Source organism: Neodiprion fabricii, chromosome 1 (genome assembly GCF_021155785.1).
Source record: "Neodiprion fabricii isolate iyNeoFabr1 chromosome 1, iyNeoFabr1.1, whole genome shotgun sequence".
NCBI classification, from domain to species: domain Eukaryota; kingdom Metazoa; phylum Arthropoda; class Insecta; order Hymenoptera; family Diprionidae; genus Neodiprion; species Neodiprion fabricii.
The window spans coordinates 21,785,333-21,854,840 of NC_060239.1; the positions used below are offsets into that span (position 1 = coordinate 21,785,333).

The following is a 69,508-nucleotide window of genomic DNA, read 5'->3' on the forward strand; positions in this document are numbered from 1 at the left end:
CAATAAAATTGTAGTCCTGTATTGTGACATTGATGCTGGATAAGTTTTTTCAAATTTCAAGTCTGCTGCAAACAGTGCTACATACGATTGCGGACAGCGTTAACTCCTGATTGATTCAGAAAGTAGATTGCTATTTGAATCCGTGATGACTGATAATAATTTTATGAGAGAATGTGACAGCCGATGCACCTTGTTTATTTGAAGATGGTTATTTATAGCTAAAGCACCATTGATGGATGAAGTTCATTATCAATCATTAAAACTAAAATGAATTCACTGTATTAGCTCGATAAATTACATCTTTCAGTCCGTCAATAGCGGAAGGTCATGCATGCTGTCATTCAGTCTCAAGAAAAATCTTGCAACGTGCAATGCCAATTATATAGCAATGAATCTTAAATGGTCGCTGGTTGATTACGCTAATTTTTGGTACTTATGGAAATATGTAGCATTGTGAATTTAGATCCAGACTTTATGAAAATTATCTGAGTTTATCGATCATCGGCAATTAATGGTAATTGCCTGGATATAAAAAGACTGTCAGCCGATAGCAGAATTCTTAGAGCACGGCACAATTCGTCTGATTGATCGCTTTCAATTCTTAGGATTTGGCACACTTGAGAAAAAAAATCACGATTGCATAAATCGAGAAATTGTGGAAGCCTAGTTGCTTTGCTGAGAATTGGTCACCTCTTCATTTCTGTAAAATTTTCATCAATTTGTGGTAATCGACCAATTAAATCAGGTTTCAGTAATCTGAATTTATGTTCTTACAGCTATTACTCGGAGAGTAAACTTTTCTACTTAACTTGAGGCGGGGTGGTAGAAGGCTGAGAAAAAAAATTGCTCTTTATTAGGTTAACTTCTGTGTCATCGCCATGAAAATATATTTCTGCCAAACGTGAAACACAAACTGGAAAATTTTCCCCTCGGTTAAAATCTCTTCGAATAATATCTGTCCTTCCTAAAATCTCCTTGGAAGATTATCCCTGGCTGAAATTTCCAGGATATCGAATGGTAAAGTAATTAACATAAATAAACTAGACTAATATATATACTTAGTGTACGAAAAACCTGATGAAATCTGAAATAAATGAATAAATGAAAATGAATGTCCGGGGAAATTCTATGTTGCCGGGCATCATGTCTGGGGGAATTTCCGAGTGGGGCAATTATTACTGGGGGGGGGGGGATTCATTGGCTTGGATATTGTCCGGGAAATTCGTCCAGGGAGAATCAATCCAGTGGTGTTCAGTCCTAGAACCCCATATTAGATATACAATCGTAATTTTAAATTTAATGGGGGACTTCGGTGAAATTTTTGCCAAAAATAATTTTTTATTTATCAACTTATTTAAAAAAGACGTATAAGAAAATCCGTGACCCAATTTTTAACTTGTGGTAGTATAGGCTTTGAAAAAAAATTGTAAGCCTCCTGCGGTAAAACTGAGGTTCTACCTACCGCTGTCAAAAATTCCTTGCGTATACACTTTTACTGCAAAAGAATAAAAATTTTGTTCAAAGTCTGTTCTGCCAGAATCTCAAAATTGTTGTAAAGCTTATGTGATACGACAATTTTCAACCGATAATGAAAGTTTCACCAAAGTCTCCTCTTAAGACAATAAAATTTTTTCAACAGAGCCTCAGTAATTAGTTTTACTTACGTGCATAGTGGTAATTGCATGGTACGGCGTGTTTTCATGGTAAAAATTGCGGCAATGATGGCCTTATCTACCCAGAAACAGCATATTCCTGTAGGATAAAAATGTTTCCAGATAGCTACCTGCAATAAAGGACATAAATTATTTTTAATTCAATAGAATGTCTGCACATTGATCAATACGTAGACATTTGAATCAAACAAAATATTTCGCGAATTTATTAATTATTTAGCTTAGACAATGGGAATTGGAACAATTTCAAAAGTGTATTTATCATTATACGCTGAGTGGCCTGGGAGGTAAGTATTTTCGCAAGACGTTAGTACAAATTAATACCAGACAAGTCGTGTTTTATGGACAATATATTTACAACAACAATGAGCTCGAGTGTCTGGTGAAAAATTATAAAATAGTGTAGAAACTCATTAGAAATTATTTTCCACGAAAGAACTTCAATTCAAAGCCCAAAGAAATTAGTTACAGTAATCAAAACGGTCATTAGAATTCTTCAAAAGCCGCTTATTATCGTGTGATGCTGACAAGTAGGTAGGCGTGCTTAGTCGACCGTGAGACAAGCAGATATCACGTGCTCACAGTGAGAATGCTGAAGTTACTGAACACAAAATGCAGGATTCTTGATGAAAAATACGGTATTGTCCCTAATTTTTATCTATCAATTCATATAAATGTGTCTAGAACAAATCTTTTTGGTTGCTTTACGACGTTTCAAAACAACGTTTAGAACAGCTGCTCAAGTATGTCATTTGGCCTATCAATTTAAATTTTAGTTTCTTATCTTTTCGGCTATATGACGCGTATAAACAGACATGTGCAATCGGTATGTCATGGAATTCGTCAGATAGCGGGTACAATTTATGTCAAACTCTCAGAAGCTAGAATAAGTTGCACATAAATACAGAATTTGTACGGAGGCGGAGTGTATGAAAAACTGCTAGTATATTGGGAATAACCAAAAACCGTTTGAGATTCATGAGCTCTACGTTTTGACAAATTGTTTCATAGAATGATTAGAAAGTGAATAAATTTGCTGAGTAATTTATAAATCAAAGCAGTCAGGCACATCTTTCGTAAATCAAAAAAAAAAAAAAAAACGGGTAAACGCAGGCAAAGTATTACAAAAATTGTATGTTAGATTAATGAATTCTCAATGACTTAAGAAACCATTTTGAAAAGAATTATGATTGAGTGAGTAAAATAACCACCGTTTTATGAGAAGCCACCACGTCATTCACTGCGGTACTTCAGATATCATTGTAACTATAGTATATTAACTGGTATAGCGATTGTGGATCTTCTCCGAGAAATTTGTGTTTGGCCGCTACCTTCAGATCGTAAAAGAGAAACGCTTGCTGCATCGGCAAGACCTGCAGAGGATCGAAATGTTCGGTAAGTTACCGACATCTGGTTAAAAAACTGATCACGAAAACAAGTTCGCCACAGTTGTTCTTTTAAATTCGATTTCAGCAGCCTACGGATTGGAGGTAAAAAGAATGCAACTTCATAGTGATATGATACTAAGATTAGTAAGTACAGGCAATCTCTCGATCTAGTTTAAAGTGCGTACGACGGTACCGGAACATGAACCAGTAACAACGGTCATTTTTAAACCTCCATGAATACCCTACATATTCTCATCCCACAAGATAAGGCTCCGATCATAATTTCATATGTAGGTCATCGGATTATACGGCTCTTTCCAATTTGCGGAGGATACGGTTGAAGTGAACTTGGATTCTTATGTGTTGCGGTATGGCATTCCTCGCTTTAAAGTGACTTAAGAGTAGGTATTTTACAATGTAGACCAAGTATAAGGTCACTGAACACCAAGATCAGGTACTGATTGTGATTTTCACACTTGATTATCATGATGAAATCCCACTTCTCTCTACGTTCCTAACAGATTCATTCGTATTAACGATATTTCTATTGCTGATATCTGAAAGGGATAGCAATCATGATTTTAGATGTCTTACAATTATTATTGGGACATGACGATGACTGCTGGTAATACATTTAACACAGCTGAATCTGTTTGTAATACCAATAACGAAGAGGTGCAAATTTATTTGTGAATTTCTTCTTTCGTTCTCTACCAAACTAACGGCTAATAGTACCGCAATTTTACGCTACGAGTTGTAAGCATATTTTCTTACTTTCAACGACTCAATTACCACTTAGATTCACTTTCTGTAAGTGTTCCAAATTTCAAAGTTAGTGTGATATGTAACTAGCTGTACATGTTTCTTTGCTAGCTGACAAGTTTCTTTTTCAATGTAGTGACAGCGTCAAATCCGGTAAGTGTATTTCTTAAATCCTAATTTGCATATTATTGCACAGTCACGTACACATATTTTTAAAGTCGGTATCATCACTTTTGTATAATCTAACCTGCCATTATCTAAGTTTCACAGATTAGGTATATCAGTAAAAGGTTGAAACAATAGAGACAGCTTACAGCATGCAGATATTTCTGATATTCAGGTCGCAAGCATAAATCAGAATCGAGACTTACAGGTCGAAAACTAATTCTGGAAGAGGTGCTTTAATGTGTTGCTACATTTTTTTTTTGTAGTTGTTCCAATTTCAATTCACACTCAGTATCTTACCAGATTATATTCAGCCAGAGCCTGATGGGAATCAAACGTCATCTTCAGACTAGTTATTCCCACAGGCTTGTTTCTCTATACGATACTTTGTCTTTCTGATACGCAACACGATCCACGTCAGAATTCTGACTGCTTATCATACTAAAGGATTATAATGTCAAGTAATTCTAACATATTACTCTTTTAATCACACAAAAGTATCGAATTTCATGATAGTTTCGTATCTGTGTTTTGCCATATGAATATCATTCATTGTCAGTGAGGTATCATGACAGGTTTCTACACAATGTAAAGACCGATCGAAATAGCAAAAATTGAAAATATAATGTGCTCATGACTACTTATTCAAGTTATATGAAAAAAGCTAAAGCGAAGAGCCTGGGTAATGAATCCCCGAATGTCATGGTATGATAATATTTGAATAAAGTAAGAGGCAAGAGTGCAGCGTAGGTACTTTTATGAATTATAGAACCATCGAAATAGTTTTGGATAGTGCTCCCCACCTGGGCATCGTAGATTGAATAAAATGATTAAGGCCTTGATAAGTTGAACATGTCTTCAATTTTACGAAAAAATCAACAACTCGACTTTGTTTCGTCTTAATCATAATAATTCGTTATTAAACAACCGTTGGCCATAGTAGAAGAATGTAGGGCCGGGAGTTGATATTTTACACGCTGGCAGAGTAGGTGTAATAAAGTAGTATGAATATCTGATGTTTGACCCTGAATCGCTAGTATGGCTGGTGCATTGATCTCGAGCGCGTGAAGTGGTGCGAGCACCTGTCGTCTCCGCAGGTATTATATACCTGCGGATCTCCCACAACTACAACCAATTCCGTTAGGCGGTTGTATGACGCAGCAGTTACCCCACCACAGCCTGAAACCTGTTCAGTGAGCAAGGTGGAGGAGTAGATGGAGTAGGAGAAGGTGAGGATGTAAAAGGAAATGGTACGAGCTGCTGCTCCGAGGCAACGACCCAGTGACCCTCATCACCGAGCTGACCAAGACTAGGGAACGTAGAGTACCAATGAAAACCAAGGAAGCTGATCGTGACTTCACTGAAATTCACTCCCACCTTGGGTTCCAGACTTGTGGCGTTCCCCACCTTGAGACGAATGACCCAGTGACCCGTTTTCCGATGCTTACTCCAGGACGTCGTCCGGGGCGCCAATGAGAACCTCCGAGCACTCACACCACCGCAGAAACCCCAGCCAATTATGAATCTCTGGAGCTAAGACCCGCCTCCAGGTACTGAAAGGGTGTTAGTTAACCCTTACTTTCACGGTGATCAACGGAAACAGGACTGAAATAGCTGCTCGTGGTGAGAAGCCAGGCTTACGTGGATTCGCTAAAAAAATTGGGATACCGTTCCTTTCCATACTTTCCAACCAATCGGACGTGTGCTGAGATGACCTAATTAGTTGACCAACCACAAGGCTTGAGTAAAAGTTCTTGACTTTTCCGACAGAGGGTAGAGTCATCAGTACCTTCTTGCTACTTCTGAAGAATGACCGTTTCTCTGGGGAGCGGACCACAACAGTCAAGACCATAGAATCCCTCGAAAGAAGCAAATATGGAGAAAAATTAAAACAAAAGGACTGCACTTTTACACAAATCTCTTTATTCTCATATTCAATAAATATATCATAACTTAGAAAATAAATAATACAACTGTAAAACATGATAGGTACTAAAAGAATGTCTTATATTGAATTCGGGCACTGATTTTTTTAACTACAGTGGTCGAAACTACAATCAAGTAACGCAAAGGCGTCTGGGCTCACGGCACACCTTGGTAACCCTGATAGCCCTGGAACTGATCGACGTATTCGGGTACCCAGCCTCGGTAGGGCTCGCTTACTTCTTCCTGAGACCTGTGCCAATGATCGTGTGTATGTATGTCGTGTGGCTTTATGATACCGTAGCTGACTCTCGGAGGCAGTGGCGGAGGCGTAAGGAGAGCTTTGAGAGCTAGAGCACCGGAAATTAGAAGAGCGGCGAGTCCAGTACCCAAGCCCTTAATGCCAACAAGACCGATCAGGGTGATGACGATTGGTAGAACAATCATAGCCTTCAATTTCAGAGCCAGTAGAACAGGAATCAGGATTTTCTTGAGTTTGGAACGTCCTGAAGAAAGTAGGGAAAACAGATATTATCGTAAAATGCAAAAAGTGAGTAAAGATAATTTCTAACCACTATGCATATGGGGTACAATGTATCGGGTATATCCTGGCTAGAAAACCCATAATCTCATCCCCACCGTCGCTCTCGGAATCCTGAAACCTACTTTCTTCGAAGCATGCACCAGACCTCCACTCTCTACGGCCAAGGTCAAGTCGCCAGTATTTTCTCTCTGCGTCTCTATCCTCGAGGCAGTGGTAATCGACCTAAAAACCTACCTGGAATGCGTACCACACGTCCCTCTACCTGGAGAACATGGTAAAGCATGCTTCGCCAAGAGTTTCACCCTTCTTAACTATACCGACGACGATGGTGGGAGCGCATGTGGGTCAACGTGCCGTTACCACGTGCCCGGAGCGTCGGGGCTTACTTCGGTTTATCTTTCTCCTTTTTCTTCTTTTATACTCTTTACCATTTTTATCTAGTATCGATCCCTGATCACATACGCGTATGTCTCTACATCTTAGCGTCACTCTGTTTTGGCTGCCTCGTATATACTTTGTCGGTAAAATAAGAAGATGTGGATTTGAATATACACAGGGCTAATAGAGCAGCAGCCTGAGCCACGTGTTAGAAATCGATTGCAGCCCGGTCTTAAGATTCTAAGAACACATCTCATGGGATCCGATGTGATGGAGAGTAGGAAGAAAAAAATCTTCTATATCATCTCGAGGCAAATATTAAAAAGGTATTATCCTCAATCTTAGCCAACCAGCAAGGAGGATGCGGGAGAATACACTTGTCAGCGAATTGTTTCTCAGGTCGATGACATACTTACTATTCATTGGACGATGCTTTAGAAAGGTCTAGTATTTAAGAATACGATTTGAAGGGTTCTTTCTCATTCCGCGCTCGGCAGTCGCGGCCATAACTATGTTCGTAATGATCGAGGATCCTTTGAACGAACATCTAACAAGTCTGATATTAATCTATAATTTTATAGGCCGGTGGAATTTCATTTAGACGATGATGCACCGACGTTTTATTCCTTTTTATTCTCTCCTCGTCTCCGTCTCTTGCTCTTTGCCTTACTAGAGCATGTATGATATGCAGTCAACTTATACCCTTGGAAAATTTTTTGAAAGCTGTATCGATTTATTTGATATTCTTTTTTATAGGTTGTAGCTTTTTTAGTTGAAAATATAGTAATAAATGCAATAGCTCGTAGGTACTTTTAAGTTAGCTAGTGAAAAATTGGTGCTTTCTTTTTTGCTAATAGATTATAAACTCGGGTCTCGACGCGATTGAATGAATACGAACAGTAATTGTACGATTTCACACGCTAGCCATGCTGGATTGTTCTATATTTACTAAGGTCGCCGTATGCTTCAAGATATCATTTACCATACGCCTGTTCTGCAGTCTTTAACGTCAGAAATTTAGTTAACTATTTTTTCTTTTATACTTAACTTGGACTGTTCGGTTAATAGATCCGATTTGACTAATTCTACATTTGAAGCTATTGCAAACTTATCCAACTGTTACATATACGAAGAAAATTGAGAGTATTTTCATATAATCGATAAATGGAAAATCTTACCCTCTGAAGCGCCTTGAGTGAAGCTTCTGAGTTCTAATTGAACGTCTTTTTCGCCAAGAGCTCTTCCGAAAAGATCAGCAGACGAGCCGTCATGTGGAAAACTAAGATGAATTTTGCGGCTTTGCAGGAATCTGTCTACGCTGCTGAGAAGTGGGTCTGTCTCATATTGACTGACTTCAGAAGCGTCGACTGGTATTTTTTCCAATGTGATCATGTCACCGTAAATACGAATGGTATCTTCGCCATTTAGTTGGTCCATAACTCGGGTTAACTTGTCTTCGGCACAGCGCATGTCGCTCTCACATTCCTTTTTTGGCTCCGCATTGACAAGGGCAAGGCTTACAGTAAGCAGCGCGATTTTCCACTTCATTTTTGCTACTGTGATAATTTTCTTACTTATTTGTTACTGAATTAGACTAGAAAATGAACCGTTAATGCCGGTGACAATCGATGGTTCTTTTTGACTGTTCTGCCTTCAGGGCAATTTTTTCTTATATATCGCAGACCGGACAATAGTGGGGCTATGGTGGACTATTTGGCAGACGTTACCGACAACCGCGGTGTCAAGAATTTTAATTCCTATACGTTCTGTCCGTACCGCGGTGCATCACAATGTGTCGGATTTGTAATTGATGCCAAATTAACCACATTTTCTTTTTTGCTGAACAGACGATGTTCGCAAATATTCTATACAATTCTATTCTATACAAAAATATTCTATGCGATTCAACCGGTAACAAAATAAAAATAACGGATCTTCAGCAGTTCGAAATGTATTCATACTCCGATTTAAACTTCATCGATTTCCTCTTGACTTCTCTTTATTATGCGCATTTTGTTTCTTGAGATGAATCAAGGTGTCCATAACAGTAAGAAGACAAAAATAACCGATCTTTAGCAGTTCGAAATGTATTCATACTCCGATTTAAACTTCATCGATCTCCTCTTGAATTCTCTTTATTATGCGCATTTTGCTTCTTGAGATGAACCAGCTGTGAATTAATGTATGGTAATTATTCGGATGATAGAGAAATAATGTCGTGTAAGTGTGTGAAAATTTTTAAATCGTATCCGCTTATCAGTATTACATTTTTGTGACGGAAATTAGTTTTCTGTGACTGTCGTGACATGGTATGCAAAACGTTGGCCCGAATCTGATAGTAGGAGGCTTTCAGAGAGAGCTGTACATATCCGAATTGAATTGCTTATGAGGCAGCTGCTACAAGCTAATTAGCATAAACATATTAGCCGCTACAGATGTACGGGTGTCAATATTACATTATATATTAATAATACCGCGCTGTGTGGCACATTCTGTAGATGACAAATTGTGACATCTAATAATTTTAATAATTTATTAAATAGTATTTAATTACAAATTGTCCCATAAATAGTTATAATATATTATGCTAGCAGTCGAGGGTGTAACCTAAATTTATAATTACAAATTATATTCGTATATACGTGTTATATAAATATGAATGAAATGACAATAGTTTTATGGCCTCTCTGTTACATGGCATGCGTCAAAAATGTGAGGGATGCGGCAGTACTGTTTTTCCTCCGGACCCATTGACGCCGTTTCGTTAATTAAGAATAATATAAATATAATTGTAACAATATTGATACTAGAACTAATTATAAATTTTCATGTTTAAATATTAATAATAACGTATTCCTTTCAGTCCACTGGCAAATTTGAAGAGTTTGAGGTCTTCGCCTCTGCTCTGTACCAAACTATGTACCAATAGTAATTCCTGTGTTCCGATTTATCGTTCCATCGTTCGTTCGTTTGCTTGTCTGTCACTCCATCCGTCCATTTATTTTTACATCCAAATAGTCGAGCGGTGGTTGATATAGCATTTTTACTTAGCTTCTTCGGGAGCTTGCCCACCGTAGGCAAGATGCTGAGCATCATTAGAATCGAAACTTCTATAATAACCCTGTGACTGAGAAGATGAGGGAGCTGACGACCAACTTTGAGAAGCCGGGGCTGAAGCCCAGGCAGCAATTGGCTGGACTCCCTTGCTGAAGATGTTACCAGTCGAGCTGCCACTGCCAAAGAGCTTTTGGAAAGCCAAGATACCGGCGAAAAGCAGAGCGATTTTACCGACAAACAGGGCCTTCGTCACGAGCAGAGCAAGTCCTCCCAATGCAATTGGGATCAAAGCGAAGACTTTCAAACCAGCGGCAGCCAGCAGGGGATGGATCGATTTCTTGGTTTTAGCTCTTGCTGTAAATGAGTAAAAACGCAGCTTTATCATCGGCGGAAAAAAATCCTTGTGCAAATAATTCGTATCTAACAGCATTGCTGTCAAGTAACTAATCGCTATGGCCATTTTACTGATAAACCTTGACTTTGACTTTAGGTATGGCAGGTGAGAAATATTCAAATACTCTCTCACGGGTTCAGTGAGATTGCCCCGAGCGATTCGTACCTACGAATTTCCCAAGCTCTACAAACTCAGGGCACGGATTTGCTTGTCTATATCGCTAACTGTCGATATTATATCAGATTATGCGTTATGCAAAAGCCAGCAAAGATCTTAACATCAACTTGTTACAGTTACTCTCGTCAGGCGAAATGATTCGTGAATCGATTAACACGTCCTGGAAATCGTGAAGTTGATAATGGACATTCTTCATCTTGAGATGAACAGTGATTAATTTTCAGTCGCAAGAACGAGCCGCTTATTTGCGACAGTAAAAGAAAATAACCATCGCAGTTTACGCCTGACGCTAAGGAAAGTGAAGGCCTCGGGACGTTGTGGCCATTGAGTCAAGTGGTAGTGAAAGGCCCACTCGAGACCCGTCTCCACTAACTAATGCCGATGCCGCAGCATAAGAGGAGTTACACAACGGGTGGCAACTCTCTGTGGAATCAGGAAGCTCAAATTCACCTTCTTCGATGGTGCGGGCGATCGATCCTTCGGGCAAGCTCAGCTTTAGACTGTGGCTCTTCAGGAAAGACACTACAGACTCGAACATCATGCTAGCCAGCTTGAAAGTCTTGTCGACTACTTCCCGAGGTAGTTCATTTATTAGCTCTGTTTCCGTTTCCAACATCTTACCACCTCGCTCCACTGAAACAAGACCGTGAACTTGGTCGGTTAGTTGGTTCAGCTGATCACAGAACAGTTAGACATAATCATTCCTCGATACATTGTTCCGACTTAATGTATTCAAGAGGCGACATCTCTGCGTACTAATTGGTAAAATATGTCAATGAACGAAATTGCGACGTGTGATATGATTGACGATTCGTCTCTAGTATATTAGTGAATTCACTTCAGCTGCAGCCTGTGAGATATGTAGTTGACGTTGAATTTACTTTAGAAGTGAAAGGGATTGTTAATGGATAGTGTGAAAACTCACTGGGTACATCTCGCACAAACGTCACGCCATCGATCAGTTGGATGTCACTCGATCTTGCAGCTCTTCCCAAGAAATTGATGCTCTTTACCGCGATGCACGAGAACATATCTTCGTGATTTAGACAATCCAAATTTCCACTGGATCCAGGCATAGGCACGGCGAACGCGGAAGTGGCCAAAAGCCCGAGAACGATAAGTCTGTTCATGTTTAGTCGATTTTGGATAATTACTCGCGTTATCGGTAGAGGTCTGACTGAGGTGGCACTAAACTTCACAGTACGTTGAAAATTTTGGAGCAAAATGTGAACCAGCCCTGTGTCGCTTGAATCTTTATAGGTGCGCCCCCCACCACCTTACCGCCTCCTCATCTCGGTGACGATGCTGCCCCTCAAGAAAACTTTCCTCGATAATTTTTTAAACAAACCACTACCGGCTAAGAATGCGTTTACGCGGTCTTGCGGCCTGGGCGGACCCTATTGATGAGTCAAAGCGAGATTAGACTCCGTCGCCCCAACCCAGGGCTGGCTCAGCAGAATTTGGGTCAGCTACGGGAGAAGTGCTGTGTGGGTCTCGTCGAAAAAATGTGAAGAAGGTGCCGGTACAGGCTGGCTCGCACAGGAAGTTTTGGGGAATGATCCTGCATATCCAGAATTATCGGTGGATCAGAATGGTATTCCAAGATTTTATTTTCGCTAGTACATAACGATGTAGGAAAGAGAATCGCTGGCCAATTTCCAGATCTATTTTACATGAAAGGTTGCTGTTGGAATCAGTATACAAAAATTTATATATCGTTCCGAAATTCATCTCTATTCCTGTCGAACAGTTCTTGAAGCCGATGCCTTTACATTCAGCAACGACTCGTATGCATAGATAAGTAAGCGAATAGCCACGTATGAAACTCATAAAAATTCAGAAACACATCTCTTGTGATATTTTTGTCATTGTATGTATGCCGGCAGACCACACCTATCACTCAGCAGCAGGTAGACGCAAACAATATGCTAGTTCGTAACAGTTTCTACACGAGTTTATGGGTTTGGAAATTTGCTAAGCAAAGCTACGCAGATGTGTTATAAGAGGTTTTTCTCCGTGCCATTGGTACAGGTAATGAGAAAGTCGGCTGTCTTTGTTCTTTTGTGTATATGAACCGCGATCCAAATATTTGCTACAAACAACTCTTTCACCAAACAAATACTCAGTACTCGTGTATTTGATAATGTCATGCACCAGCGCACTGCTCTAGGCGAGACCTGCATATAACATCCGCTCGAAATCATAAGGGTAAGCTGGCCAAGCTTGTCTTGATTGCCTTGACCCAGAGACGGCAACCGGTATCTGGTAACGCGTGGACCTTCCAATAGCCACGACTGGTTTTCTTACGTAATCCACGCATATAATGCAGCCGCATTCTAGTGCCTAAAAACAATTTTTGTTCGCTATGAATCCTGCGTTGTTCTACATATTGCTTCATCGGAAAAATCGCTAATAGCGCTCTTAAATATCCTTAAAATTAACGAATTATCGACTCTTTCTTTAACGAAACTCAGCCCACCGATAGGAAATGCTCGAACGATACGTGACGCAGTGAAATTTGAGATTCATATATTGGCAGATCGGAATTTTCGATCCCGCTCCAAATGAGGATTCATGAAAATGGGTCGGTATTAATTTACCTATGTTTAAAATTCCGTTACCCTATTAGCAATGGTGACAATGGGAGGCATCTCATTGTGTGCCGAAAGATGGCGAGGTGTTTAAATATTTAGTATCGGTTTTGCATTACTTAACGGTAAATTGTACGGCAAGAGTATATCTGTATCTGCGGGCTTGAACTGGGCCTCAATTCGAGCTGTCTGACACTTTGCACATAGAATCGTAAGCGAAATTTTTTTTTCGTATCGGAACAAGCTGGCCGTTCAAAATCCTGCATCCACAGTCAGTTAGGATCAATGGAAAGTGTCTTTGAATGAGTTTTTGTTTGCCCGAGAGAAAACGAGATTCTTTATTCAAAAATTACAGTCGCTTAATCGGTGCTAAATGGTAAAATTATTTATGTCACTTTAGCACGCTCCTCAGAACAATGTTATCTGATTTTTAAGAATGATTTCGCTTATTTAAGGATGTGACGGTACAGGAATCGTGTAAGATGAGCATATTACTTTGAGGGTTCATCACGAATAATTACATAATTATTCCTAGACGTAAGACTCTCGTTATTAGAATACCCTGGAGGACGGGTCCTGAGGGTCGGTCAATGCCCTGCGGGACTAGGTCGAGGCTAGCCACGTGCAGCCAAGGTTTGAATTTGGTTGCATTTGGACTCACTCTAAACTTCCTCTATTCCCGGTATGCATAAGTAAAGATTGACAATAATCTGGTACCTTTAACCGATGAGCGCATTTTTGCGAAATGGTTACAAAAGTTTATTGACGGGTTCATCCAACCCTTGAATCTTTTTCTCTTACAATGAAATATAATTAAATAAATTAAAACTAGACAAACAACAAGATGAAACTACTGACAGAATACTTATTGAGTTTCTATACAATTTAATCTATCACTTATAGTAGTCTATTAATTGGACTACGTGGCGCACAGGTATAGAGTTCGCAAATGGACTCAGGTCAGCAGTCCGTTTGCGAAGTCTTTAAGGATGTTGAATAAAATGAATGCGGAAATGGCAGACCCCAATTCTGGTGAATGAGTCAAAAAGATTACGTCGAAGCCGGACTTGAGAGCGATTTCATTAACTCTTGGCGTCCAGTAAAAGAGAAACTTTCTCCCTCGGCATCTGACATAACTTTTGTAACTTGCGTCGTTTGGAATGTCTACAGATTTTGTAGAAATATTCTTCACTACCAGTTCAAGCGCGGTCAAGATCGTTTATATGATTTTAAAATGGAATTTCTAGGCACTTCATTACAGCCTAAAAGGTTCAAGGTGAGTAAGATTTCGCGTTTCTAGATTCGTGTTCATTTCTGCCCGCGTTGCAAAGAATTGACAACTTTCCTATGAGCACTGCCACTCTCGACTTTTGTTACTCAACATTCTGCAACTGAAGACTCAACGAATCGCTATGTGAACTAATCTAAGCGTCCCATTAAAAATTTTCATCAGTATAGACCGCGATGTACTATAACATGAAAAGCAATTCAACGTATTAAACGCAAACTAATGAAATAATCAATAACTTAGTTAAAACTTTTCGTCCATTCTTTTTTAAATATTTCCAATCTTACACTTTTCAAAACAAAAATGACCTTCTGAAGAAAATACTCTGAAAACAGGTTACTAAATATTTCTTGATTAATTGATTTCATTTAACATTGCCTAATTATTGTCTTAAATGTCAATCATGTCTGTGCAGATCCATGCGTGATGAAATTATCACTTTTGTTTTCAATCTCGATAATATTTGTAGGGTAAATCGTCATCGTCATCGGGATCAGCTCGTCTGTAATCCTCGTTTCGCCTATACTTGCTCAATGGGACGTTTACAACTTCATAGTTGGCACTGCCTGATCCCTGAGCAACCTTTTTGAGCCCCACAATGGACGCAAGGATGAGACTCATCAAACTTAGTATCACCGCCTTTCCGCTCAGTACAGCTAAAGTCTTCAAGGCAATCGGAAGGAGGATTGATTTAATGAGCAAAAAACCGACTACCAAAGGCAAAACGTACTTGCTCAATTTCGCCTTCTTTTTGCGACCTAGAAAAGAACAAGAAAATATTACTATCGGCAAGATTCACTTCACGATTGTGGGGGTTGATCATCTTTGAATCTATGAATATTTTGAATTCACCAATTGTTTGGATTGGTGTGATAATGTTTAAGTCGAGAAAAATGGTCATCATTTGTTCACTCTGCAGTTCATAACTTATAGGATCAAAAATAATAATTCCAATGTATTGTAAAATAATTTTAGTGCGTGACTCCTTTTTGAGTTAACAAGTAAGATGATAGAACTTTTACAACACGTGTACACGTGCTGTACGATATAACTCATTTGCCTGAGCATGGAAAACTGAAAATATAGATTTATTGCTAACAAAGTTGATCAATTTTTTTTAGCATTTGTTTAGTTTGAAATTCCACTGTGTATGGGGCGTTTAAAGCCAAAGTCAATTTTTCTTTGAATAAAAAAAGGAAATTAAAATAAATATAACAATTATTCTTATCACATTTTCAAACTATTATGGAAATATTTCTTTTGATCTTTGATTTCTGTAAAAAAATTCCACTCATCTGAAAAATGTCGCTCTTCGTGTTTTCAATCTTATAATTTTTAAGCTCACGCTATCCCCAAAAAATGGATTAAATTTGAGGTTAAATTTGAGATTAAATTTTGTACTAAAACAAAAACCAAAATTCATTGGACATCAAAATCCAACGGGGTCTGGCCGATGACCCTGTGATTTGATACAGGATGCCCCATATATAAATATGAGTTCTGATCGTGGTCATGGCTTTGTGCGTGGCGAAAAAAACCCTTTCAAATGAAAAATCCAAGGATTACAAATATGTCTATTTGATTTTTTGATTTTTTTTTTTGCAGTCCACATGAATCAAACTTGGAGCCCAAGAAAAAAAATTTTGTTGGTTAAATTTGAAAACACGTTTGTCCAAGATGTCGGGGTCGTATAATTCCAATCTAAAAATAATAAAACTGAAGTTTCTTTGTGACAGTAAACCAAACAATCCCTCACCTTCGACGAGATTATTTTCTGGAAGAAATAATTCGAAAAAACTCATGGCGCGGTCTTCGACCCATCCGCTGATACCAGGAGATCCATTTTCTTCTATTGCAGTACCTTCAATTGGAGTCTCCTGACTGCTGACTTGAGACAACAGAAACGCCAAGTAAATGCAGCACAACGATAACATTTTGATTAGTTATTATTTATTGCATTAGCGATTTTCAGTTCAAATATAAAATATAATCTAATCGAAGAACTTGCGAGACGTTCAATATATAGAGTTCGTTATGCACAAAGAGAGCCTTGAATGTAAGGTTTCATCTTCCGAAAATTGTAAATCACTTGTCCTCGCGTGAAACATACAAAAAAATCGGCGACATACCGACGAAGCGATCAACCCTCAAAGAATCGGACAACTGGCTCTATTCCGAGGAAGTAAATAACCTTATATAGACTCTGTGGAAACAGTAAAAAGAGCCTTCAATCATCTGGGAACTGACGCGTGACGATCGTGCGGTTCCTCCAGTTCCTCCGGCTGCCGTTCGCGATTCTTCTTCAAGATCAAGCCTCTCGATTGGCCGTGACATTCTGTATTTGTGTGATGATTGGCCGATCTAAAACCCGATGCTCAACGCTCACCGTGGGAGAGTTTATCATCCATTAGCGCATTATTTCACACTTGAGTTACTTCACCTGACTGTTTTATTACAGACTGTCCATCCCCGTAGTCATCCCGTTTCTTTATTTTCGTCCAATTCGTTATTATTTCTCCCAACTTTATTTAGGTATAAACTGGTCACCCAGAGTACTGTTTTTTACCTTGCAGCTGGGACAATTTTTCGAATCAAATAAAACAGACAAGGCTAGTAATAGGACAGAATTAAAGCATTGAAACGAGTATTAATTCATTACTCTGGGCGAATCTTCTACGTGCCAGCATAACTCTGGCGTGAAATTGGATATCGTGATCACTGGTAGTATTGGTTATGTTAGTTAAGTCGACTGTGATGAAAAAGTAGAATAGTAGTGGCAACCAGTCAGATCGTAAAACCAATTGCAATTCAACGATCTTATTACGAGCCGTTATTAATTAAAGCAAATGAAAAGTCGTTGGTAAAAACAAGTATTTATCACCAAAAAACGGTACACTGAAGAAAAACCGTAATGATGACGTTAAATCTAACAATCGTGACGAATTGTCGGGTCGACCGTAGACCACGTCCGATTACAGAGTCTCAATTTTTAGAATATAACAAAGAGGCGGATTGAAAGATTATTATGAAATCTCATTCGTATTGTGTATACGAAGTAAGAGACGTCAGCCTAACTCTAGCACTTGAATAAAATTGCTGTAACTTGTGGGTCAGTCGTTTCATACGCCAAGAGCTACGGTAATTGGGTGAGGGAGATGATGGACAGAAAAATTATATCGATGTCTAGGGTATTCATGTCATCATTCCACCTTTCGACGCCGTTGAAGTCAGCTCGTCTATCTTGTTCAAGGAAATCTAGCTTAGTTACATGATTCGGATTTAACTTATTTCGCCGTGTTATACTTTTGTCAGTCAAGATTGTTTCAATGTCAAGGATGAAAATGAAGATAAGTCCCCCAACCGTTGTGGTAGACTTGAATATAGAAAACACAAGATGCGATAAACGAGCAAAAACTTATTAACTATCAATCGATCGGTCGTTCCTTGCCATTGAATTTTGCCCTCCAACTGGAGCAGCCTACGCGAGGTACCGCAATGCCTGTGTTTTCATTCGTATCTGGTAATTTCTACATGAAAAACATTAGGACAGGAAAAAAGATATCCGAAGAACGATACACTGCTTTCTCGGAGATAACGTCACGTCCAGTAGAAGAAGATCATCTTGACGAAGAGTAGAGTAGCTCTGCACATGTCTTCGAGCTGGCGTTCTTCGAAACGGCACAAATCACATCGTGACCGTAACCCAAAATGCACCGCACCATTATTACCTCCAGGTAGACAAGCTGCCACCGTCTATTACGATATCCTGTCGTACAGACATATACTTTTCGTAATTTTTTTTTCACAGACCGCATATTTTCCCGTCAACTGAAGCGTGCCCGTCTTGCTGTTCCCCTACTAGCACCATACTGCTTCGGGCTGGTTAGTTCGTCGGCGTCCTGCGCTCATTGCGGATCTCCGATATATCGTATCGTAATTTCTAACGAAACCGATCGCCAAACTCGTAACCATGCACTCAAGCTGTTCGTGAACACTGGTCAGTTCTTTCCTTACCGTACGTAAATCGAGTTCCGGTGTTTCCAGTTCTCTAACACGGAAGGCCACGGAAAGTATACTCGGACTTTGATTCGTATTCCATCAGTCGAGTATGATCTCGTGGTTGCTACAGATTCTTCGGTTACTTGATTTTAAGTTTGAAGTTTTCTCAATCCAATTTACTCTTAGTTCAGTAACGCACAACCAGCAACTGCATCAGTAGACAAAGGAGCAATGGGATACATCGTAATGAAGTAAAAGCTCAGCTGGAATTAGCCAGAGATATTTGAAGCCACAAAATATGAAGATAAGAGTGACCTTGATCATTTTTATGTGCACCACCTTTGCTGCGAATGCTGATAAGTTTCCAGAGACAAAAGATCTGGCGAAGAAGTCCGAACCAAGGCACCGAGTGTACGAGTATTCAAGAAGCATCGAAGCCGTCAGCGTAGATTTCGGTAATGCAAATGGCGGAGGTCGAAGTGAAGTTACGAAGCATGTGCGCCTCTCCTACACCCCAGATGAAGAAGATATCTCAGACAGTATGGTCGGAAATCATATTCAGAAGGGATCCGAGAGGTCATTGCAGGTGCTGACTAGTACGAGGAAGAACTCTAAGCAGCCATCGAAAATTCTTGACTCTGATGGCTCGACCTCGAGCGAGGAAGGTGAATTCAATCGATCATTTCTCTTGATTTACGAATTAATTAAACAATATTTATACCAAAGTAACCAATTAAGGGTTCTCTTGCAGTTGTGTCGAGGAGGAGAAAGGACAAGATGGAGGATTTCATGATGCCACTCTTAGTGGCTTACAAAATGAAATTTGCTGCATTGATACCAATACTAATGGGTGGGATGTCACTGCTGGTCTCAACAACAGCTTTGGCTGGATTCTTCTTTTCACTGTTCGCCGCCGTGCTAGGACTCAAAACCGATTAAACATGCTATCCAAGGAAGGATAGCTCTAACGCAAAGAGAAACTGTATACTTTCAACCTGGAGCATCTTCAATTGTGCAGAGAGAACTTTGCAAGAAATGATCGATCGTGCAGCTGGGCAATGATTATATTTTGTCGATAACCCAAATGTGTAGGTTTTATTTACGCTTATTTCTACCTACCTTATGTTAGCTCGATATACTCGGAATAGCCAGATAAATCAAGCGCAAAATGTCTGGGTAAACGGGCTATCATTGACCATCATCAAGCTGCTCTAAGACAGCACTTTATTGATGCAAACAAGTGCATCAACCTGAGGTATTATCTGCGAGGTTGAATCGTGCGGCGAAATAACGGGAAAATATTCTATACGCATACAGGCGTAGATCAACTGTTACACAATAAAACAAGTTCAATATTATTTTAGATGATAAATATTTGTTTAATTTAATTGGCTTAACATTAGTACATTTGTTTTGTCGCGTTTTACATGTTTCGATCTGGATTAGGTGTATGAATGGATATGGCTTTTCATGATGTATCCAGTTATAATTAATCTCTTATTAGCTAATTTAAATATTCTTCTACAATACACGCTTGTTCCCCGTATATTAAGATTAAACGTGTTCGTAGTTTTGAAATAGTTTATATCAGGTAGGTATTTATTATATTAAATTAAGATCTTACCTACTTCATCTCATGACACTGATGACATTAAAATTTCTTACACTCTGTAATAAATAATTCGTTATTTTCAACAAAACCTAAATCTGACTTTCTGCTTCGCCTATCCCGCAAATAAAATATTAGTGACATGAACGCAATGTAGGGAAGTGTGGAGTAGATCTTTGTGAGCCAGGGGCAAAGCGAATTCAATACTAGCAGTATCGCAATTCTGCAAAGTGTATGAAGGTGTTGAATTCAACCTAACCTCTGCTTACATAATTTCTATTCTTCCCGACAGGCCTGAAAGTAGCAGTGAATAATCTTCGAAATAGTAATGTATTGGAAAAAATGTAATTAATTATAAATCGTATAACGAGATGCTACGATCTATAAGTAACGTTCATAATAAAAAAAACTCATCTCTTCAGCTATCTAATCTCTCTTTAGTTTTGTTGAAAATTATGTCGCGATATCAGAATTGCCGGATGTTTATCTTTTTCAGGAAGAAACTGTCTTCTATACTTGTAATTTTCGCCTTTTTCACAATTAACGGGAATCGTTGATTTGTCCTTTGTAGGCTAAGCTGTGAGCGAAACTCTCATCCGTCTGCTTGAAGCCTTCGGGAACAGGTACAACGGCGTCTAGACCCAGACTCCTCATGCTCCTATCCCAGCCTCCGCCGCCGCCGCCACCGCTGCTCTGCCAACCCCCACCGTGGTGCATGTCTCCTCCTCCACCTCCTTGTTTCTGCTGGAGCAGCTTCTTCAAGGCAATGATGAGGGAGAGGACCAGAGCTATTTTAGCAATGATGAAAGCTTTTCCCGCCAGCAGGAACAGGCCCATCATCCCCAGTGGTACCAGAGCGATCATCTTCATGCCCATACCCATCATCATCATGCCCATCATTTTCTTCATTTTACCACGACCTTCTTCGATACTTCTTTTGAGGTCAGTAGACGTCATTTTTGGCAGACTTATTTGTAGATCAAAACCGTTCATTAGAGAGGTGATCTTGTTGAACAGGATTGTGTTCAACGTCTCTTCTCTGAAAGATCCGGCTCTGCCTAGAGATTCGAGATCCTGTTCAGAGTAGCGCTGTGTATCTACATGATCGTTCTTGATCAATTCAACGTTTTCGATGATCGGTATGTTGCTGTTAATTCTCCCGAATCTATCGAGAAAAGAAATCGCCTTCTTCTTCAAACATGGCGAGAGACCGATGTCCTGCTGCTGGCACTCCTCGTACACACGAAAGGCGGTTCTATAGCCTTTTTCAATGATATCAGAATCATCCGCTGCCCTGGCAAGCTTCGACGATATCGTCAACACCAAAAGAAAACCGAAGCTTTTTGCGAAGGTCATTTTCTGACCGTATTTGAAGACTACTTCCACAAAATCGAATCACAGTATTCCAATTTTCTCCTACCACACTTAAACTGAATTGCACAATTAGTTAAATTTGTACCGGTAAAACTTTGAACAGTGAAAACTTCGTTGGCACACAGAGCGTTTAGTACCAGCTGACCACAGTAGGGATAACTTCAATAACTGACTTTTTATGCACTTGGCTGGGCAGAAATTTGTCGTTGAACGAGTATATGTATCCAGTATCCAGATTCGGTACAGCGACGAGAACACCGGAACCCTATACCAAAGGGATCGCAACTTCGACTGAATCTAAGCAGACGTTCGGCGAAATATATACTGTCAGATCGTCGGAGGGGTGGCATGTATGTGTTTGTGTGCCTCGAAACCATGCCGAGATAATAGTTCGTTCGTGCTCTCTATGATCGAGCGGAGGTGCGCGGGGATGTGACCCCAAAGGAGAATCTCGGGACCCTCTTGACATAGAGACCCATTGAAGGTAATTCACGTTTGCGTATGCTTGTGCCTGCAGCTCCTTCATCTCGTACTCTTCGTGTAAACAAAAGAAAGCGTGCGATCGACGAGAAGGACGGTGTACATGAGTTCGCGTTTTACACCGACCGACCCGCCAATGCGGACCGTAAGCCTTTTTAGTGCCTCTTACAATATAACTCCGTATGAAAAAAAAAAACTCATTCCCACATGGCAAATGGCCATTCGGGTAAGTAGGCACAATTTCCGGGTCAAGGGGTAAATAATTGTCATATAACGGATCGACGTATTCTAACGGGTAAGTGAAAACATCGATCGGATCTATCGGTTCATACTTATGTATCGCTTCAATTAATGAATGCATGTCACGTTAGAATTGGTAAAGCTGCGTGGCGAGGATCATTCCGTATCAAATCTTTATTACCGATAATTATCCGCATACATAGGCGGCTTGTCTTATCCCCATGAGAAGAATTTCTAACTCGCGGGTTGCCGAATTTACCGCATATGTATTCAACAAGGTACACGAAGAATCTGTAGTTGAAAATTGTGACGGATTTCACTTGAAAGTTGGGTCATTGTATGCGTATATATGTGGATTAGCAGGGAGCACGAGGGTACGTTAACAAACCCATTACCACAGTAGTTAATATCCTCTGTTTAAAATTAGCCACGGGAGCGAGTACGCGATGATTGAGGTGAATCATTCCAGCCGTTTCCCACGGGACCATCGTTATAAAACTCATCTAGCGTCAACGCTGTGCAATGTATACAGTAATTCCAGGCCAGGTCAGGAACATATTCGCGTAGGGTCACATGTGCCATTATTCCGCGCCTTCGGCGGAAAAGAGGCCGGTTTCTTAGGACAACGGAATTTTTTGACACCCGTCGCCATTCAACGACACAGATCTGCGGACGTAGATGCGCCTTCTAATGCATTCTGCTGCACCAGCGCTGCAGGCACTGCGATACTACTGATGATACTTTGACCAAGGATCTGAACAATTCCCGCCTCCAAATAGACAACACTTTCCCAGTCGAACATTTAGCTCGCACTACCTTTCAAGGATATGTTATGACCTGGCTTGGCTGAGGATCGACTTGGTTCATTGGACAATATCATATCTGCATGCTGTACACCGAAGACTGCTAAACTCGGGGGAAGCACTGCCTACCACTCGAGTTTGAAATCTTTAACCTAGAAAAATTGAGATCTAATGTGCCGTGCCCGATTATCGTGTACATCGTGCTCATCGTGTCGCATGAGCTGCTCTCATTGTAAAACCGATATGGTCTAGTTTGATTGATTATAAATCATTCGTATCTGTGTGACTTGAAAACCATTTCGAAAAGCTTCTTTCCTCAACTCCATATTGTGGTAGATGATGCTATTCTACGCTTGGCAAATACAAATATGTGTGCCGAAGTCCGAGTGGTCAAAACAGAAAACGCTTCCGTGTGACTTGAGTGTCGTTGACCAGATGACATCCAATCGAGGCTACAGCACCATCTGTAATGCTCTCAAACGAAACCAGTATTCCAGTCACAAAACGAACGCACTCGTACTTGTACGACGCGGAAAAATCTTCATTCCCACTCTTCGTTTACGAACCAACATACCTATTTGTGAAACCCGGAACTATGTCAAGTAGCTCTTAGGTTCGTATATCTAATAATGTACATAGATATATTAATAAGTAGTAGAAAATTTGAAAGAGACAAAGTCTCTGCCGTACTTGACTAGCGGGTATTTGGATGAACCTTTCACTTATAAAATGTGATATGGGAATCTTATAATTCAGTAAGGTAAGAATTGTGATCATGATCCGGTATCTTATCGCAATGTCACGCGAAACAGGTCTGGTTTTCGCGCGTTCTTGCAGTTTGCTGAAGTAACATACGGTCCTGACTGTCTGCTTACTATGTATCAATTATGCAATCACAGATATTTGCACATGAAATGAGAATAACTTGATTGAACGTTATAGTAGATTAAGCCTTTGCTAGATACTGTTAGTTCGTATGGTAAAGATAAAAAAACGAGCTTAAAGTTACTTCAACTCATTTTAGAAAATGTGAACTGTACAGAAAATTATTTTCTAATAACTTAAGGAACGGAAAGATTTTTCTTAAAAATATTCCGCTACGGTTAAAATTTTCAAAAAGCTTCTGTGTGTAGCTTCTTTTCGTCTAATATTTCAGTCCGATGAATTACGCAAAAGATATGATACACTGCCGAATGAAACGGAAATTAGTTTGCGCTACAAGTGAAAAGCATAATTCATGTTTATGATCTTAAGTCGTGAGTCCCACTAATGCTGCAATTATGGAAAAGATGACCGAAAAAGAACAAAGGTATATTTGATGACTCATCGAAAGTAAAGGAAGTAGTCCAAACGAACCACGAAGTCAGTCGCTATTACATATATACCTTAAGCTAGAATTCAGCCTTCTATTCCTGCAAAGTTCAATGCCGTATACTTATAGGTATATAGTTATATACCGTAATAAAGCAACATCTTTTCAGTGCATGGCAGAGTTCAACTGGTAGAAACGGGCTGGCGTTAGGATAGGATGTGGAGGCGGCCCAGTGGCACACAAAAAGAGAAGGTGAAGTTGGCAGATGCTTCAGATCTCGAGATAATTAACATATTTGACCCTTTTCTCCACTTTGATCTTACTATATGAAGTCGCGCACAATAAATACCGCGAGCATTCGTTCAACAGTATAATTTCAATAGTAAAATATAAAATCATTGCAATATAATGTATATTAGGATGGTCCTCCAAAACATTATTTTTTAATTTTGACCCCCAAATCGGCTCCACGTAGTTCGAAAACGATTCCCTAATTTTTCCAGATTTTTATCCCAATTCTAACCCGTGCCCCAAAGAGGATGGATTTCCCCATTCAATCCTTTCAGCGGCACATCAAATCCACACCATTCATTTGTATGAAAACTGGTATAGGGGGGTTTTTTGGGTCGCTGATTACGAACCTGAATTAAAAATTTGAAAATTCAAAGTGCCACATCCAATATGGTGGACCAAAACCCCAAAAAGTCACTCGATATTGCCATATTGCATCGAACATTTTGAATTTTATGATTTTGAGTTCGGATTCGTAATCAGCGACCTCGAAGACTCCCAAGTACCAAGTTTTATCAAAATCAAAATAACTTTTTGGATTTCGCTCCATCATATTGGATTCGCTATTTCGAATTTTCAAATTTTAAGTTTAGATTCGTAATCAGTAATCCAAGAAATGCTCCTATACCAAATTTCATCTAAATCCGTTCGGAAGATTTGACGTGTCCATGAAAGGGAAGAATGAAATCCACCCTGTGTGGGGCACGGGTTAGTGTTGACATGAAAATCTGAAAAATTGGGGAATTATTTTTGAATTATCTGGAGCCGATTCGAGGGGCGATTCGGTTGAAATTCAAAAATGACCTTTTTAAATACAACCTTAAATTGCAGATGTATATTCCGTATGTGCCTTGTGGTTAAATATGAAACACAAATAATAGACATTTTTTTTTATCATTACATAGCATCAATATAGGTATTTCTGGGGATATTTACATTAAAGCATACATCGACTATAGGCATATTATAAATATATTGAAAATACGTATTTACCTGCATCGACAGTATGTTACTGTTCCTCAAGAGAAACTAGGATAGTGCTTTTCGATACAGCATGATATTCTGATCTATTTTCCTATTTGGACATTCCAGTACTAAGCTTTTTGAAAATCACTTAACGAGAAGAAAAGTATTTGTTCCAGCTGAAGAACGACGCTTGCTGATTTGGACATATTTTTACCTTTCGCGTTTAGGACAAACCAAAAAATAGGGTCTTATCGAAGTATCGGTCAGTGAGTGTAGATATATATGTAAAATATTCACGGTATACTCGGTTACCGTTTAAGTTGAAAACGTCCCATTTTTGGGCTGATCCGACTTCGTGTTATTTATTTGGCACTATCATTTGGTTCGAGCGTAATGTCAGACAGTCTTCTTGATTGACCTAGTGTAAATTCTACGGTGAACTGGCTTACTCAAGGTGTCAGAATTTTGACGAGGCTCATTAAAATCAATGATAGACAAAAATCAAATATCCGCATGTTTCTAAAAATATAACAATCGGTAGATTGTTATTTGAACAACCCTTGTGAGCCTTTGTGGATTCACTGAAATCAAGAATAGTTCGAATAATTTGAAAATTAACATTAAATTACTATGCAAATCCGTTCGGTTTAAGGTTCGACAAAGCTATTGGATTTTAAATAGTTCACCTGAATTTATACTCACGCATACACGTGAGATAAGTTGAATGAATTCTCTCGTTGAAGAATTTTTCACAACGATGCACTTCTCACAAAGAAAAACAATGAAGAAGAAAATATAAAAAAAGCTCATTATACCGTTGTCGAGGTTACGCGCCTGCTGTCGGTAGTAGTGAGTCATGAATGAGTCTTGGTTACCACGCATAATTAATGATCTTACATGAACGATTAGAAAAATCAGTAATTTTCTCAAGAAACTATAAATCGGAACCGAAGTCATATCATCTTCAGTGTATTTGAAATTGTGCGATTGATTCACCTGATACGAATATGGTGTGCGATCTAGCCCATTAAATTAAGTTCACCAATCAATTTTCAATTCAATTTGTAACTACATTTTTTCATTTGATTGCGTAAAACACTGTGAGCAATCTAGAGACGTGAAAAAAAATTCCACAGAAAACCTATAGAAAACTCATTCGCATAACATTCAATTGAATAATATGCATTCAAATTGAACAAATAAAGTATTCATGTCACCGGAATTTGAAAAATTCTCTTCATTAGTGTGAGTCTGAAAATTTAAAATCGTGTTACACGTTCCGTCATCGCCGTGCAAACGGTTTCTCGGTGCATGAATAAAAAAACGAGAAAATGAGCGGCCGTGTGCAGTAACGCTGCGCTTTACCAGATGGTGTGTTATTTACCTGCGGAAAAATCGAGTGCAGAACCTTACTTGTGCAACGCTGCGCATCGATAGAGCAATATACCCTAGTTTATAAAAATCAAGAACATGCACTTATTCATGTATACATGTATACAATAATCTGGTTACATAACTGTCGTATGTGCGTTTGCTCTCCTTAAAATAGCCATAAAAACTGGATAGCAACCACAGCCTATCAGTGCAACGGTTCTTTGCCGTAGACTTGAACAATCTGTCTTAGGGATACGCACACAGCAATCCAGCTTCTGAAATTTATTTGCGATTAGTTTCCATTCCCAATTCGTACGGCCAACTGTGCGTATCTAAACAATCCTTACGCAGCTAGCATTTGATAAATTCCAAAAGGTAATAAGAGTTTTGTAAAGCAAATACTTACCGACTAATTAATAGACAGTTGTCATACGCATCTAACGTCTACATGCCATGTTCACGCTCTGTATGCTCCACGCTACTCTATATATATGTTTAATTATTTTCTCAGCTATAAAACAGGTTAACTTTTTATTGACTGGTCAGTCAGTCAGCGGGTCTCGCAACTTAGAAGACAAAGATTTCTTTAATTTTAGTAAAATGGATAGAGGAGTGTTCGTTATTCTGCTACTCGTTTGGGCCAAAGTGGAAGCCTCGAACACGACGTCAGGATCCAGTTGGACCGTAGTATTGAGAGTGTTTGAAAATTGTATCGACAAAAATGATTCACTCGGCTGCTTGCAGCAGAAGGTACTCAACTTTGCAAGCCGCATCACACAGGCAAAGAGCCTGGAGATTCTCGAAGGATTTAAATTCGTACGAGACGAAAACTTCGCCAGAAGCACCAATCATGCAGAATCAACTGATCCGGAGAGCACAGCTTGGAGTGATCAAATCTGGAACAAGATTTGGACGTTCTTTACTACCCACAGTGTCGAAGTGAACATACCAAAACTCTATGAGTTCAATCTACATGAAGGTAAGTTTACGATTTAAATCACTACAGCCATTGGGAACAATAAAAGGACTTGCAATGAATAAGGTTTGCCAATTTCTTTTAGCCCGCGGGAAAAAGGATAAAGGCTACGGCGGAATGCTGATGATTGCTGCAGCTGCTAAGGGTGCCATGATTTGGATGGGGATGCAGGCGATCGCGGCGCTCGCTGGCAAAGCCTTGATAGTTGCTAAGGTAGCTCTAACCATTGCTTCGGTTATAGCGCTGAAGAAGCTGCTTGGTAAGCATGAACCATAGTTGCAGAAATTTCTATCCCTTGCATCTGATTTCAGTCTTCCCGGGAAAGAATGAATATATCTAATTTGATCTAATGAGATCGAGTTACACCTGAGCCGTTACACATAATCAGATCTAAATTTGATCTTTATCTAACCTGATCCAACAAGGTATAATCTAACTTATTTGACCGAACTGCAATTTATTTCATCTTAACATGTACTAAATATTACATCTGACAAGATTTAATTATACTTTAGTCACAGCCTTTGGACGGGTTCTTGGGTAACTTGAAATTTTCAAGATCGTTTCGAAAACATTTGGCTCGACTCCTGGTACACTTTAGCAAGCGACAAACCCAATGTTCTTAGCTGTAAATGTATTTTCGATATGACGACACTTTCCCTAACATAAAATGTGACTAAATCAAATAGACACAGACAGATAGTGTGATTATAGCCAAGCAGATGAAATCATATGTCTATACATATGATTATGTGTACAGGTAGACATATTTAAAAAAAACAAGATATATTATCTAACTTAGCAATATATGAGATTGTGTCTGGTTAGGTCCGATTTAAAATGATGAAATCTAATTACACGTAATATTAGATCGGCCCAGGTATGATTGTATCTAGTGAGACAAATACCAGGACCAATTATATCTCCTATTCCATAATATTATGTGTATTTGGATCTGACAATATCCCTTACCTGATGTAACCATGTATAAAATATTTGATATAACATTATTGGGTATAATCACATCTAATTTCGTCCAATCGGAACTAAGATTTGTTATGACAAGACTTATTTAAATAGATCTGAATTTTTCCGGGTTCTATGAGGCACGTATATATTATTGTTCGCACCTTGGGCCATCCCTTTATCCGTTTTCTTTAATTTGTCGATTTCGAGGGTCAAGACCAAATGTAATTAACGAAACCTTAACCTCTTCAGAAGGAAGTGGTGGAAAAACTTCGTACGAGATAATCAAGCACCCTCAACACACCTACGTGCAGACGCACAGCTCAAGCCACGAATACGGAGGTGGAAGTCACGGCGGCGGAGGCGGCGGCGGAGGCGGAGGATACGAAGGTCATTACCGCAAGCGAAGCATCGCCAGAACCAGGCTGAACAGAAACCCGGAACCGGAACCGTCTGGTGAAATAACTGGGCCATCAGATGCCTGGAGATTTGAATTGTCAAACAAGCATCCCAATGTCGGCCTTTCGAGTGTTTCAAGCAGCCCGAATAGTGGCGCCCTGAATTATGAGGGTGAAAAATATATTTTGTACAAGCACACGGCAGATCAGGGTCAAAGCGGGAATTCCGAACCCGATCGTTTTGGTTTCGGGACAAAAAACACGAATGATATTACGGAATTGGAGAAAAAAACGTTCGATAACAACGATAGAGAGTTTTCCCCGTCACAACTGAGGAGATCGTTGTTTACGAAATTCGTTTGAGCCACCAGTTTGTTGCTGATATTAACTCATATTTATATTTATATCGATGTAGGTACAATTATTGTTGAGAGAAAAAGGCTTTTTAAAAAAAATTTTACATTGATATGTAGAAGATTAATCTATTGTTTTGTCATATATAAGATAGGAGAGCTGAGGATGATCACACTGATCATGTGTACACATATTCTGTAAGAAGGAAGTCGCAATTACATGATTCGATCACACTCTTCATTACATATGATTGCCACACGCTAGTTAGTTACTTGATATCACACTTCGACATGATATTTAATTCATATTCGAATATACCTACTTTTCAGATCAATAATTTTATCCCTTTTTCAATTCAGATATATTATCCCATAAACAAGAAATGCAACCCCTTAAAACTCCTTTAAATAAAAGAGCTACATTGCTGAAACCTTGCCGTAATGTATCGATAACGCGAAATCAATCGTCGATTATTCCGCAGTTACATTGCTGCCAAAATTTTAAACTTTGCACGAATGCGAATCGAAAATTATTCAGTAGTCTGATGGTTTGCGTTTGAAGCGACCATGTGACCTGTTTCATAAAGTATCGGCTCGAATGAAGTTATTGAGTCCATTTTACAGTGTATCAAACAAGAAAACATTCAGAGGCAGCTTCCTCACACCAATTGTGAGGATATATTTTCATTCAATTTATGCAAGAACGTTCGCTTCCAACTATTCACTTCGTAAAGGATAAATATTGAAATAAACTCACTAACGTAAGTTTTCGGTAAAGTATTGAACTTGTTTTATGAAAAAAAATCGTAGATAAGTCCCTTTTCGTAACATTACTTTATTGTAAGCTGAAAGATTGGATTTTGCTCGCAAATCCGTTTCTCCCGTTCGATACTTCAACTTGAATGTGTATACTAATTCACTGTATATTCTTACCGATTAGGTAATCTCTGAATTTTGAGAAGTAACAGCGAGAATGACAAAAAAGAAAATATTCCCCTTCATTAGTACAGATAGCAAAATACGAGAACGCTCCGGAGCTTTCTGCAAAGCAGCATCCTGAAATTTCTGGCAGTCCAGTGTGCGGCGCACTCATAGAAACTCGTTTCACCTTTCAATCGTAACTATTTTTACTATTGTTTTTTTGAGAAACCATATCATATTTATTCGCGAGTGAAAATTCATGAATTTTTTCGATGAAGAACATACTAAACCGTCATCTGTAAGTCTGAAAGTTATTATTCACCTGTTCATTCACATCATCATCGTATTTTATTGCTGTAGCAAAGTCGAAGATGTGCAAATTTTTTTAACCGTGTTCAATACGTATATCAATTATATGCATTTAAACAGAAGTCGAGTCGTCTCACGCAATCATAAATATTTTCGTGAGGATGAAGTCAGGTGCAATCGTTGAGCAAATTCTCAACTTGACTTCGGCAAAACAATGTTTTCATTCAAACTCATATACAGTAAGGTTTTTATTCATATTTAGGTAATTGAGGTTCTAAAACACCTGCTAATTGTTGAGTTTTGATAAACAGTATAAGAACACGACTAAAGTCTCTGAATGCGAAATAAAAACGATGCGATTTTTCGTAAAAGCTAAACATCTATTGGTACATTAGCCAACTTGACAATATTAGTCGTACCTGCGAACGAAATAATTCACCAAAATTCAACTGTCTCGAAATATTCGCACAGAAAGCAAAATCAATTCGTTAAGACAATTACTGATAAGAGGTAATTATTTGTTATCCAGTCGAATTTTCACTGCGTATCGTATATTTGTAATGAGCTCACAATATAATTGCATTTGTGCTGCAGGTTGAATTACGTACGTCATTAATACAAATTCTTAACCATAGGCTTATGCCGCACTCCCTGCAGCAGGTTGGGTGAACAAAAAATTAACACAAATGAGTTCCTTGTCCCGTTAGCTCCATAAGACGTTTAAGACCTTTCAGCTAATATTTGAAACGTACAAATTATATATAATTCGGACCTTAAAGCTTCTTTGAGCTTCACGGACATACCTCGAAATTGGTATCAGAATGTGGAATGAACTTGCGCTTTAGAAACTGGGAATCGCGCCGAATTATGGAAGTGTTTTTCCGAGAAGGAATGAGTAGTTGACAAAGAGTATTTTTTAAGTATTCACCGCCAATAATAAATGAGTGTACACTCGTATCCGGTAAAACTTCCTAAATAACGAAAAAATTTCCCACCTTATCCAATTATTTCACTTCTTACGTCAATTTTCGTTACCACCAATTTCTTAACCTAATCAAGTACGTTGTTTTGTTAGTTTATGTCTACGATTTCTTAACGCAATCAACTTTTGAACAAGTAAACAAGGAACTAATTTCCGCGATAAAAAAATTGTGGTCAATTACTGACTCAATGGTGTAAAACCACTGTGTTACCGACCACTTTTTTGCACAGTGGTCGACTACCAGTAAGTCAGGCTTCGAATAAATATTGGTCCCAGTTTTGAAAGAGTCTCAGGATTCGTTTTATTTAACATCGAAATTTTTGAAATTTTCTTGAGACGTGGAAAAACTTCATCTGCTTTAACGAAATAAAAGCGAATAGCGTTTTGCAAAACAATCTGACAGACGTTTGAAATGGATCAAAGACGCAAAAGTCAGGTCGTTAGACAGTAATGAAGTAGACATGGAATGCACTAATATTTACTATGTGTAACCCACAAGTGGTGACAGTGCTATTTAATTATAAAAACCCACGCTTGGAGGAATTAATATGATATTCAAGTACCATACATCACATTTTGGGTGAAATTTCACAGAGTTTATTGTTCAATAGCTGCCAGTAACCATTACATTTTTATATAATACATAAGTTTTCAGTGTATCGGAATGTATTAAAAAGTACTATACACCAATTTTATTACAAATTACTGCACAGTGCTTTCCAGAATACGAGATCATCCAAGAAAGTAGTACGTTTTGTAGTGTCGCGCAATTTAGTTAAAGCTATAAAAAACCTTGGCGACATCAAATAACCACTTTCATCACTGACGCTGATTATACCCAACGAACTGTTTAGCGAAATGGGAGAAATGATGTGATTTAAGGCCATTATGTTTATATGTATTAAAACACTTTATGAAACAAAGACCGCACGTGACTTGATAAAACAGGGGACATGAGAATCCACTTGATTCAGAATAGTGTAATCTAGGATTTCAAACGAATGATTTTCAGGTCACTCAAACAGGCGTGAACATACAAAACTTGACATATGCACCCATAGAAATAAATTACTAAAATAATAAATATTAAATTAGGCGTAACAGTTTACCGCTTATAATCTACGTATATCACTTAGCAATAGAACGTTTCGTATTTCATCGAAACTATAGCCTTGCTTTCCACTAACATTATGCATTATTCCTGCTGTACGTTCGTCAAAAATGTAAACGAAGATGTATCGTCGTACATACTACACGGATTTAGAGTTACTTCAACTCTGAGACCTTTGGCCACTGTAGGCCAAATCTTGTCCGCCGTTTACCGCACCCGTGTACACTGGGTACATAGCGCTGTTTCCGGTCAGATTGGGTCCTCCAAAGGATCGTTGCCAGCCCCCGCCATAGGATCCACCACCTCCACCCCCACCTCCATGGTGTTCCGTAGCTGTTGCGTAGATAACTTCGTGTCCGCCGCCTCCGCCGCTGGCCAACTTTTTCAGGCCAATTATGGCGCTGATTACGAGGGCGATTTTCGCCGTCAAAAGTGCGGTTCCCGCAAGAAATGCGATCTTGCCCATTGCCAGCTGCGCCATCATACCTGAAACGGACGGATCGTTACGTTTGAACGGGAATTTAGAAAGATGCTTACTGCACGCATCCGGGTAAACATCGTATCGATTTTCGGTTAAATGATTTTTATTCCACTTGAGATCTTACCAGCCATTGCCAGTCCACCCATCATGAGCATACCACCATATTTGTCCTTCTTCTTACGACCTGAAACGAAAAAGGGTGCAACGAATTCGTGATTGGACTTGATCGAACCCGCGTATTCTTGTTATTATGATGTTAGTGGAAGAAGAGAATTTTGCTTCACCTTCAATTATGTTTCCGGGAATAGTGAACTGAATGCTTCGCGAGGAAAGGTACTCGTAAAATTTCCTCTCAAGCTGATCGTCCAGCGTGTCGTTCTCCAAGCTTCGCGAGTCATCCGATATCACGACGAACTTTGGATCCCTCTTTATCGAGATCAAATCATTCAAAGTGTAAACTGAGTCTTCCTTCACCGCAGAATCGAGAATATTAAGTGCCTTCCGTTTGAGACAGTCGAAGGTATTCTTCTCTTCGGCACATTTGCCAAACAGCTGAGTGTATTCGTTCTGAGCGGCAAGCGAGAGACGCGAAAAACTCGCAAGCATGATAATCAGTGTGAAAACGACGGCGTGCCTCTGCATCATTGCTATTTGGCCGAAATAAATTGACACAAAAATGTACAAGTTTCAGAACCGATTCACATATAAGACTGAAATGTCAGTGTTGTTAGTTCGGATCGAATACGGACTGCGAAGACACTGTAATAATTCACACGAGTAAATCACTGCGATGAGATTTTTGTCCGTTGTGTTGATGTTTATGACGGCTCTGCAACGTGACTGACATGCTGGGTCTATCGAAAGAATCTTATATACCCATTCGTTGTATTACATGCTCACATCTGATACACATGTCTTTAACGCTCTAGCAAAAATCTTCTGAACCAAAACATAGCAGTACAGTCCTTTGGAAAAATATTCTCGTGACCCGGTTGCCAAACGAGCCTTAAAAAGCCGTTGCACAGAAGGTGCAGAAGTTAATTAAAATGAAAGGGTAACCCGTACGGCGAACAAGTAGATCGAAAATTTTCAAGGAGACTGTAACGGAAGCACTCATGGAGTTGTTACATTTTCGCGGCAACAATTGCGGAAGGACAGCTCCTTTCAGAATACAGTTAACTAGATGGCGTGTACATGTGACCTCGTCCGAAAAATAGTACGTGAAAGACGCTTATACTGTAAAGCACATACAGCACGCTGCAGTGGGCTGCAAGAAGAGCTCAGCAGAAAATTCGGGTAGATGGTCAACTAATCCTATAATAATTGATAATTGAAATGTACGCTAACAGAATCTTTTCTCATTTTAGTAAATCCGCGTATGCTGCATTAACTTGGAGACTACAACGAATCGTTATACATAAAAATATAGCTCAAGTGAATGGTTGATGTAAATTTGCCAATGTTCGCAAGTTCACACTATATCTGATAATTGCCAGCATTACAATTCTAACACTACAATACGATTGTTTGCTGGAAACAGTTGAAAAAATGGTATACGGTCCGTGAGAACTACATGACATGCAGTCGGTACACGAATACGCATGCTAGTGAGAAATAAGCAATAACATAAGTAAAGTAACTATATCCACTAAATGTTCTGTAAATTATTGTTCATTTACTCAACTGACTGTTTTATTGTTTCAACTACATTGCTCCAAAAAATTAATGAGCCACCCACTTTTACTTGAAAACATGGATCATTCCAAAATTGCTTAGCATATCAAAAATATACTTAATATATATAATATATTAAATCAAATTTTGAACTTTATATTATCAGTTGTGAAGTGTTTTTTTCAGATCTGGTCAACATTATTGGACATATATTTTATGAATCTTAGTTTAAACGACATATTGGGTATGTCAAATTTGTAAAGTGAGCTCCTACTTTGAAGTACTGCACAAGGAAGAATAATAATTAATTTCCTTCGTTGCTGGAATAGCTAATTTCGAGTGTCAAGTATTTTTTCGGAGGACTTTAATTTATTTTTCACTCACTCTTCAATGACCAAAAGTTATCTGAGAACCTTGATTAAAGTAAACATGCTAAGAAACATCAGAGATGGATTTTGTAAATAAGTCTTGAACCGCGAGTCTTTCTGACGCAGACGACAAATGAGCATAGGTTTAGAAAAAATTGATAATTCAGACTAAATATGCAAAAAGCATTTTGTGACTGATATTTCTGGACCTGAAACCCTTTGTCAAATAATATTTTACATTCTGTAGGAGCGAAGTTAGACAGCCTTGAAATGATACAATCTTTTGTGTAAAAATGTATCCGCTAATTTTTGTGAGCCGTGTATAAAATACTTCCAAGGTGTAAACATTCAGCGAAAATAGTGACAGACAAAACTGCATTCCCGGTAAATCGTGCGCTTCTCATTCGAAACTTTTATTCAAATATTAGTGAAATCGTTCTGTACAAAATTACAAAATAAGATGCCTTATAGAAATACTTATTATTAATTATTAGTTACTATTGATCTCTACCCCATGCAAAGTTTCTACTCTCATCCAAATTTTGGGATGCTCTGTCCCTCTTGTATACGTTAAGTGTCTCTCTGATTACGTGCTGAAACGGATTGTAATCGGGGATCGTGGTATACTCCTTATAATTGTAGTTTGGTACGTGGTTGTAATAATCCGATCCAAAACCGTATCCCCCACCGTGTTGCGGCCCTTGTTGTCCACTCCCATACAGGGAATTCCATCCGAAAATACCACTAAGGAAAATTGCAATTTTTGCCAGTACAAAAACTTTCTTGGCGACGAGCAGAAGGACCCCAAATAAAAGTGGTATTAAAGACACAAGGTTGAACTTGAATCCCAGAAGAAATGGCAGTATGAGATTCCTCACTATCGCTTGACCTGAAAAACAACATCGGTTTGAGTTGATGAAAAAATTAATTTCTACTTGGTTGTATGTACTTTAAAATGAAAAGCTTGTATAAAAAGGACGTCATTTTAAAAAAGCATATTTATCAAGTGCATATATTTAATTTATCCAGAGTATGAAAAAAAATATATAATTGACTACAAGCCAATAAACTTTTGTTCTTATACCTATTGCCAGTATATTTTCGCAGTACACTCCAAGATTTTACATAACAGTCGCGTGATACTTTTAGGATAGCCTTTGCAAACGTCACCTCAACTATGCGAGATTTTTTCATCATTTAATCTAGAATGGTTATAATAAACAGAATTCCGTGAGAAGAATCGTTTGATCATAAAGTTATCTACGAAGAAAAACGATCCTATTCGATATTTGACAATTGTCAATTTACTATTTTTCTATGAAATCTTCTTATCTCTAACTGCAGACTTCCTAAAATAAATTGAATCGAGATTAAACATCTGCCCATGTCTCTAATCGCTTCTCTGAATCCAGAAAGTTTCTGTTTGTATTCAGTTAAAAAAATTACGTTGATTTATGATGAACCAAATATTCAATATCAGTGACATTCATAGTCAATAACTTGACTACCATTAAGGAAAATGGCAACTCATTTAGAATTTTTGAAACGCGTAGAAAAAACTATTTAAAGACCTAGTTATACATTAAACTTCTCTTTATTTCGATAATAGTTATTACACTTTAAATAGCAACTTTTGGTATATTCAATACGTAAAAACATACGATTTTTGTGAATCTTATGTTCAAGATTTTTACATTATTCTACTTTTGGACCAGTCACAACAATACTTAACGCTTCTGAACCTTTTTTATAGTATACCTTACGTTTATGCAAAAATAAAATAAATCTTTTCAAAACCTTTAACATCATGTATATCAAATTGAAGATGTAAATAGTAGTTCTCGCATATTCAAAGACATTTTTTAGAGTTTCTTTTGTCAAGAAATCGTAATTCACTTGCAAAAATGTTCACAGTCTACGGATTCCAGAATGATAATACATTGTCCTTCTTCAGACCATAAAAGTTTTCAAAAAAATCGATGGAAATATCACTAATAAGGTTTTTGTTCGTTTACATTGTTACGTGGACACGCTCGGATCTTATAAACTCAATGGAAGTTCCCACATTATAGCGCCGCCCGTGAAGCACTCGAAACTAAGTCGCAGTTTGGAAACTTTCATGGCTCTTTACCATAACTTGGCTGTTAACATAGAATAACGTCCGAAGTAATCGACCGTCGGTAAAACAGTTGTGCCGTGCTGTGTCTTAGTGGCAGATCACTGAAAGAAGTGGCGCGACGATTTCACGATTTCAGATCTTTGGCCCACCTCCGATGCTTCTGCGCCCCGTAAAAATACCATAGCGACATGTACCTCACGTTCACGACCTCAGTACAAACAGAATTGAATAGGTCCAAAGAAATGGAATTGAAAATCTTGTAGCCAATTTTGCACTTTGTTTGATGTAGAACTATTCCTGCTGTTCTACATGAAATTAAGTGAAATATACTTTGATTTCAACGACTGACGATGTTCAAGATTACTTGGAGTTTATGGACCGTACCGATCAAAGTTAGGAATAAAAAACGGGTTTGAAAAATTACCAGCAATGTTATTTGTGCGTGTGATGGTTAAATCAAATGAAACCACATCCCTACTATATAGTAGAAAGGAATCTAAGGAACATCGAACATCACAAGTTAAAATATGAACAATTTAATAAAAGGATTTGTAATTAGACCGTTTAAAATTATTAAGCTCTGGTGCTATTCATCCGATCGTAATAGTTTTTCATATTTTGAACACCGTGGATATTTTCAGAGGTCACCTGAAAATATTTAGTAAATAAATACGTCCAAAATGGATGAAAATAAATTTGCGTAGGTAAAACTATACTCTAAGGTGAAATTTCTTGAATTTTTTTCCAGAAAATCTATGGGGTGAGGAAGAGAGACGGGGTTCCATGAGCAGAGATAACGCAAAAATTTTAAAATCTTACCAAAAACACTGAAGTTTGACCATTTTAAACATTTTATTTATGAAACCTTTCACTCAAATCATTGATATCTTGTAGCTCGTGTCATTTGAATTTGCTAGGACTAACTTTTATTCCATGATAGGGATATTGTTCTGTTCGTATTCATCATCATTGGGACAAAGAACATTGCAGAAGATATTTTGAATCGATTTGTTTTTCCTTCTAACTTTTTATCCGAACAGTACGGCTCATTCATCTTAGATCACGCTATGCTCACCTGTGCCAAGTCTTCTTTCGGAGTATGACTCAGTCCGTTCATCCAGAACAAACTCAAGAACACCCTGACCATTGATCATTGGTCCGACCTGCATAACCAGGCCTGGATACAAGGTTGCAAGATCCCATTTTAACCCCCGTTGTTCCATCAACCTCGCACCCGCCTTCAGTATATTCCCAAAGTCCTTGGGATCATAATCTAAGTCCAGCAAGTCCCGATTCTGACCAGTGACTCGTTCCAAGTAGAAGTTGTCGACTTTAATCTCATCCTGTTCGTTGATGGACTGAAGGGTGCTAAGAACCCCGCGATTAACGCATTCCATGGTGCCGATTTTGTCAGCCAGACAACTTCCCAAAGTTTCACCAAACGTCCCTGGCTCATCGACGACCAACTTGGACTCCGCTTTCGGCTCCATTATTACCGAAACACTTTTTGAAATTATTACACAAATACACAGCAGCGACAACTTCATGATAAAGTTAGGGGCTGTTTGTCTGATTTCGAATCAATGATCTTTCGTGGAATTCTAATTATCATACAGGTTAAACAGATTGAACTGCTGCATAATTTTTCAACCGATCTTTACGATCGTTGCAGTTCAGAGTGAGCCTCAGCTCTACGCTCCGACCAAAATTTTTGTAGCCTAGTTTTCTCAGAGTCACAATAAGCACTGCTCATTCTTTGAGGAAAACGAACCCTATATATATACAAGGACAATGGATTTTCACAGACGACGGAACAATCGGTTTCACTCCAAGGCTTTGCCCCTGCGAACCAGGGAGTATAAGCGTGGCAGCGAAAGTACACCATTTCATTCCAAACGCCGGATGCGATCTAAGAGAGCAAAGTTCCGGTAAGGATCCTCGCTTCGATTGGCCTGCAGGAACACGGTTCGCCGATTTTCATCTTAATCACTTTCCGCCTCCGCGTATGAAGTACGAATGTATGTACTAGCCACAGACGATTATCGTTATCCTTTCTTCGACAAGCGATACAGTCAAAATAACTCTCTCTCGAGTCCACCTACTAAACGTACGATACACTATCTTTACAGATCGATACCACGTACGAGAGAGTAGCCAAGCATCACCTTGAATAACGGTTCTTATTTGAGTACAATGACTGCATTTTTTCACCGCATATTTAGGCACTGACGATTAAATTACAGCATGGTGTATAAAAAAAAGTTACAACCGAAAAAGAGAGGAGAAAAAAAAAACGTAAACGAAAGAGTTAAATAAAAAGCAATTAACCAAATTCGTGCCATTGGCTTACTTCGTAAGGCGCGCGAACCGTGCTAAAGGTTAATACCGACTTAATTTGTGGTGTGGTAGAAATTTCCACGGGCACCGTAAGTTTATTTACATCGCTTGCGGTACTGAGATGTCGGTTGATGCTTATGGGACGCGAAAACATAAAGCCGATTAAAAGGTAAGTGTCGATCGTTGCGTTATACTGCAATAATATATCGATATTTTGTCGCTGTTCGATATTTTTCATATGTTTTTTTCGTTTTACATCCTTTCATCAATCGTCTACCGAGCAATTATCCAACCTTTAATAAAATGGGCCATGACGGTAATCTCAAACTTCAGCTGCACATGTCCCGCTTGGCTCGTTCGACTTTCTCTATATTTGCGCAGACGGACAACGTTTCTTTAATTACCATAAAGAAAGTGCATATTTGTAACATTACGCCAGTAGAGGGTCACCATTTTTAACAGTAAACGGAGAAGAGGAACTAGGATGGTTGTACAGAGAGTCAGGTATGATGATGAGAGATTTTTTTTTATATATAAAATGAGTATTTATTCATAAATAATATAAATATGGCAAATGCATGGCACCAGGTGTAACCTGGCCAATGACATGTACACGATACAATAATTAATGATAATATAAATTATTAAATGTAATTAAAAGCAACCGGTAATGCTAACCAAAACCGTCTCAGAGTTGAGCTATTGCGGGCTAAGGAGATGAGCTAACGATTGATTAGCCCGTGCCAGCTGATTCTTGAAATTGATTATGCTACGGGATTTAATTATCCGTTGCGTTCTATTTTGATTTTTGTAGCATCGTCCAGACTGGTCAAACTAGCTAAGTGCTTTTTTTCAGTAATGGGAAATACTCTAATGTCTAAGCTTCGTGTACCGTCAAGAGTTTGAAAGTCGCGTGTTTGTACGTCTTTAAAAATTTGCTGTTACGTATTTACTTTTTTGGTGTAGCTTCTCCAAATCACGTGCAGGTATAGCACATGTTATGCGTCGAATATGATTTTATCATATTTTTATGTACACAATGCACGCTTCGCGATGGAAGTATGGTAATCGAGTCTACGTTGAGTACAAGTCGTCATGTTTAGAGGTATTTTTTTTTTTTCATACGAAGTCTGACAGCAAATGCTGTCTACCCGTTTTAAGTATCCTCAGAATCAAGAAATTTCGTCACTTGCCTGTATATGAGTGTAATATATGCATGCAAGCGTGACTTTCGCGAGTTATAATCGCTATGAAAACTATACATAGAAATGCCTCGAAAAATATAATTGTTTTTTTTTTTGTACTTAAACATGGATACCGTGATTGAGCATCCGCAGGTATGTGTCTGTGTGATTATTTTGTGGTCTCTAGGTATCGTCTGAGCGTCGTAAAAGTCTCAATTACCGTCATCGTAATTGTCTCGTCTTAAGTCGTACGGTGCGGTCGTCTTAAGTCGTCAAAATAGCGCATTAATAGTCCGATTTAGATAATTAAACGATGCCAAATATAATCATAATTTGATGCACCTACGTCGTTAAACGTGGATGTGACGATCCGCGATATGTAGTTATTTTTCATCGGGCATTTCAGCTCTGTGATGATTTTTCGATTTATATTAGTGAAATCTTGATGAAGTTTATTTATCGTCGCTTTCTTTGAATTAGTTCTCGGGCTTGTAAGCACTGTAAGCCAGGTCGGAACCTGCGGACCTGCTGGACCAGCCGTGGTGGTCGTGGTGAGAGTCTTCGTACGAGTGGACTGGGTGAGCCACCACTTCGTAGCTGCTGGACTGTTTCTGCCCCAGGAGCTTCTTGAGGGCAATAATTCCGCTGAGAACCAGAGCGATCTTGCTGATGATCAAGGCCTTGAATGCCAACAAGGCAAGAGCGCCGAGAGCGATTGGGATCAAAGCAGCAGCCTTCAGTTTCAACAGCAGAAGGATTGGCAGCAGGGATTTGACGATTTTCTTTTTCTTACCACGAGCTGAAAAAAGTAGAAAAAAAAAAACTTAACAAATGGACGCACCTTAGGAAAGCCCGCTAAGGCATCGTTCATTAAACCCGCGCTTACAGCACAATCAAGCATGAGCCGTAATCTGGGAACGTGTTTGTTAACCGGCTGATGATCTCTAACGATTATTCGGCTCTTTCTTGATCGTTGATTCGTGGGAAAATTCACTAAAAAATCGTGGCTTCGTTAATAAATTCGACTCGTTTAGTGCCAGTATGATTAATCGGAATCGATATTCAATCACTAACGACCATCGCGTATCGTGCCCCTGATGAGAAAGTCGCGAGACGAAGAAGTGTGTCGATCTCTCTGCAAACTGAGACCTGGATGCATCACATACAGATCTGAGCGAAATTAGCTTCAACTTTGAATAATTTGCTTCCTTAAATTCCCCGTGTACTACAATCACGATGAAAGGGGAACCTCGGAACGAACATAGGTCACGGGAAATGATTACGGCTGAACGACAAAGGTGGAACTTACCCTCGTCGAATGAGCGAGAAACTTCTTCGGGAACTGAGAGTTCCACGGTATGGCTGGCGAGGAACTTCCCAGCACGTTCTAGTAGGGCTTCGTCGATGGCAGCTTCTTTCGCCTCGGCTTCCTGAGGAAGAGATGCTTCGATGTCGTTCAGAGATCGGCCGGAGTTTGCGCGGCTATAAAACAGATTCGTTCGTCGTTAACGCTGATGGTTAAGTCGCACGTGAACAAATACCAACACAGTCGTTCTATCAATAAAGGAAATATATATACTACGTAGCGTGATACATGATTGTTTGGTAAAATGGTATCGCAAAGATGAATGGATCACGTTTCAATAAAATTTGAACATTAATTCGCACTTTCGTGATTGTTATTTCACTTAGAACTTGATAAAATCATGAAGGGTGAAACGTGAATATCCAAAGCATCTGTGATCGTTTCGGTACAACGTCAGTCGATAGTTGTTATTTAACAAAGAGTAGATCTTCTGATCGAAAAGTAATATTGGAAGTCGTAGTCGTAGTCGTAGTTGTAGTCATTGTCGTCGTACACTGTAATCCAAGTTTCACTTCACTTTCCGTTTGAGAGAAAAATAAAAAGGGTACTCATTTTGTTTAATTCACCACACGGAATACAGATCCGCGTTTTCACTGTCCATGTCGTGCGTGGGTCTATCAGTCGTTCGTGTCCTTACCTGTCGGCCTTAGCTTCGTCAGTCTGTACAATCCGAAGACCGTCACCGATGACGAGGTCGGCGGATCTAGCGGCACGATCGACGAATCGCAGGGCCTTGAGCTTCAGACAGACCGTCAGGTCTTGGTCGGCACAAGAAGAGTACACTTGAAGAGCATCACCGATAAGTGACCCGGTAGTTTCGGTAACAGCTTCCTGCTGAGATGCCGGGGCTGCGACGGCGATGGCCAAGAAGCCAGCCGAAAAGACAGTCAAGAGTTTGAACATCGCGAGTATTTGACAAAGTCGTTTATCGAATCGAATCGAATCTGATCGAGAGGATGCTCTTTTGCTCCTGACCTTCTCGTCACGGTGTTTGTATCAATACTGCTAAAAGGGGGCCGGCAGCTTGCTTTTATCCTCCTCGCTAAAGGGGTCTCGGTACGTTTTTGAAATTTTGATGGCCCCCACCTTTGGCACAGGCTATTGGTTCTTTACGAGGTTCGGCTCTTCCTCATTCCTACATTCATGTTTGCCAACAGCAAATGTGTGTGAGTCGGCTTCGCTGTGAGCACCACGGGCGTGGATGTGTGTCGCCTGTCTTATTTATGTGAGCAGAACTCATTCTCGTGCGTGAGTATGCCGGGCCCGCCGCAGCGTCTCTTGTCGCCGATTCCCGAGCCGGGGGCCCCGTCTTCGGTTAGCAGTACCTCACGTATACGAACAACACAGTTTTCAAGGAAGCTCACGGTAGTCCATCTATCGCCTCGTATGTACGATAGCTGACAAGGTCATAAATATTCAAAGGTAGGTTTCATTCGCAGATGGACCCAGCTGGCCAATAGCTAGAGTATCAACACCATGTATGTCACGTTCAATCTGAAAAGAATCGCTCAATCGCCACGTGGTCCACTCTTCATTCTCGTTGAAGCTCAAGCAAAATCAGTTGTTTTTTGCCAACTTTCATTTCTCAAGCATAGCATACTGTTCTTTCCGTAACTAGATTTTTTTCATGGTCAAGAAATAATCAGTCACTTTCATTTGCAAAACGACAAGTAGTCATAAGTGTCCCCGATAAATGGCCGCTATCTTCAAAAACTACTGTAGTACGAGAATCTACATCAAATCAATCTCGGAGAAATTTCCGGATAATCATCTGATAAAATAATAAAAAAATGTTAAAGAGAACTTTCTTTTCGTATAAAAAAGCTATTTTGACAACCGTGAAAGGAGGTACCCAATGTTTTGAGAAAATTCTTGTTGAATGTTACCTTATCATTGATCCTATAATGATATTATATGAAATTCAATTTTTTCTTTAAATAGTGAGGTAAAACGACGGTGTGCTCGAGGTCCGTAATCAATCGACATCTGAACTTTCAATGCAAAAATTTAATCTGAGGAAGTGTGTTGTGAATCATTCACACGGGCAAAAATAATTTTTGACCTTGAATAGTGAACGGTAAGGAATTCAGCTGCTGGCACCGAATACGTTAAAGTATAGGGAGTAGGCCGTACATCAGGACATGTATATTGGCGTGTATGCAGAGTTATTTTGTAATTTTTTTTTTCTTTTTTTTTTTATTTTTGTAAAATTTTGCGGCTCTCGAATACTGAGACCTGATTATGATCAGGTAGAAGGGTTTGATCATCAAATTTCTCGCGCAAAGAATTTAGGTTCTTCCTAACGAGGTGGTTTCCATTAACTTGAAATGGTAGCTAACTGCTGATGTCAAACACGTGGCGAGTACCACAAGCATTCGGCTTTTTCTTTCGTACACGAGACCTAGATCATATTTGTCACTTTGTGTGATGCTATCTTTAAGAATACGCGCAAAATAGAAATCTTATTGATTTTAACACACGAATTAAGGAAGAATTAATTTATTCCATAGGCTTTCGGAAAGTTTAACGGTTTTTTTCTAACTGGAATGTGCAAGCGATTGAAGATCGTGTGTATTGGGCTCGCGCCAAACCTCCATGGTGCCACTCCTCCCGCTGACCCCGAAAACCTACCGCCTAGAAAAGCAAGAGAGAAGAAGAAGAAGAAGAAAGGAAAAAAATATCGGAAAAGGCTACTTTTATACGATGGTTTATTCGGAGCTCGTATCGAACCATCGCCAAGGTAACAACGTGCCCCACGTATTATAGGACAAAGACAGACAAGATCGTCCCAGCCTTCCTGAACGAGCAATAGCAATCGCTGCTAAATGTCAAAGTCAAAGTCAAACTCCGGCGTTCACACACATAGAAAGATCAGCCTTCGACAACTTTCACCTGGAACGCGAAAGCCATACCGGCATCGAGCGAAGAGCTCGCGCACAGAGTTTTCTTATTACCGATAAATGTACCGGTCGTTTCCCATCCTTTGCAGGACGGCTCGAACCCACTCCGGGTTTGCAAGAGTAATAAGGACCGATCTGCTAACCACAGAGTCTACACTCTGGTCCCAAGTCAACTCCTCGCTACAGAGGGAACACTTTCTTCTTTTCATCGGCGGCGAGAGTGAACCCGCAGAAGATTGAGGTCAGGTCAAGGCTCCCTCGAGGCACAGGCTCCCACGCGGCAGGCCTATATTCCTTCTTCGGTCTGCTGCGCAGCTTCGGTCCTGACGTAGTCATGGGAACCTGGTCAAGCTCACGACTGAAACTCTATCGAGTCTGGCAGCGTCTCCAAATACTTCGAAAGTGCCAACGGACTCTAGTGGTCAGTGCGTAATGATACAATTTTTGGCGTTTACCAATGCATACGAAACCATCGAGGGAGTTTTTTTGTTTTCATTTCTGTTGGTACCAAGGACTTACTGGATTGGAAGGAATCTTCACAATTCCTGCTCTCAGGCATCCCGGAACTTGACGCAAATAAAAATTTGAGGTTACATATCAAGTCAGTCACCGATCACTGTCTGGGGACTCGAAGTTATCCTGAACTGACTGTAGAGTATGACACGATATCTTTTTCTCTGGCGTAGAGAGTGTTAGACGCACCGCAGAAAGGATGCTGCCCGGACGGCCTGGTTTACTTATTCGGGTAGCGAGCGCGTCACGCGTGCAAGTGCGTAAGGTGCGTGTGTGCGGTGCAGAGAACCAACCCAACACCATGTGCGACGGTCGCGTCGGCCGGTTGCCGTACGCAAGGAATAGGAAATGCGATGCTCCCGACTCTCGTGCAGTGAGTACACAGCGGTCAAAACTGGGGTCAACCAAGGCGTTTGTGCATCCGGTTTCACATCACCATCCTCCTGCATCGACTTCCAGGCGTCGTTAACGTCCGACACCGACTCACACACAACTGGATACACGTACAATTAGAGATATACCTACGAGATGAGTAAGTAAACGAGGAGTCCATGCTTGGGCCCGGATGACGCGGACGAGACACTTGCTGGTAATGGTGGGATTCCTTTTCTCCCATACATGCCGGGAGTCTTTCTTCCAAAAGACATTTGAGCCACCCAACAGGCACGATCTAATCTCTTGTGGTTTTTCTACGCTTAAATTATGCCTACAGACGCGGTACAGAGCCGTGGCTAACAGAAGTGGAAAGACTTGTTTGAGATGCGACACGCGCATATAATATATATAATACCTACGCGTGTATATGTATATATATATATGTGCTGAAGATTAGAACATGTGAAAACGGAAACCGGCTGTGTTAGTCCCTTGGCTTGTGACCTACTTAAAACGCAACTGACAGTATCCGATCAATCTTTTAATGTGGATATACCCTGCAATGCAGATTCATGTACATGTTCAATGAGCACTGAATTGCAAGTTCTCGATTAGCTTATAGAAACGTCTCGATATCGCTTCTAGATGTATGTCTACTAGGTGCGCACCAATAACCCAGATCGAACGCGTTGGCGACGATTCAGCCAAGCTTGGACGGGAATATAAATTCAAAACCTGACTTCCAGTTACATTTACGTGTGTATATCTGTGGGTATCTGTCCAGCATAAGTTGTTTTCTTCGTTCCGTTGAACGAGGATGTCTGAGATCTACATCTTTACATGCCACAGTAGGTATAGACTAGTTATTTCTTTAATTGGCGTTTATTTTACTTTTTTTCCTCTTCTTTCTTTGCTCTTGCTCTATTATTAGTTGAATGCATTTGTCCTGATACAAGAACGAAAGGTACAACGTTACGAAGATACACAGGTACATTTACAAAATTCTTCAATTTATTACACATCTACATCGTGTGTGTGTATATCTATATACATATCCATATACGTATAATTAGACGGTCATAGTTATAAATTAATTAATTAATCATAATTAAATACTGAAGGCGTTTGAGCATAAGAGTAGTTTCAACGAATAAAACAACAATGATTAAATACAAATATAGAATATGTCAACGGAGCAGGAAGAGAAACGCGAGAGAAATTCATGAGAGTAACGTTGAATCACAGTGCTTGAAAAAGCACAATTTACGATAATGATAATGAAATATGCACAAGTATCAAAAGAACATAGAAAAGGCTGAAATGACGAGTGAAGTAAATCTATAAAAGAACGAATGAGTAAATATTTATTGCTATGTGCGAAAGTATGAGATAACAAAAGTGAAGGTAATATAAGGTCTTTTTCATAACGTTTATGGATGAAAGTCTTATGATCATTTGAGTGAGAATAGTCTCTAATATAGTCGATAGAGTATTTCCAGCGAAGGATAATTAACCTCGCATTTTACACTTGCGTGTCGAGAACGAGGAATGTACCATCTTCTTCTTCAGGCACGAAGAATTTCGGAAACTTTATGAATGGTCTAGGCGGAATGCGGCTTGTACGCTGAGTAGGCGATGTCATGGCTCGATCTTGCCCACCCACTGGAACCATGACCTCCAGCTACTTGCACAACTTCGTGGCCACCGCCATCACCGCCGCCGGAGACGAGCTTCTTCAGGCCAATAATGGATGCAAGAACGAGGGCGAGTTTACTGACAATTAAAGCCTTTCCGGCAAGTAAAGCTAGAGCACCTAGAGCCAATGGTATCAGCGTGCCGCCGATGAGCAAGGGGATGGCCATCAGTTCACCCATCTTCTTCTTCTTACGACCTTCATAATATGAAAAATGAATCATCAGCGAGGTTTAACGCAGAAGTGATTAATTGCCTCACCCAATGGCAATCAATTATACCTAACATCCGAACAATCTGGGCCTCCGTGTGATCATATTATATTGTGTTTTCCGTTAGCGTCTATTGTCAACGGGTGATAAATGACTTCAATGGCTATCGTTTTTTATCCTTTACAGATGATCAAGAATGGTTTGCTTATGGTCAGTAGCGTTTTGTGTTCTAAATATCGTGATATTATGCCAGATTCTAGAATACAGTTACTAAAATTACTTTCATGGTGTGTCAAATTCTTAAGACCTAAAATTGAAACCATGAAATAAAAATAAAATCGTTGATGATTCGATTGCTTAAGCCAATGCTAAGCTAGTTATCCTCTCCCACTCACCCTCCTCTGTAAAGCTCCTCTGGAGCTCATCGATGTTCGGTAACTTTAGCTTGAGGGTGTGGCTTCGGAAGAAGTTTACAACCTTGTCGAGGATTATGGAATTGAGGGCATCTTCTTTCTCCTCGAGTGCTCTGGGAAGATCTGCTTCAATTTCCTGTTCGGATTTCGTCAACGGCTCCGCGTCCAATCCGTTGTCTTTGGTCAAAGTGATGCCGTCTGACAGATTAATGTCCAAGCTCCTGGAGATTCTATCCATTGCACCGATCAGCTTCAGTTTGAGGCAAGAGCTGAGGTCAGCCGAGGAGCACTCCTTGTATATTTGGTACACATATTGAATGTCACCGAATACGCCGTTTGAAGACCTCCCTGAATCTTCGATCGAGTTGCCATCCAGTTCTGGTGATCGTGCTGATGCTATCGCAATGAAGAGAGCGAGGACGACGTAGCGCGGAAAGTGCCCCATCCTTGACGATGAGCGATAACCTGAAGAATAAGAAATTTTGGGGTATATTATCGCTATACTCACCTGACACTCACATCAGTGGGAGATGAACATAACAAATGGTCACTGCGGTCTTGGTAATTGAAGAAATATATAATATCGATTTCACTAATTCACTATGGAGACAAATAAAACCTCCCCTAATTTCAAACGAAATACTGGTTGTACCTTTTTTCTAGTGGCCGGGGTGCTTGAGAAACGTGATAAAAAAACTACGGACTCCGACAAAGTTCAAATAGCCTGAAATTTGAAAAGACGACACTGGCAAGATGCGTTCTTCGGAGCACTAGTAAGACTGTACGTAACACGAGCCCAGCCCTAGCTCTATATATCTGTCCGAGTGTACCACCGTGGCAGTACCTGGAATGCCTCCCACTCCAGATCCTGTCTTAGAGATGCCTGTGGAGTATTTTCAGAGAGCGAGCAATGAGTTTATATTTCAACAACAACCACCGGAGCGAGGCAAGACGGGTGTCGATCTGTCCCTACCATTATGTATCCCCCGTCGCCCCCCTGGACCTGCGTGAGCCACGCAGGTGAGTCGTTGCCAGGATCATGGCGGACCGGCCAAGCAGCCAGGCAGCCAGACCAGATTTTATTCCAGTGTTCTTTTTACCGAGTACCTTTTTTCCCGCAATGCCTTTCTTCGTGGTACCCCCAGCCCGCCAGCCGGTCATCCAGCAAGCGTAGTAACCCGCTGTCCAGATCCACGAGGACCTCTAGATGACGGTAAAACAACTGGGTCACACCAAGTGAAAACCGCAAAGCTAAACGTGGCGCAATGCGTCTCGTACATAAAATTGCTGCGGAATCGGTCAGCCAGCTCGGAATACCCGTGCGTGGTCATGCAGCGCCGATTCGCGGTGATTAATGTTTGTTCTAACAGCGTACAGTAAACTCACATATGCATTACAGGCATGGTATCGAGGTGGTCATACAGGTAGGAATTTCAAGCTGATCACAAAAGCGGAAAAGATGGTCGGATAGACCAAGGTTGGGTCGCGTCTTATATGATGTCGGTCAATTATCGTTCTAACGAACGAACGAACAAAAGAACGCACGAAGAGGAGAAAGAAATGGAAGTATAATTGACCGGAACACGTTGCGTTGAGCTTCGCGTCCTTAATTCCGTCCATCGTCAGTGGTTTTACTCCTTAAAAGAGCGCTAATTGTCCTTAACAAGTATCGTGTGCCGTTCATACAATTTCCACGATTACATTATTCGCACTTCGGTGGGTACGTCGAAGAACGGCGCACTTGAACTACTTAACCAATCGCTGATTACCACCAGTTCCGTCTCTTATTTCATTTATTTTTTTCTCCGTTCGTCTTCCTACCTCCTCTGGGCCCTTCCGCGCAGAACATCGCCAGCTACCTTTTTCTTGCCCTTAACCGGTATCGTGGTTATATAGCCACTCTCCACTCGGCCCTCGAATACCAGTGGTGAGTCCTAACTCTATACAGCCTCTGGCATTCTCGGTCCAAGTTACACTATGGAATGTACGTTATCCGGTCACAGTCTGGGACCGAACCCAAACGTGAACGCTCTCGTCGGCTACCTTGGCCTTGTCGCCTTCCTCGCACCTTCTTCCTCTTTCTTGTTTACTCGCCGATTCCCAGTCCTCTACCTCTTTCTGATGCTTTCATCTATTCATGCGTAACTCGAAAGACCAAACACCCAATAGCCGAGACAAGTTTTTGAGGCGAGGCTGACGACAAAAAACAAAGTATACTGTCGCGAGCATGCATACAAACTGGCGTATTTTATACATAGAGAGCAAATTTTCTCGAAAGAACAGAATTATTTCTGATCATATGTTCTCGAATACTGTTCGGTTCGACATTTTTTAACTCAAACAGACACCGAAAGTTACGAAATGTTAGGTACGATGCATATGATGTTTTCTGGGAAAACTGGGAGCTGCCGTAAGCATTGCTGCTGCCTTAACTGTCCATTTTACCGTTGTGCAATTCGGATCAAACGTGACAAAAATTGCAATAGAGCCTGCTCTATTCGGCACTAGTCTGTAAACTGCGATCAAAATTCAGAAATTTGAATAAACGGTTATCTAGTATTGAGCACATCGTGTTTATGGCAGTTATGGCTAAAGTTCATCTCCTTTAGAGATAGTGAGGCTGTGTGTTGGAAAGAAAAAGTACAACGCCGAAAGAACAGCATGGTAATGCTCAATTGAAGCACTTGTAAGAGATGAGCGCAAAAACGTGCGTCGAAAATTCGAATGTCATTTCTGGTATGTCTAAAGAGCGCGGAGTTATGCAACTTTCTTTTTGTACTGGATTAATAATTGCCTATGTACTATATACTACATTGTAGTAGCGTTCATCATTCAGAAAACCGGAAATGCCTAGCAGAGAAAACGTAAATCTTGTAGGACAGACAAATAAGCAACCTCTTTACTTTGATAGCCGAATGTAGCAGAGGTCATTCCGCTTCTAATGGTCACGTGTTTCGTATTGTGGTTGATTTGATGAAACTACATTTCTCTTGAAAATCAACAACTTAGATGGTGATTCAAATTATTAGAATTCTGTATATAATTACAAGACGCGTGGTAGACTGGGCAACCTTGAATGAGACCAAGGCCGTTCGGCATGAAAAGACCGCGAAATGGCCGGCAATATCCCTCTGGCATAGTGCATTTCTTCCATAAAGTTTCTAATTGCGTGACCCATACACAGAGAGGAAGTTACTTGCATTAATAAAAGAATAATAATAACTTTATTACCCTTTTGCGTGATTCGAAAGACATTTAAATATTTCGTTCTTATTAGTCTCCCGCTATAGTTGTACTCATGCGTAATTGCTCGGTTTGGTGCGAATAGAGAATTGTTCTAAGATACATCCTATCTGGTGTTGCATATATCATTATTATATCTCTGGCCCAATTTGCATAAGACTTGCGCTACTTATGCAGCATCTATGGTGTCAGCGCATGCGTACAATGGTTACGTCACTATGGATATTGCGAATACCTGACAATTTTTGTAGAAAAGTCGTCTGAATCCAGACACACTCCAGATAATTTGAGTCTCATACTCTATGGAACCACATTTTAAATCATCGACAACTTCCGTGCCTAATACTGTTGCTTGAGACATTGCAGTTACGATATGCACGCATCCACGATCAATACGTGATTCATAAATATAGGGGGGGGTTCAGAAGTAAGATACCGTTATCTGGGGAACCTCAAATGCGATGCTAAGGACCGGTAAAGAAATGAAGAATCGTTCTAATCTTTCACGAATTATCGTGCGCACCATGTGCGCCAGATTAAACGCACGCGTATTATCATCGCATTTCATCGCAATGCATCTGTTTTAATTATTAGAACTTGAAAACTATTGTGTTTATCGTAAAACGAGAGATTGAGAATTTTCATTGGAAATTGCTCTACAATAGAAGGTCATTGACGCCCTTACGTGAACACAGGCTAAACTCAAACTGATTGAATAAAGTGAATAAAAAATTGTATTCGTGTTAAGATTCTGTGTAGTCATACATAGCTTGCGCTTTAAAGAATGATCTGAGCTCCGGAAGTGAAAAGAAGTTGAATAATTCCCGCTGCTCCGCATCACCCGGTTCTCCCTTAATACTGATTCCTGATCCACATGGATTCAATATAATCTGATGCAAAGAATTACTAAGGTGCATGCTATTTGGATGGATGGCAGTTGGGACACTAACAAGGTTCCGAAGTGACTTCACATAGAACTTCAGAAAATATGCTCAACTTTGTCCATGTAGAGCCATAAGACGACGATTTCAAAGATGATGGGGTAGAAACCCTGACCGATAGTTTTAACGCATTGATGTATGCGTTCCGTTCCTGGCTTATAACTACTCTTAACCAGGTGCGTTTTGTGTTTACGATGTTTATTTTGAAAATATGAATACACAGGATGAACGGAAATGTCAGTCTAAGTCGTAAGTTACAAGCAGAAAAACGATCGTTTGAAAAATCTTTCGCAATGACAATTTTACCAATAATGATGAACCCCAATAAAACAACATATGTAGTATATAATTGAAATAATTCTGAACAAATTCGAATAACACAAGCTAATAATAATAACAATATGAGAAAACCATTTATAATTCGGAAGATCAAAATGCCAAGGCTCTCGTGTTTTTTTTATTTTATTTTAATGTATTGGGTTGATTTTGCTCGCTGACCAGATAACCATAATTTTTGTGGAACACATTCAAGAAATCTTGCATTATATTGTGATCATAACGTACAAACGTAATCATTCTACTGATAGAACCTTTTTTTCAAAACTGTTGATATCCTAGCGCATGTCATTAGAATTTGCTCCAAATCATGTCTATTATATAGTAAGAATGTTATTCTTAAAAATAAATATAGTATAAATAAAACACGAAGTAAAAATATTATAAATTAAATATTATAAAAATTTTTATAAAATGAAAGAATATATAAAATTAAAAATATTAAAATATGAAGTTATTTTAACCATATATAATATTTTAACGTATATTCATGTACATATAACTAACCAATTAACTAAAAGTTGAGAAAATAATGACACAAAAATAAATGTAAATAAAAATTTGATACACTTATGTATCCTGTTGACCCGTTAGTCACTTCTTTTTAACCTGCTAAAACATCTAAAAAAAAAAAAATTAAATTGGTAGGTCCAATTATTTGCTAATAAAAGCTCCGTGAACAAATTATGATGTTGATTGTCCGTAGGATAAGGATATAAAAAAAGTTATTACGCTTAAAAGCATTGATCCCTTAATTTTAGAGTTGTTTTTGTTTGCTACTTTTTCATTATACAAGTTAGAAAAAAAAAATTACGAATAAAAAATGCGGATAATTTCACTATCTACAAAAAATCTCTTTGTACATTTTTTTTAGAAGTTATGTCACAGTTAGACATAGGATCAACCCATTCACATAGAATTAAAATGTCACACATAAAATTTGTGGTGCGATCACGGATATACTGTACACATATAATCTGACGAAGTAATCTTGGTGACTGGAGTAATACTTTGTGGAAATACTGAATTGCACATTGAGAACAGAAACTATATGTTTTGGATGTTTTTTTTTCCAGTTCATAAACAACAACGAATTCCAACTTGCCCTATCAATTCGGACAATACAGTCTCAGTCTTACAGCTCTTGCGTGAAGATGGGATTTACGTGATGCCGAACAATTCACAAATGAGGAATAAATGGTGAGCACACTCATGCGCGTGTGACTTAGGTTGTCAAGGCACCATGAATCACGAATGAAATTCGTGTATCCATCGTCGTGGTAACAAGAGGATTGAAAATTTACAAAAATTAATCGGAGCAAATTGTGAAAAAATTTATCCGAAGGTAAATTGTGCGGCGTAAAACTTAGCAAGTTAATACAAGCAGCTTGTTTATTTTGACCTTATTAAAGCGCATTTGCTGCAGCTAACGGGATATATTATTTTGCTTGCACACTTACCACACTTTGGTCTTCCCCAGCATTCTTTGGCACTAGTAAAACTTTCACGCAATGCTGCAATTAATTTGACGACAAGGATACTTGGAATTATTTTAGTTGCCCAGAACCGCATGGTATTTGATACGACGTGAATAATATTAATGCTGCACATATCATACGAAAAATATGTGACAGGAGAAACGGGTAGAGAGAAATAGAATTGGAAACAGCTGTAGGTTATTTAACGGTAAACGATATCTTCGTCTCTAGGCTGGATTCCGTGGGCCGGAACAAGTAAGCAATATAACATTGCAGGTAGCATGATTACATATGTATATGCAATGACGCCTTATCAAATGACATGATTCATTTTTAATTTTTTCGTTTTTATTTATTCATTTTATTTTATTTTTGTATTATTATTACGCTTTTTTGTAAAAAAAAAAAAAATTACACTACTACATTTAGAAACGTAAAACACATTTATGGTGACACTGGTCAGGCGTAAAGTATTGAAGGATTGTCTGTCTGTTTCATAGAAGAGTCTCCTCTTAAGAGATCTCAGAGAATGTAAGAAGAGAAGAGAGGAAAAAAGTTTCAGTAAGGATGTAGTCAACGTATCTGTCTGTTCTGTAAAAAGAGAGAATTATGTACAGTTTGTGGCGAGTGAATTCATTCTTGCCATATTGTTCAACGTATTTGTCCGAACATATCAATGAAGATGGGTGGATGTAAGGCTCGCTAAGTACTTAGAGTTAAAGTCAAGTCCAGTGTTGAATAGTCAACGTAACTTGGTGTGTTTGATTTAAAGTCAGAAATTTTTAAGCTAAAAGTCTGTTGAATGTCGCATAAATTTTACCTGTATAGTTCATCAAACTTTGTCTGATATCGTCGAGTATAGTAAAAAATCTAAAAACGTTGGTCAGGACAGCGTCATTGTACTAACTATATAAGATTAAATAAGAACCTAGTACAGTTCCTTATCCTATAAAAACGTGAAACACGTTGTTCGTTTTCAATTTAAAGAATAAATAGTGTTCATTTGATTAAATAATAAATAACCATGTATAATATTATTAACGAGTATTCGAGTGGTACCGGTTATTGTGACCAGCTTAGAACCTGCTCAGTTTTCGGTGTTCAACACCTGAAGTAAGTGAAAATTAGGATGTTGGTCAAGAGAAAACATGCATCCAGCAAACAGAAAATAGGATGATGGTTTCAGAACGAAAGGAGATTTACACGCGATCAGTGCTGAGCGCCACGTCGTGAACTGTCCGGAAAACTAAGTTCTCGATGACGGTGCTTTTATGCTTCGGATGAGCTCGCAAGATGACCTGAAACAAAAGAGAAACGGTTTGAACTCTTGCATCAGAATCCGACTTTCTTTGCACGTGAAGGGGGGAAGGCATTAGATTTTATTTCTGACTGCTACTTAATACTTAATAAAAGGTTATTCTTACTTGCAGAATGGCCGATTTAAGGTTGGTGAAATTAAATTTTTCTTTCAACATCATCTCACAAAAATATGAAGCAGACCTGCGTTCAACGATACGAATTGTAAAAAATGAATTATACTCACTGGAAAAAATAGAATCCCTAGGTAATTATGGCGTGTCCTTATTGCGCAGGCTGAGGGACGTACGCGCGGTAAGCGATATCTTGCGCGGTCTCAACATCCTGAGGAAGACTTCTGGCCCATCCGTGGCCACTGCTGCCACCACCACCTCCGCCATATCCTCCAAAGTCGGGACCACTGCTATATCCGCCGCCGCCACCGCCGTGAGGATCGTCGTGACTTACGTGTGAGCTGCTGTGATGAGGATGAGAAACTACCTCGTACGTGACCGTCTTCTGCTGACCACCCAGAAGCTTCTTCAAGCCAATTATGGCCGATATGAGAAGAGCAATCTTGCCGATAAGGAGAGCTTTACCAGCGATCAGAGCAATTGCGCCCATCGCCAATGGGATCAGAGCCGCCATTTTCAAGGCCATGATCATGAGAAGTGGTCCAAGAATTTTCGCAGCCTTCTCTAAAAGTTTGGAAATCGGGTATACGTAAGCGTGGAATTCAGTTACGGCATCACGTGATTATATATCATATCCCTAAATTTTTGTCCAAATAAAATCGCTTCAGCTTCGATCGTCGATACTCCAGTGTACGGAGACTGAACACGCCCCCGGACATGATCGTAAGTGTGTCAAAAATCGTATGGAGGTAGGCTCCGTACAGCTTGACAGGGTCAAGGGGAAGCGGAACCAGTTCCTCAGTGGGTCAGCATCTCTGGCAGCGTAACGACTAACTCTAAATATGCTACAGTCTGGTCAAGTCAAGATTGAAGCACATTATAGCTGTGCACGTCTTTTCGTGGGAACCCTATGGGAGCACAGTAAGAGGGCGCAAAGGCCAATGACTTTGAATTCATTTTCCCTCCTCTCTAAGAACGCTATATACCAAGGCTCAAGAAGGATAGAAAGAATGATAACGCGCTGCTTTTGACCTGTTTAACTAACTCGAAGATCCGTTTCACCTTTCGCGTATTGTCTACGCTCAACGTACTCTCAAGCTAGATCGTTGTTACCGGTCTGCCGTTGAACTCTTGCGAAATATCTATTGGACAAACATATGCTCGGAAGCTAAATACAAACATAACCAGTCGAGCAGAGTAGTGCCTGGCGAACATTGGGTTAGTGTCTGTTGAACTCCGTTATTTACAGGTGCTCAGCACGCATGAATCTTAAATCTTCATACCCGCATATTCGCGAAGGCACACTTAATATCACGGAAATTAATTAAATGCCGGTATTTTTCATGCGATAGATTTATCGCATCGGCTGATTTCACGGACTAAAAATATGTTCTTTTTGCATAAGTGCTACACCGACTACTGCAGAAAAAACACTACCTGGTACTCTCTCGACGTGCATGTATCGTTTCGAGCGTAGAATAAGTCGTCTGCATTTTCGGATCGTTAATCGTTAGAACTTCTGGCATTCTATCTGATAGCGGTTGTTACTGAGTGGTACTTCGGCCGCCAACTCTATCTCTGTAAAACTAGCCCAAACTTCCGGCATTGCTCTCCCTTTATTTCGCGGACACGGATGCATCAGCCCGTTACGAATGTAAACAATAGTTGTTGTAAGCTTGATATACTAACTCTTTTTTCCACGGGCATCACCAACGCTGTCGCTGATGTCTTCCAGACTGCGGCCGGCCGACTCAACGACTCCGAGGATATCACTGCCCTTAAGGTCAACCTTAACGGTATGCGTTCTCAAAAATCTTCCCAGCCGGTCAAAGAGCAAGGTATCGATGTCAGTTCCTTCGATGTGCCTGCAAGTTGAGAGAACAGTTGTAAAAACGCCGTCGAACGGTGTTTTACCTTGGCGTTAGTCATAATTAATTTCCATCTACGGTACTCCAACGAGTTGAGAGTATACTACCGTATGTTTGAACTTTAAAAACAAGTTTCTAGAGTCAACGAACGGCCAACCATAAATACAAATTCCTCGTGATGAGCTCAAAGACGTTAGTAGTTCTTATTGTGAAACTAAGTTTCATAAATGTTACGAAACTACGATGATAAAATGAAACTGACCTTGGAGCACCCTCTTCAGCATTCGAAGTTTTGATCACGGTGACCCCGTCACTTAAGGTGATGTCATCCTTGTCGGCAAGCATCTTGTCAACAAAGCTGAAGACCTTGTACTTGATACAGCTGACCGATTCCTTCTTGAGACAGTCGGAGTACATGGTTGCCATCGGATCATCTTCGTTTCCGTTTTTTTCATTGCTTGCTGGCAGAGCCGTGACGGCCACAACCGCAAAAACTAGCACTAAGACTTTGTACATGGTGTTCCAACCCGAAGCCGACAGAATCGGTAAAAGTGAATTCCTTTTTACGTAGTAAAAAAAAAATGTGGCAAGGCCCGAGCAGACCTTCGCCTGTGACACGTGTCGACTTGTATGTGCATCTAAAAGAGCGAAGATTGCTTTTATACCGACGGGGGTACGTGCCAGCCAGTCTCCCCCACCTGTATTTTGGCAAGGTAAAAAAGCTGCACAACAACGAACCGAGAAAAAAGACACACACGAAAGGCCTTAGCTCTGGCCACTGCCATAGTCCTACTTCGGGCCCCATTAAGGAAGGGGGCTCCAGCACCGTTCAGCGAGAGGGGATCAGTCCATTCTTGGGTGATACATACACATACAGTAATACCGGACGTGTCGGGTATGGATCGCAATAAAATTGATCGTCAGACGGGGAGCTGAAGTGCCGGGTGAAATATTTAATTTAGAAACTTTTTCACAGCGAGCGTAGATGGTCCTTTCCCCGCCGTGACACTCCTCGAGATCTCGTTTGAGCAATGAAATTCCACCGTCGGAGATTTGGCACATGCAAATTAAACGCCATTATTCCCGAGGGAATAGCGCGCCACCCGGAAAATAATCAGCCAAATTTCTCAAACGTCTTCTTCGATTCACGGTCGTGGGAAATGGGCCGTGAGCTCGTGTCGGCCCTCACACAGGTGCCCATTGTATGCTGAGTGGATGCGTGCCTATTACTCGTGTAATCATATCATAGAGCAATAACGTCACGTTTCTTTCAGCAATAAGAATCTACGGGACTGGTGGCCTTCTGATACCGAGCCGTTGCTTATAACCAATTATCTACCGGACGGCACCGACGGCTACCAAAAATCTAAAAGGACCAATGTCCGTTCAAACGGACAGTCGGTATTCTAAATCGCAGAGTTAGTCGGTTTGTGGGTTAGGCGACCACGAGACGGCTTTGCGGTTCACCGTTTAGCCAACGTGAGCCAACCGATAAAAATACCAATTAGAGTGATCCGTAAAAGTAATTGATGGCCTTAACCAGCTTCTAGTGACAAGTGCATTTCTCTCCCATAGAATCGGTCGAAAAATTTCCAACAATCCACCACGGCCCGTCAGATGGGTAAAGCGCACCTACGATAGGTAATGCCGAACCGTCATTTTGCACTCATCAATTCCGATCAACGTTGCTTCCTAATTTCAGTGTTCGGTCTCCCTCGCAACCAGAGTTCACGTTCCATCTTTGCAGTGATCATAGAAAACGGAATTTCCACGCACATTATAACGTTAAATCCATAATTATGAAGTTGTCTGTCTTGTTTTATCGAAGTTCAGTAGCTGTACGGAGGGGCTACTCAGGCGGACATATGTGTAATTTTCTGCCGCTCCAATGCTTCTGTGCCGGGATCTTGAACGACGTTTTAATACAGCTTAGCACAATGTTATGCCATTTTATTTCAAAGACAGCTACTGCAATGCATGCCTTTTAAACCAGCTAATGCAAATCGTTCCGCTAAATTTAATCTTCCGGTAAAAAAACACCGTAAAGACATGACCTTAGTCTGGAATTCTGTGTATCCTGATTAACCCGTCGTTAAAATTTTGCGAACTTACTGGCTATCCTGGTTCAATTCTTTCCATAAATTTGGTATGTAACTTCACAAATCATGTAAGCAATACTTGTGTTAATTCATACTCTGTAGAGAAACCTCGTAAAAAAATGTTTAAATGATTTTTGGATACAAACTCAAATCGGATTGACGTTTTTTTCAAAAACATTCTTATGGTATAGTCTAGGTATTTTTAAATATTCTTATTCAACTTTGCAACTTTTCAAATTTCATCGAATGATTTCTTTTATTCTATAGTAATTTGTTTAAAAGAAAATTGTCTATTCGACCTACTCCAGTTGTTTTCACTAGTAGAAGAGAAAACTTGATTGAGTATATTAGAAATATATCAATCTGAATAGAAACAATATCTGCAGCTGAAACTTATTTTAACCATGTGAATGGAATAACTTGATTCTAGTAATTTACTTCGAACTGTACTGCGTGTAGTATGCACGAACGAAGAGCAAAATTGCTTTGCCGTTAAAACGAAATTGTCGGCTTCTGACATATATAATGCAAATTCATAGCATATTCGCTGTACGACGTTGAAATTTTCCGTACAAACTCAGAAAACTTTTATGCAGAAACACTGGTCACAGGTCCTGGAAAAATTAGATGCATCTTGAAAAACTAACGTGACCAATATTACGACAAAAGACCTCGCTGGATATTAAAAAAATTCTGATGCATAGAACTGGTAATAATCCCGTAAAAGACCATTAACAATTTATTACAAAACTAACAGCTGATCCATGCAAGAACATTTTATTAAAAAAATGTACGTACGGGGCGTTCCATCTCAACTCGATCAATTTTTAACCTCATCATTTTCAGTTTTGTTAAAACTTTTTCAAGCAATATTAACTTTCTGATAGCTTTACTTTTTTATAGAATAGTTTTGGAATTACATCAGCCATTTGTTTAGCTATATGATATTTTTATATACGTGTTTTCTCCAGCCAAAACTAATTACAATTTTTTCATCATGCGAAATATTTAAACACTGGTTCTTATAAATCTACGATTTTCTAAGTACCACAAAAAATAGAAACAGAAATAGATTCTGTCGCAAACCCGATCTTCAAATAACTAGAGAAGAAAATAGACATTTCAAGAATTTTTTGAGATTTTGAATTTTTATGTTACAGACTGCGGTCACGCATGATCGGAATCACAAATTTTCAAATTGCTACAACTGTGGTTACAGAAAAATATTTTTTGAGCTGCAAGACTTGTTCTGAGATTAAATATTCTGACAAGTCGATTTGCAATATCAAAATTCACAAGTAATAATGGTTTTCTATAAAGAAACGCTTCTATAAAAATGTATATTTCGCCGGTCTCATTAAAAAAAAAAAAAAAAAAAAAAATGATTTTTCCTTGGACGAGTTCACAAAGGTGTGAAAGATTACGGGTTGAAAAAACATTAAACTATAAAAATGTTTCAATATTCATAACTGGAAAACTAGTGTACAGAAGCCCTACTCTGACGTGAAAAAGTTCAAACGAAATTGAAAACAATGGGATCACAATCTGATCAAATTAACATGCAACATCACACATGAATAATTGAGAAACAGTTCTAACCATATTTACAAAACTGAAAAAAACTTACTAAATATTGACAAAAATAAATGCTCGCAATGGTTCACAAACATAATTTCCGGTTTAATGTTTATCATTTTCTAAGGCAGTGCAAAAAGGATCGTGTGCAAAGGCACGTCAAAGGGAATCAGGCGCGTAACTAGAATATACTTTTGAGGGGGGGGGGGGGGGGGGGGCGGGGGCCCAGGCCTCCTGGTTACGCGCCTGAACGGAATTCGACATGTTCGGTGAAACTGATCCGCGTGGAGTACCTCGGGCCCCTCGGTTATTATAATTACCCGGCCGAGTATCGACGGGTTTCGAAATTCATCGGAAGATGATGGATGTGTGCACGCGCTACGAGAATTGGGCTGTGGCCCTATTTTTACTGGGTCACTGTCCGTTGAGACGTTCGGGGTCCAGCGTTGCGGGGATCCAGCGGAGATCACGTGGGGACAAGGACCCCTGACCGATCGTAAATCGCTCGAGGCGATCCCCGTCTTAACGGCACATCGGTAGCCGCATCCGCCCGCACCGACATGCCGATGCAGGTTGACAGAAATTTAAATCCTCCTAATCGCGTCTCGCTTGCGCTTTTCACGACAAATCGTACACGGTGTGTCGTCACACGGTCAAACCGTAACTTTGAGCAGAAATTTCACCGATACATACATGCATCTTCATCCTGCTCGCATCAACCTGTCTGTTTCTATATATGTTGAATAGGAAGCAGAAAAAAATCATCCCGAATTCAAAACTCGCTGTTTATTAGCCTCGCAATGGTCTTCTTTAATTACTAAAATGTATATTCCTGCTGTGATGCAATCGATTTTTATATTTATGCCCTGATGCACGTAATATATACTTGAAGTCGAACCCCGCGGCTGTTACTTTTATCATTTAATTCTCGCCCAATCCTTAAAATATAGTAATGTGCATCTAGGTACGTCTGGAGTGTAGAAAACAGTTTGGTTTATTTATGAGGTCAACTTCGCATTGGCAAAGAAAACTCAGAATATGCTATAGGAAATGATTTTCAGCAGATAGTTCAGTTGTGAAAAACAAAATCGGGGTCTCGATGGTTATTTAAGTACTATATTTCAACATCATAGTAAGCATAGATCAATTCTTGTTCGGCGTATCTAGCTACATTTTTTGCGCTACGTACCAAAAGTTCAAATATGCAAAGTGATAATATTCAGGAAATGAGTTCGATTTTAACCATTCTGAACAGAATGAATAATTGAACATTCTAGTTTACGGTATCATTCACTCCTTGTACTATCCAATCTGTGTACTCGAAACTTAGAGCTCACTTTCAACATTAGCGCGCAATAATAAGCTCGAATCATATCTACCTTCCAATACCTTCGTTTGGTAAGAAATTTGTAGTGAATTACGCTTTATGGCTAGATCTACTTTGCAGATTCTTCAAGTATATTATAAGTCTCAAAATTTTTATTCTCACAATCAGCACGTCTGAAACGAATCGCTAATATCAGATGCACAGATTGATGAACTAAACATGTTTTTTTTTTTAAGCCTCTTACTGACAGAAAATTCTAGTCGGCAGCTCAAGCAATCGTTAATACCGGCCTTCGAAACTCTTTTCATAAAGATACCATACTTCTACCTTTCTCAAATATGAATTAAGATGATTGTATTTTTGTAAGTAATTATGGCATACAAGTTTTCCAATCGAAGCTGTATTGAATCGAATAAAAAACATTACGTTCGGACGTGAGTAACAAATATTTCGGCAAACAACTTTTACCACTTATAAATCCAAACCCGAAAATTTTTGTCTGATACTTCGCTGGTGGGATTTGACGTTTTCTGGTATCAAATATTTGCGCATCCTTGGCATCTGAGTTTGAAAAGAATACTCCCCAGAAAACAATTCTTTTGGACATTGTTGGATCAAAAATGATTCTAAAAGTTGACACAGATTGTTTGCTCGGAAAGAAAAAAGTACGAATGAAATAGGTATATGAGAATCTATAAAGAAGTGAGCGTTGATTGCCGGTCGAGACCTACCGGAATGTCCCAAATACGTTTGTAATAAACAGACACCGATCTCGACTGCGGGTATGCCTCTGTATAATCCTTGAGTCACGTGACTGCCAATGGCTAACCAAATGCGCGTAGTGAGCCGAGTGAATCTCATCACGTAAAATTCCATACTCGACACTGGTCTTAGGAATGCGTAACCGGCAACACCGCAGCGTTAATTGACGAAGATCTAACAGTGTTGAGAGTAATTGTTCTAGAAATGAGTTGTCCGTTCCCACACCCTTTTTGATGTGGTCCCACTACTTGTATCAAATTTTAGACACCTAGAACGGTTGATAAGAGGAACCGCTGGTCGTATAGCCTTTTTACGATCGCATTGTCCAGTCACCGTCGACTCGTTCGCGACTAGCACTTCGCCACGCCATGCGCCAGGCTGTGCACCGCAAACGAAAGTGTGATTTTCCTTTCGAAGTAATTTAGCGTTTTTTCACCGTGTTGTCCTCTTTGACTATTATTTCATGTTGCTCTTGTTACCCGGCTGCGTCACCCCGCCAAGGAGAACGTAACGGTTACCCGTAACTGACGGTATTCTTACTACTCGATCCTTTGCACGGTGCAAGTTTTTTACCATTCTTGATTCTTGCTACAATGCCCACATTCGCTTGGTACATATGACGAGTAAATTACGACTCGCGCGATACTTTTATTCCAGGTCTATCCAAGCTCTTACCGATCGTATCATGGATGACAAGTGTTGAACCGACCATATCACGCCCAGAGCGTCGAACCTCGTATACCTATACCTGGCATTGTCAAGCTGAGCTCACCGCCTCCGGGGCTAAAGTACACTAACCAAAAAGAAAAAATGTTATTCTTCAGCATCACGGAACGGCCGAATTTTTTCATGTACCGTGTTCATCACTGAATACAAATCGGTCGGTAGAAACTTTCTTACGCGTCACGTTTTTGCGAGAATTCGATTTAAGTGAGACAAAACTGTCTCCCCCAGCCAACAGATGACTACGTTTGGTCGACAAAAGTGAATCCAGTCAAGGGCAGCCCAGCCCAGAAATATGTGATCGCATGGTGGGGAATCGTCTGGAGTGTTTGAAAACGAAAATTTGAGTAACCGTGGACATCTCGCCACGGTGATTTCTCTGAGCTCTAGTTTTCAGACGCTTGCCAATCACGAGTCGTGAACCTCACTATCTCCGACAGCGTCTACTTTTGAATTCGAATCCGGTTGCAAAACCGGCTTGTCACAAATATTTTACCGTGCTGTCCGAAAAACGGCTGAGATGCTTATTTTCAATTAATTTAAATCTAACTTTCTTGAAAACGTGACTAAATAGAAAGTTTCTGTTGACATATTCGTCCCGTTTATTGTATCCGTATGGAAGTTCATTATCGCTTCTGGTACGCCATCAGGATCCTCCTCGTCAACTTCTCTGCCCAGTTTCCAACTCATATCATGTGTAATTGTCGAGTCGTGGTATTGAAATAAGAAACGAAATGTTTGTCTTTGTGCGTTTAACAACGCAACTAAGCTTTTCTGGGACAAATTTCTCCAGCGGCCCTTCTCGGAATCTCTCGTACATACTTCCAACAGCCGCGCTTTTGACCCAGTTCTACGTGGTTCTCGAAAACGGGTTCGGTTCTTTGGAATTTCATACTCGGATTCGCTTATTCGAGGCTCATTGTCGGAGTCTGTTTACGATTAGAGGTACATGCGGAAATTTTACGATCTTTCAACAAACCACTTGCGGTCTGTGTAAATTCTAGTCTCGACTCTGCGCGAAAAATAAATCAGCCACGTCCGTCTCTCTACTGCCATGAACTCTGAGCATCTTTCGCCAAGCAAAGCACCGTTCTCGGTAGCACACATATGGCGCAGCAGTATTTGCCACACACGGATTCCTGCGTGGGCACCGGACGTGTATTGCGAGTAAAACTGTACCGGTTAAACAGGACTCAAAATATTAGTCGCCTGTATAAACTTCGACGATAGTGATTATTTTAAACGGAGATATCGAAGAGAATTTTTTGCTCTTGGGTAATTTATTGGCTGTGATCTTGTTTTTGGCATTCGGAAATAGCTATTTCCATTGTGTGGAAACAAATGCTTGCATCGCAAGCGCCGATTGAGAAATTGATGATTTTCAACGATCAACGTCTCTATTTTTCAATTTCTACTAACGAATGTGATTTTCACGCAAGGTTTGAACGGTAGCGATTTCTTTGCTAGGTGTTAATTGACGGAGGAAGAGAGTAACATGTGTGGTACAGCCTCAATTTCTCCTGAGAAGTATACGCTGTTTGTTGAAGCAAAGGAAAGAAGAAAAAAGAAAAACGAGAGTCACGATGACCCGCATTTTAACACCGCGATTTCGAACTTGGATGCATGTATTATATATGGAAAGTGCAGCTACTCGATGTGAAATTCGATTGAAAGTATCAAGTAATGAAATTTTTCGCCATGGGAGTATGCCGTATTCGAGGCACACTTGCTGACACACTTCGAACGAAGATTATGAATATTTTTGTAATATCTTTTTACTACTGCGACGCGGTGACCCCGTATCATCTATTAGAAAACAGGAATTGGTCGCAGTAAGGCGTGAGTGATGCTCAACTTCCAGTACTTGAAATTCAAATTCGAATAATTCACATCGTTTGTAAGCTTTCCGTTGTACTGGCAACTCGATTCGAACACCCTATAACGGTTTCAATACACCAGTACGGTTTTTGCATATGAATATCATGCTTATCAGGTTCGGATTCGATGAAGATTTGTATGCTGCCTGCAGCCTCAACTCAATCGCCGCTTGTTCTTGTTAGGGGGGAAGCGACACACGTCCTTCTCAAAGTGATTTCTTTATTTCTTTGAGTCTGCTTTTCGTAATTTTTTACTGTTTTAGGTTGCATTATTACGTCATCTTTCTTGCTTCCTTCGTTTTTAACGTATATAAAAAGTCTGTATTTGGTGTCGTGGGATGCGTGGTTATACAGTTGTATGAATGAGGTTCATCGAACATCATAGACGAAAGATGTGACTCATACATCATATAAAACTATTTGAAAACATTATGGCGACTAGTGTGAGATAATTGATTGAACCATTTTTATACATAAAGCATAACGATTTGGACAGAAATATATATATATAATATATACATAAATTATATAAATTATAATAAATATTGTTATTCATCTCTGCGGACTTCGCGGTTTGGAAATTCGCTAGAGAAGCGAATACTTTTCTCAGACCATTCAGTCCTTTGGGATTTTGGCTTCTTAGCCGTCGATTATTCTCTTTGCGTAAAACCAATCCCTATAGTCATGGTATGCGATCAAGAACTTTAATGCTGATATCCGGAGTACGCCTGGCTCTGAGCTGCCTGACGATCTTCCCAGCCGCCGGAACCGCCCGAGGATGACCATCCACCTGGAGATCCACCGGAAGACCAGCCGCCGCCGCCACCGCCACCACCACCGGAAGACCATCCGCCACCACCGCCAGACGACCAGCCACCAGAGTTGTAGGCTGTTGCAGACGAGTGGTGGTCATGACCCTGCGACATGAGGGCCTTGAACCCAATGAAGGCGGATATGGCGATCGAAATGAGAGACGCAATGATGGCCTTCTTGGCCAAAAGGGCGATTCCGAAGTAGGCGAGAGTGGCTAGGGCACCGATCTTCAATTTTGCGGCCAACAGAAGCGGCAGAATCGATTTGAGAATCTTTTTCTTTCCACGTCCTGAAACAGGTAAGTACAGTGATTAGGAAAGAGTGTAAGCAGAATAACAATGGTACTCATCAATCCCGTCGAAATTTCATTCATCCAATTTTATTTTCAACGAGCAAACTTTCGGTTTCCGTTGATTGTCTTATAAATTGACAGTGCCGACTGTGTAGACAGAGAGCCCAAAACGGCGTGACACCTAGCTTTTCTTATGCACAATGAAAACGACTCGTGATTGTCTCGCTCGTGTCAACGACCTTTGGTTTCTACTTCGGCGTTGCGGCAGGTCACGTAGTATGCCTCAACAATGACTTTCTCGGAGTTCGTTTTTAGTCGCTAATACGCAAAGCTGACAATATCTCTGGAGTAACCGAGTCGCTTGTGGAATGGAATGCGTCCTTGCCACGTTAGACTAACGGGACCAACTTTTTAACAGCGGTGATAAATAACATGAGAATTTTGTACCGCCTCACCTTCAACGACCTCGTCGACGGCTTGTCTCACTTCCTCGGGTACCGAATCGGTCAAGGCGCGTGCGGAGTTACTGACCTCCTCGATCATCGGCGAGAAGTTGATCTGCAATAATTAAGCATCGCAGGGAATTACAACAAGTTCGTTTTTGTTAGATTCTTATTCACCTTCTTCCTTTCACTTTTGCGAGTATACTATGAGCAACGGTTGAATCGTCGACTCAATTAACTTGACCACGCACTGAAGCGAGAGAAAATATTTTTTTACTTTTTTGATAACGTCATTACAACTATGAAATCGTTTATGCAACAGTGAAATTCACTCAATACATCAAGATCCAGGCGTATCTCATCGTCGGCCAATGCAATTGCCAAAATCTTACTGAATAATTGCATTGTGTTACAGAAAATGGGTATTGCTTATCTATCCTGGCTTGGCTGATAATAGCTAACGATAAGTAGCGGGACTCTCACCTGAAGGCTGCGACCACTAACGAAGCCGCTGATTTTATCAGTTACGAAATTCTCCAGGGAATTTTGACGCTCGGCGACGGTGCTCTTCGTGACTTCGATCTCCTGATCGTAGACAACATCCTCGCCGGTTTTCGCGCCGCGGGAATCCTGGGACTTGACAAGGCTCACACCGCGCACAATTTCGAACTTATCCTGGCCGAAGAACTCCTTTGCCCGACGATAGAGGCTTTTCTGCACGCATGATATGCTGTCCTGCTGCAGGCAGTCGTCGAGGGTCTGGGCGGAGGCAACCGCTGCGACGAGCAAAACGGCGAGTAATTTCATTTTCGTTATCGAAACAACGGTACAGTCACGACCGCAGTGTGCGTCTCTTCTTTTCGCGTTGTTTTTCTATCGAACCTGTCACGGTAGGAAGTGAATTTTAGTGTGGTCCATTGGTCAGGCTCTTTAGCTTATATTTGGCGGGTCCCCACCTGAAGTGACGCTCCCACCTTTTTTTCTATTTACCTCGTGTGTCATCCGCGTTACCGTGCAGATCCAGAGGCACGAGCCAACCACGCCACACGAGGGAGGCGAGGCCGCCAATCGAAGCAGGGTCTTGCGGAAGGGGGCACAAGGCGTGCCGCTCACGTAATGTCCCGACGGGCCCCGCCATCGTTTGTGAGTTTACCGTGTCGAGTATAGTGTCGATCTAAACCTGTTAGAAAACTACACTTCATATTTACGAGGCTCAACGTGAATTAATTGTCGGGGATATTGGACTGCTCGAAGTTGAACCTTAGATACACCGATGGAGGAATCGTAACACTTAGCAGGCAGGACAGGCAGGACAGGCCCACCCAGAGTATGACTATCGAGGCGTGTTTTGCCTACGTGCGCTGATTTATGCTAGAATTGTCCTACCTGAGTATCGCATTTCTTCTTCCGGTGCCCGGGAACTATTCATTTCCAAGTACGTTGCTTTTCCAGTCTACTATCTTATCACATTCTCGTCAAAGGAGACGTCCGCTTTTTCTCCACGAAACGGCTTAGCGCCTTTCAAATCTTCCTATCTAGCAAACAGTGTGCATCGCAACACCGAGAACACTGTGTTGACAGAAACTTTCTATCACTTTAGAATTCCGAATGAATTGAATGTAGTTTAATCGAAAAGTGCTATTCCGGTATTATGATGTACAAATTCTGACAAGATTCTAAATTACTTTGCTTCATTCTTGGTGTTGCAAAGGTGAAACCAGTGGAGGGCTACGTAGTCCAATATTCTTTGACAGCAGAGAATTGTCCGAAAGTTTAACGCACAATAAGTGAGGAGCTGCGAATATTTATTTTCCTCAATATTTCGTTTCCGATATCCATGACAATTTTAAACTATTCTAGAAT

At 40.0% G+C, this 69,508-nt stretch overlaps 10 protein-coding genes across 12 annotated transcripts; 1 reads left to right on the forward strand and 9 right to left on the reverse strand.

The window, feature by feature from the left end:
* Positions 1-5,907: 5,907 nt before the first annotated feature.
* LOC124183206 lies at positions 5,908-8,471 on the reverse strand. Its single transcript, XM_046571385.1, has 2 exons — positions 8,012-8,471; positions 5,908-6,417 (listed from the first exon to the last, which is right to left on the reverse strand). Exons 1-2 carry the CDS (start codon positions 8,379-8,381, stop codon positions 6,071-6,073), a joined length of 717 nt encoding a protein of 238 aa, XP_046427341.1. The 5' UTR covers positions 8,382-8,471; the 3' UTR covers positions 5,908-6,070.
* Positions 8,472-8,768: 297 nt separating this feature from the next.
* On the reverse strand, positions 8,769-11,681 carry LOC124183006. 2 transcript variants are annotated; one of them, XM_046570945.1, is made up of 3 exons: positions 11,387-11,681; positions 10,912-11,094; positions 8,769-10,244 (listed from the first exon to the last, which is right to left on the reverse strand). In XM_046570945.1, the coding sequence occupies exons 1-3, from the start codon at positions 11,589-11,591 to the stop codon at positions 9,877-9,879; spliced, it is 756 nt and encodes a 251-aa protein (XP_046426901.1). In that variant the 5' UTR covers positions 11,592-11,681; the 3' UTR covers positions 8,769-9,876. The 2 variants fall into 2 exon arrangements, with proteins under 2 accessions (XP_046426901.1, XP_046426895.1); XM_046570939.1 differs by having other exon boundaries at positions 10,912-11,112.
* A 1,749-nt stretch (positions 11,682-13,430) lies between these two features.
* Positions 13,431-16,484, reverse strand: LOC124174461. Its single transcript, XM_046553651.1, has 2 exons — positions 16,097-16,484; positions 13,431-15,098 (listed from the first exon to the last, which is right to left on the reverse strand). Exons 1-2 carry the CDS (start codon positions 16,272-16,274, stop codon positions 14,788-14,790), a joined length of 489 nt encoding a protein of 162 aa, XP_046409607.1. The 5' UTR covers positions 16,275-16,484; the 3' UTR covers positions 13,431-14,787.
* Positions 16,485-18,261: 1,777 nt separating this feature from the next.
* Positions 18,262-20,277, forward strand: LOC124181968. Of its 2 annotated transcripts, none has more exons than XM_046568740.1 (2): positions 18,262-19,004; positions 19,078-20,277. In XM_046568740.1, exons 1-2 carry the CDS (start codon positions 18,638-18,640, stop codon positions 19,299-19,301), a joined length of 591 nt encoding a protein of 196 aa, XP_046424696.1. In that variant the 5' UTR covers positions 18,262-18,637; the 3' UTR covers positions 19,302-20,277. The 2 variants fall into 2 exon arrangements, with proteins under 2 accessions (XP_046424696.1, XP_046424702.1); XM_046568746.1 differs by having other exon boundaries at positions 19,091-20,277.
* LOC124181960 lies at positions 19,907-21,607 on the reverse strand. The gene has a single exon (XM_046568733.1). The coding sequence runs from the start codon at positions 21,302-21,304 to the stop codon at positions 20,489-20,491; it is 816 nt and encodes a 271-aa protein (XP_046424689.1). The 5' UTR covers positions 21,305-21,607; the 3' UTR covers positions 19,907-20,488.
* Positions 21,608-32,274: 10,667 nt separating this feature from the next.
* LOC124181002 lies at positions 32,275-34,113 on the reverse strand. Its single transcript, XM_046567102.1, has 3 exons — positions 33,570-34,113; positions 33,410-33,469; positions 32,275-33,290 (listed from the first exon to the last, which is right to left on the reverse strand). The coding sequence occupies exons 1-3, from the start codon at positions 33,928-33,930 to the stop codon at positions 32,965-32,967; spliced, it is 747 nt and encodes a 248-aa protein (XP_046423058.1). The 5' UTR covers positions 33,931-34,113; the 3' UTR covers positions 32,275-32,964.
* A 1,418-nt stretch (positions 34,114-35,531) lies between these two features.
* LOC124183991 lies at positions 35,532-39,203 on the reverse strand. The gene is made up of 2 exons (XM_046573293.1): positions 38,522-39,203; positions 35,532-36,216 (listed from the first exon to the last, which is right to left on the reverse strand). Exons 1-2 carry the CDS (start codon positions 38,991-38,993, stop codon positions 35,825-35,827), a joined length of 864 nt encoding a protein of 287 aa, XP_046429249.1. The 5' UTR covers positions 38,994-39,203; the 3' UTR covers positions 35,532-35,824.
* A 1,658-nt stretch (positions 39,204-40,861) lies between these two features.
* Positions 40,862-43,338, reverse strand: LOC124176785. Its single transcript, XM_046558472.1, has 3 exons — positions 42,971-43,338; positions 42,277-42,449; positions 40,862-41,766 (listed from the first exon to the last, which is right to left on the reverse strand). Exons 1-3 carry the CDS (start codon positions 43,234-43,236, stop codon positions 41,444-41,446), a joined length of 762 nt encoding a protein of 253 aa, XP_046414428.1. The 5' UTR covers positions 43,237-43,338; the 3' UTR covers positions 40,862-41,443.
* A 3,682-nt stretch (positions 43,339-47,020) lies between these two features.
* Positions 47,021-58,373, reverse strand: LOC124187853. The gene is made up of 5 exons (XM_046580041.1): positions 57,997-58,373; positions 57,556-57,731; positions 56,023-56,430; positions 48,421-48,903; positions 47,021-48,012 (listed from the first exon to the last, which is right to left on the reverse strand). Exons 1-5 carry the CDS (start codon positions 58,248-58,250, stop codon positions 47,723-47,725), a joined length of 1,611 nt encoding a protein of 536 aa, XP_046435997.1. The 5' UTR covers positions 58,251-58,373; the 3' UTR covers positions 47,021-47,722.
* Positions 58,374-66,300: 7,927 nt separating this feature from the next.
* Positions 66,301-68,560, reverse strand: LOC124182108 (keratin, type II cytoskeletal 2 epidermal). The gene is made up of 3 exons (XM_046568936.1): positions 68,129-68,560; positions 67,658-67,760; positions 66,301-67,199 (listed from the first exon to the last, which is right to left on the reverse strand). The coding sequence occupies exons 1-3, from the start codon at positions 68,450-68,452 to the stop codon at positions 66,802-66,804; spliced, it is 825 nt and encodes a 274-aa protein (XP_046424892.1). The 5' UTR covers positions 68,453-68,560; the 3' UTR covers positions 66,301-66,801.
* Positions 68,561-69,508: the final 948 nt, after the last annotated feature.

Coding starts and splice junctions, on each gene's coding strand:
- LOC124183206 (XM_046571385.1), bottom strand. CDS start 8,381: ATGAAGTGGAAAATCGCGCTGCTTACTGTAAGCCTTGCCCTTGTCAAT. Junction 6,418..8,011: donor CACTCAAGGCGCTTCAGAGG/GTAAGATTTTCC, acceptor TACTTTCTTCAG/GACGTTCCAAACTCAAGAAA.
- LOC124183006 (XM_046570939.1), bottom strand. CDS start 11,591: ATGAACAGACTTATCGTTCTCGGGCTTTTGGCCACTTCCGCGTTCGCC. Junction 11,113..11,386: donor GTTTGTGCGAGATGTACCCA/GTGAGTTTTCAC, acceptor TAACCGACCAAG/TTCACGGTCTTGTTTCAGTG. Junction 10,245..10,911: donor CGCCCGCACCATCGAAGAAG/GTGAATTTGAGC, acceptor ACTCATTTACAG/CAAGAGCTAAAACCAAGAAA.
- LOC124174461 (XM_046553651.1), bottom strand. CDS start 16,274: ATGTTATCGTTGTGCTGCATTTACTTGGCGTTTCTGTTGTCTCAAGTC. Junction 15,099..16,096: donor AGAAAATAATCTCGTCGAAG/GTGAGGGATTGT, acceptor GTTCTTTTCTAG/GTCGCAAAAAGAAGGCGAAA.
- LOC124181968 (XM_046568740.1), top strand. CDS start 18,638: ATGAAGATAAGAGTGACCTTGATCATTTTTATGTGCACCACCTTTGCT. Junction 19,005..19,077: donor CTCGACCTCGAGCGAGGAAG/GTGAATTCAATC, acceptor TAACCAATTAAG/GGTTCTCTTGCAGTTGTGTC.
- LOC124181960 (XM_046568733.1), bottom strand. CDS start 21,304: ATGACCTTCGCAAAAAGCTTCGGTTTTCTTTTGGTGTTGACGATATCG.
- LOC124181002 (XM_046567102.1), bottom strand. CDS start 33,930: ATGATGCAGAGGCACGCCGTCGTTTTCACACTGATTATCATGCTTGCG. Junction 33,470..33,569: donor TCCCGGAAACATAATTGAAG/GTGAAGCAAAAT, acceptor TTTTCGTTTCAG/GTCGTAAGAAGAAGGACAAA. Junction 33,291..33,409: donor GGGTGGACTGGCAATGGCTG/GTAAGATCTCAA, acceptor CGTCCGTTTCAG/GTATGATGGCGCAGCTGGCA.
- LOC124183991 (XM_046573293.1), bottom strand. CDS start 38,993: ATGAAGTTGTCGCTGCTGTGTATTTGTGTAATAATTTCAAAAAGTGTT. Junction 36,217..38,521: donor CGAAAGAAGACTTGGCACAG/GTGAGCATAGCG, acceptor GTTGTTTTTCAG/GTCAAGCGATAGTGAGGAAT.
- LOC124176785 (XM_046558472.1), bottom strand. CDS start 43,236: ATGTTCAAACTCTTGACTGTCTTTTCGGCTGGCTTCTTGGCCATCGCC. Junction 42,450..42,970: donor GACGAAGCTAAGGCCGACAG/GTAAGGACACGA, acceptor TCTGTTTTATAG/CCGCGCAAACTCCGGCCGAT. Junction 41,767..42,276: donor TTCTCGCTCATTCGACGAGG/GTAAGTTCCACC, acceptor TACTTTTTTCAG/CTCGTGGTAAGAAAAAGAAA.
- LOC124187853 (XM_046580041.1), bottom strand. CDS start 58,250: ATGTACAAAGTCTTAGTGCTAGTTTTTGCGGTTGTGGCCGTCACGGCT. Junction 56,431..57,555: donor TGATGCCCGTGGAAAAAAGA/GTTAGTATATCA, acceptor CCAAACTTTTAG/AGAAGGCTGCGAAAATTCTT. Junction 48,013..48,420: donor GAGGAGCTTTACAGAGGAGG/GTGAGTGGGAGA, acceptor CATATTATGAAG/GTCGTAAGAAGAAGAAGATG.
- LOC124182108 (XM_046568936.1), bottom strand. CDS start 68,452: ATGAAATTACTCGCCGTTTTGCTCGTCGCAGCGGTTGCCTCCGCCCAG. Junction 67,761..68,128: donor TTAGTGGTCGCAGCCTTCAG/GTGAGAGTCCCG, acceptor TAATTATTGCAG/ATCAACTTCTCGCCGATGAT. Junction 67,200..67,657: donor CGTCGACGAGGTCGTTGAAG/GTGAGGCGGTAC, acceptor TACCTGTTTCAG/GACGTGGAAAGAAAAAGATT.